Consider the following 61160-nt stretch of genomic DNA (forward strand, 5'->3'; position numbering starts at 1 on the left):
TAAATACCAGTTTCAGGTAAAATCGCAACAACAACGCATCAACAGTCTATACAAGTTGATTGCGTGACAAACCAATTATAAAAGGGTGACCACAACAACAACAAAAGCAAATGTAATCAACTAACTAACCAGTTATGTTTGTTTAACCTTTTGTGTCCATTTTTGAACAATGAAAAAGACAGAACTTTTCTTTGGTCAGAAAAGCCAAAAAATATTCAATTGGCAAGTTAAGAAAATAGTTGAATGTAAAGTTTAAATTAATTATCGGGTAAATCAATGAATTAAACATAACAATTTTGAAACAAAAGTTGCAAGACGGTCAACCAGTTTTCCATGTCATTTGGTGAACATTTAAAGAATCACAATAATTGATAATTTCAAGAATCACATTCGACCGCCTCTTCATTTTCATCATCTTTTTCCCTCAACATCATTCTTCTCCTCCTTTACTTTGTGTGTTCACCTTTTTCTCCATCCTTTTATCATCTTTTCAATTCTCTCCTCTCTTCATCTTAATCTTCATCATGATTTTACATTATAATGTTTACTCTGATAAAGATGATGATGATGAGTATGATTATCATCTTTCCAGTTGAATATAGAGTCTAATGTTTGAATGTAAACAGCAAAAATTGAAGAAGAAGAAGAAGAAACTTCAATATGTTTACTCTATGTTAACCTGTACTTTGTGAATAACTTTTCAAATAACCATTTCAATGAAGCATTTTCATCATGATATAGACTTGATCGTTTATCATCTTTAGCCAAACATCATCTTCTCTCATCATCTTGATTCATCTTGGAGAAACATTTACGAGAAGGAAAAATGTTTATTATTTTTACCAAATTGATTTGTTAAGCAATCCAACTTTACCTTTTCATACTTTTATCACTTTTCTCTCTCTCTCTTCTTCTCTTGACCGTCTCAGGTCACTTGGGACAGTTGATATAGAATGGATTGATTTAAGATTGTCTTTCATGTTCATCATCTGAGTAGCTTCTTTATCTCCTATTATTGAACAGCAAAATGTATATAAAAAGATAAAAGCGTGATCAAGTGCTCATGAGATTTGAGAGCTCAATTTTGGTGAATCACTTCAAGAATCAACAAGTTTCTTCAATCATGATATATTTATCAGGATAATGATAATGAGAGTGATAAAGAAGCAGAAAAAGGTAAATAAAGATGTCCATTGAAACAAACATTACCTGTTAATAACGTTATTTATATTGACTAATGTTTTCATTTTTTTCTGCTTCTTTTCCTGATTTCCATGAAAGCAAATGGACATTAATGTTCCATCATGAAAACACTTTTTTTCAAGCAAATGGTCAATTCAAATCGACAACTTTTTTCTCGCCAAAATTTCGAGTTTAATTAAACATGTTTGGAATATTTTTTGATCTCATGAAAAGAATTGATTTTCAATTGATTTCAACTTTGACATCTTGCAAGTTTACAGAAGAAGGAAATGTTTTGCTGAAAAGTTTTCAAGTAAACAGTTTTTTTTATTGTTGTCGATTCATCTTTTCAATCTCATGTGTTGATGAGAAGGACAATCAGAGTTGCTGAATTGTCATCAGTGATGACACAAGGCTTACAGGAAGACGGATGATGCAGATGAAACTGAGGCACAAATAAACAAATGGAATGGCAATGTAAAGAAAAAAAAGAGAAGAAAAAGAAAAAAACGAAAGCGAAAATACATGATGAAGCAAACGTAAACAAAATGATGAGGTGGAAAGAAGAAGAAGAATAAGATGAAAGAATGAAACCGGAAGAATGGGAATGATGAGGATAACAAGGATGCAAAATAAACAGGGAATTGTTGATGGAAAAGAACGGCACAGAAAAGTGAAAATAATGTTCACAAGAAACAAGAGTTTCCCATTGAATTTGCATATTATTTTCCTTTTCCAGCTTTATCATCATTCTCATCTTATTTCATCTTCTTAACCCTTATTAAGATGAGGCAAAAGAATTGGTTTCAACAACACAAAAGGGTAAAGGGAATGGAAAAAGAAGAAGAAGAATAAAGATGATTCCAAGAGAAGGGTTTAACAGTGAAACTAATATGATGATGATTATGATGATGATTATGAAGATATTCAAAGTGATCCATGGGCCATGGGAAGAATAATCTGGCATCTTATACTTTTTATTTTCATTTTCATTTCTCTTTTTTTCTTCTTCTTCTTCTTCTTCTTTCCTTTTCCAATGATTCAATAATTGAAGGTTACAAGGTTTTCAAGATAAGCTCATTTTATCCTTCTTAGAGTCAACTGAAACTTTATCTGAATAAAGTCTATAAATAACAATAAGATGAGAGTTGGAATTGAGTTTTCAGGGAAAAGGAAAAAAAGGGTTTCTCTGTTAATTTTTTTTCTTTTCTTCATTTTCTCAATACTCAGTGTAAAATTGTATACATTTATATGTATATCAGTGTGAATGGATAATAACTGAATATTTTTTTTCCTTTTTTTCGCTCCGCTTTAAATTTCGCATCAAAATACAGAATATTATTGCAAGTAAATTTGTTTTTTGTTTCTTGTTCAGATTGCCTTTTTTCATCATTACTTGTTAGCGATTCAGATTTTCATCTGTTGGGCTTTTCTCTCTTTCCCTGATTGTTCAGAATTTCGAGTGATCAATTCGAAGGAAAAAACTTATTTTCTTACTTTTTTTGCCTTCTTCTTCTCTTCCAAGTCCACAGAGTTTTCATTATCATTTGTATTTATTTATTTATTTACTTGATTGTCAACGAAATCTCATCTTTTTCTGTTCTTCTTTTTCTTGCACTATTTTCCTCTTCACATGGAAAGATGAACAAAAATGAAAATCTTATACCATTCACAATTGAAAATAGGAATCCAAATTATGTCAACTTTCATTTGCATATCATCATTATCATGCTCCATTCAATATCAACTCTACTTGTTATACTTTTTTGTATTACTTCTATTTGCACATTTCTATCCAAAGAAAACCCTTTATCTATTATTATCATATCACTAGATAATGGTTTTACATTATAATAAACTCATATTTATATTGAATTTAGAGTGACTAATTCCACTTAAAGTTGGACAACAAAAGAATTGCTGATTGAATCCCGCTTTTTTCCGGTCAAAAGTTGAATCAAACTCTACTTCAACTTCAAAGCATCATTGACTGGCCAATAATCAACTCGATAGAAATCAAAGTTTTCTGAAAATTTTCATGAAATTGTGTTCCAAGACGCTTCTGCAACTGTGCTAAATTGATTGTTGATAAGATGAAACAAAATTCATCAATCAATTGTGTAAAGTGAAGTTTCAGGTCAATCGATTGCCAAAGATTCAAAATTTTGTTTAATTTCTTCATCAATGCGAGTCCCACCTTCAACCATTTATTCATTTTATTTTCAGATGCTCTTTCGTTAGAGTAAAGTTTATTTTTTGTCGATATTCGATGAAATTTGCTGAGGGGTAGGAATTTCAATTGGAGTTACGAAAAACCCAGAGGAAATGTTTCTGAAATGATGATTTTGCAAAACTCGAAATTGTAATTTGAAATTGCGCAGTTTTGTCATTGAATTAAATTTCAATTTAAAATTAATAATACCGCTAAGACTAGTCTACAGTTGGAGAAAAGTAATTTCAATTTAACTCAATTCCAGTCTAAACCTTAAACTGTTAAGTCTTTTAATCAGACTTTTAAACCTTTAAAGGTTTCTCTTTTGACTATTGTGTGACTTTGAAATTGCCAGTAAATTGAATTTCTGTCATCAAAACTAATTGCACTTTATTAATTTTGGCCACATTTCAGTTGGCTTAAACTAATTCCAACTCTAAACATTTATCAATCATTTTAATCCAAACTCAAAATTAAAAACTCGACTCGATTAGAACAAAATTTTACACGAATTTTGAACACGCAAAAATTTCCAATCTTGAACTTCGCCAATTGTATAAAAAGATCAAAATTTTTGCAAAAACTCTAAAGCTCTTTATTGCCGTCTTAAATCATCAATTTGAAAACTCAGTCTTTTATCGATAAACAAGTCTTTTGATGAAAACATTTACATTAAAATTTCTCATTAAAATATTAATCAATAATAAATAATTAATAGCGATCAACACATTGCTAGATTAGTGAGACTAATTAATTTGCCCGTGAACCATGGAATAGTAATTAAAGTTTTCACCTTTTCAATAAAGTTGTTGCCGTTGTAATTGATCATTGTAAGTTGAAGCGGCAAGAAAGGGAATAAAAATGTTCATTTGAAAGGTAAAAAATTATTCGAAATGCAAATGTCTAACTTTGATTGATCAACAGATTATCACAACCCTTTGAACCAGCAAAGCTACAAAAAGTAAAGTAAAGCCAAAAAAAGACAAACCAATGTTAACTAATGATAACGGCACTAAAGGCTTAAGCAGTGCATCTGTTGAAAAAGGACAACCCAAGTAACATAAAAAAACGAAGTCGAAGCAAATGACTTCAACATTCCGAGTCATTGTCAGAGTCCATTTAAGCCCTTTTCACGGATGAAAAGTCAACTGACAAGTTGATCACTTTTAATTTAAATCAAAGTTGACAGAAAAAAAAGTCGACAAAAAAAGGTCGAAATTCCATTTTCGTCTAATTGAATTAACTTTGACTGCAGACGAAAGATTAAAAAGGTTCAAGTGATTGACCCGTTCAATCATTAACAGGTAAGTATTGAAGATTCCTAAGGCAGACGTGATGAGACGACTAATCAAGTTGAAGATCAACAGCTTAACCCTTTGGAGGTTCATTCCAGTCTCAACTTTAGACTCTTTTGGTGCTAAATTTTGATTCATTTTTTTGGTGTTTAGCGTTTGGTTATTGTGTGATAAAAACTAATGAAATGAAGTTTTTCATCACAATTGACTCGCTATCTTGGGTTTCCAAATTAATTGCTAATCCAACATTTTTTTCATCTTTTCCCATTTGCTAATAATCCTTTGCTCTTCTTAAATCCTTATTTACTCTCTGAGCTTTATGATGAGGATAAAATGAAAAAAGGCAAAATTTGTTGAATTATGATGATGACTAGGAAAATATGAAATTAATTAAAAGACATGAAAAGATAGGGTTGACTCATTAAGGGATTTACCATGTGATGAGAGTAGCTTAGGAAATGCTTTGTTGCATAAATTTTTGCTTAATTTTGTGCTCAAAATCCTTTAATTGTTGATCCTCATTTAAATACACTATCAATATACAAACACACACACATATGCAAGTGTATTAACACTTGAATTTTTCTGTTTATTTTTTTCTCTCTTCCAGACTTTCATTGGCTCATCAAGTTTCATGTTTTTTCAGTTTTTAATCGTAATGTTGGTGAAACTTTTTTACCATTTGGACAGGAACTCGTCTACACCGTTGAGGTATTTTTCTTGCCGATTCCGTTTGTTTAAACTCGAAAAGTGAAGGAAATCATTTTTTGAAAAGCATTTGAATTCAATGGAAAAAAATGTTTGGCGAGAATTTCAAGTAAATGTTGTTCGAAGGGAAAACTTTTCATTTGTTTAGAGTTTTGATTGAAAATTTTGTTCTGAATTTTCATGAATGATTGCATTTTCAATATTTATTTTTGATGTCAAACTTTTTAATTTGTATTTATTCATTTTGAGGTTTTTCCCGTTTCTGCTCAAAACATTTCAACATTTAATCCAAATTTTTTCATGATTTCCTGAGCATTAATTTTTTCTTGTTCACCTCAAAGTTTACTGTAATCCTGACCCTGGTTACCTTAAATTAGCAATCACATGATATTTGGGAATAAATTTTATTCCATCACAATTCTTCATCATGTAGAGGCCAAAAGATTGAAAATGCCAAGAACTTTTCTTCTTTTCCACTTTTTTTCTCTCTCAAACATTCAAGTAAATTTTTCTTGCAAAATTTGCCTTTCTTGTGTTCAGTTGTATTTTTTTCCTGAAAAGTCACGATTTCATGTCAATTCATTTTACCCTGTAAACAGCATTTTGTTTCACCATGACAGGAACAGAAGAAGAAGATGAAAAAAAGTCAGAAAAAATAAACCAAAATCAAGAAATAAGAAGAAATCATTTCAAGTTGAGTTGATGAAAGGGTAAAAATACGAGCGAATCGGCCCGAAATTGAATTTTGAGGAGAAAAAAATTTCAATCCAAATTTTGGGTCAAAAAAAGATTCACAAGTTTCCAATGAACTAAAGAGTCGAGAAAAGTTGCTTTTGTTGATTCGTCTTTTCAAGTTGATGAGAAGCAGAAAATTCAACAGATTTACAAGCATTTTCTATATAGGATGAAATCTATCCAATATTGATTGGCAACTTCATCTTTTGTTCATCATCATCATCATCATCATGTTTCATCCAAATAGTGAGAGAAAAGAAAAAAGAAGAAGAAAAAAACACATTTTCTCTATAGGTACATTTCTTTTGATCCTTCATCATAATCATCCTCTGTAAGCACTTGATAACCTCCTATTTCCCAGTAACCAATCTTGCATTAAGCTGACCTTTTAACTATCCCAACGTATCTTCAACTCAATACTTGACTTTTTTTTACTCACAAAACACTTGCAACAAACATTTTCATTTCCCGTTTTTTTTCTTGCTTCTGTACTAACAGTCAATGCTCACTATTATAGGCCTTTTCATCTCTACTTGATCATCATGAACGTTGTCAAGTTGATGAAACGAAATGTGCTTTTTGTCTTTATTTGCGATTGAAGTTGAGACGCAAAGTTAACGAGACTAAATGGAAATATTATTTATATTAATTGTTACATTTAACCATTTAGTTTGAATGTTATTTGTTTGTTACAAGATGAAAGTGAGACTTCCTTGATATAATGACTCTCTCACAGGCGACTTCAGGTAACATCAGATGATAACAGTCAACCTTGAAAAGGGAAACCTTTTTGACGACTGGATCTGAATAACAATTATTTCAAAGTCAGAAGGCAAAAGAAACCAGGCTAAAAGTGAAAACTAAAAATGACTGCAAACTGAAACTCGAAAGGTGAGAGACTTGGACAAAGACAATTAAGTTCATTGGTTAATGTTGATGAAAGTCTATTAATAACGATTAAGGCCATTCTTCATGTTTTGTCCATTCATTTGACGTTCTTGTCAAACATTAACTGTTTCCATATCAGCCGGTTATCTCGCGATCTTAATCTATTCATGAAAACACGTTTGAGACGTTCTTCTCTATTCGTCTTGTTCATCTTTTATTCATTTGGATTATTCGTTGGTAAAGAGCATTATCATGCGCAGCAACAAAGGGTAAATTGAATCAACACGAACTTTGCGCAAATTCAATTGAACTCATAGCGTTATCTCGGCTTCATTGAGCGCATCTTGTGCTCAATACTTTTCGCTAAATTTTATTCTTAATTGTAATCATTTTTTTTCTTGTTGTTCATTGTTTGCTCTTAATGAAACTATCAAATATCAACAAATGCTGAGAAACAAAAGAAGCTTTTCCATGAATTACATTTTCTTTTTCCTTTCATGAGATTCAAGTTTAGAAGCTGGTAAAAAGTGGCCAATTTTAATGAACAAATTTGATTAATTTTGCCGTTGATGGTTTGGAAAAGTAATCAAAGATTTCATTGATTGAGTTGAAAAATTGCTCCGCTCAATTCATTAATTATCTTTTCTCCTTTTGATATAATTTTTCTTCTCATTTTCACTCCCAGTTGGTTCAGTTGTTGAACCTTTTTCTTCTTCTTCATTCTTCAGCCAAATTGAACCTGTTGATCTACCAGGCAGGTTGAAACATTTGATTACTTTTGCTATTAAGAAACAATTACAGTTTACTTTTTTTTGTAATTAAATCAAATTGAGGGTTTGGTTGGAGCAAGAGGCAATTCAAGTAAATTATGATTAACTTGAAAAAGATTCAAATGTACTGTTAAAAGGTAAGAAAAGAAAGGTAAGAATAGGAAACAAAAGAGGCAAACTGGAAGAAGAAGATGAAGAAGATGAAAAGGTAAAGATGAGGCAATGAATGAACGAAAAATGAGAAGAAGGCTTTGAATGAGAAGAGACATGATAACATGTTTGGGGATAAAGTTGAGATTCTTTTGGAAAAAAAGGCAACAAAAAAGTCTTTTCCAGGCAATAAATCAGAATTGTAAAGGATTAATAAGTTGGTAAGATCGTTTCTCATATTGACTTTTATTTGTTCAATTTTAAGTTTCAAGTTGATGCCTTGGTGTGGGTTTAAGGCGGAAAGGCACACGATAGTGTGTCCTTGTCATTGGCGATGAAGATAAAGACGGAAGAAAAAGATTATGTAAAAGAATGGGATGAGGTGAGAAGAGATGAGAAGAGAAGAGAAGATGTGATTTATGCTAAAGGATGGGGCGATGGTTGATGTGAGGAAACCTGTGGTGAAGAGCAGAAGGTGACATTAGATGGCGATGATGATAAGGAAGACAAAGACAGTGACTTGGGAAGAAAGTAGGATGAGTTTGAGAAGAGAGAGAGAGAAATATTAACAAACAATTTTCTTCTTGGATCAACATTTTTATATTAGATAATAGTCTCATTTTTCATCATCATCATCTCCTCTCTGTTTGATGATCATCATGACCAATCACACGATTGAGTTGAAAAGTCAGTCTTTTGGTTGTTGGGAAAAGAAATGAAAAGAAGGGCGAAAAAGAAGAAAAGAGCAAAATAATAACATGAAACAGGGAGAGACAATAAAGATGAGAGAAGATGAGAAAAGATGAAAAACTAGAGAAAAGTTTATTCTTGGTCTAAATGATGGCTAAGAATGAACTGGAAATCAACAAAACTGATTCCCTTTTCAAAGGACTATCGATCATCTTGACCACGCTTTACCATAATCATCAACATTATTTTATCCCATCTTTAACTCCCTATAAGAGCGTCATTTTCATGGTAAAACTTGAATGTGATTTCAATGAAACCCAATTTTGTCAAATTTTTGCTTCTCCTTGTTGACTCAATTGACCAGTTTTTTTGGTTTTGTTTTCAGTGTTGCCGATGTTGTTTTTTGTACCAGTTAATGGACTCGAAATGCCTTTTATTGCCTTTGCAATCAACTCGATTGACAACCATTAAATGTTTTAATTCAACTTTTGCTTCTCTTTGCGTTCTTACTCATTATCATCTTGGTGAAACTCATGAAACTCATTGATGGTAATCGCGCAGTCAATTTGCTCTCTTTTGTTAATTAAACTAATAGTTTCTTTTTAACCCAATTACTTAACTTATTGTTCAATTGTCCTTTTACTGTTCATCTGAAGGTTGGTTGAGAGTTTTTCTTCTTCTTCTTTCTGGTAAATTGTTCAACGTGTTCATGGTGGCTAAATTTTGTTAAGAGTTTAACTTTACTCTCATGATGATTCCATTGATCATTAGATAAATCTGTGTGAATTAACTGTTTTTTTTCTCGACTTGTTTTGGTCATCAATGTTGATGGAAAAAAAACAGTCTTGCAAAGTTTCATTTTAACGACTGGACTTAACTAAATGTTACAAATAATGACAAGCTAATGATTAAAGTTCCGGAAACAAGAAAAATGTTCACAGGTAATGTTGCTTTTGCTTCCAATCGACAAGTCCATTTTTGGTCCCCTTTTCATTCAAGCTTTATCCTTTATTATATCACAACATTATTTTTCCCTCTTTTTTCACAGATCATCAAATTCCCTCAACATTAATCATGGTGAAAGATTAAAGTAAAAGCGAATTGACTGATAAAATAGTAAACTGATTAGTAAATGAAAGGCAAAATGTTGAAATTACATGGGAAAGGAAAGATTATCTCAACACTTTGAGCTTGAAAAGTGGTAATTTGCCTTGAAGTAACATCGTAAAGCAAAATCACTTCAATCATTGATGGTGTAATGTTATTGTAATGAAACAACTGCATCAACTTACTTGTTAGACGATTAACATGATTGAAATTTCCCATTGAATTGAACGAAAAGATCAAAATTCAAGATCATATTATAACGTAAATATTGGCGAATATTTAGAAAGATATTTCATCTCAGCTATGATATTATATTTTCATTTTGGACACTATTCCCTCTGCCCAGCTTGTGACTTCTGCATAAAGATGTCACTTCCTTGTAATTTTCAATACGTGATCTCTTTTTGAGCGGTCATTTTAAATTGTAAATTCATAAATTGTCTTTACACATAAAGTCAATCCTCGAGTTTTTTTTTGTATTTTTGGAGCGATAACATCTATGTGAACTGCAGGGGGAAAATGGATTTTGCATTATTAAATCAGAGTGATTCACCTCAAGCCTTTTCACCCTTTTCCTTCAGCGGGAAATCATTGGATTAGATCAACTGTTTCAATAAAAGATTTAATTACTTCCCCTTTAGTTCACATAGATGTCAGCACTCAAAAAAAAACAAAAAACTGGAGGAGTGACTTCAATTTGACATTTTTTTCTTTAAGCTTTTTCGAGATTTGAGCCATATCTCGATAAGCATCGGTGATATAATGATTGACATCAGTGATTATCGAAAAATGCATCGAAATTTTTAAATGACTCAAAGTCGAAGGTGAAATTCACGAAAAATGACCTCTGATGACCTTGAAAATTTGATAAAACCTTTATTTCAATATGAAATATTCATTGTTACAATATTTAGTTCGTTAGATATCTTGGTAACATCAAAAGTAGATTTTCAAATAGGAATATCTGAGTTGAAATCTTGACTTTGTTTCACCACGCTCAGATAATAAAGTTGTCTCTTACATTTCAACTTGCATCATGATTCACGGTAAACCCGCTTTTCACGTTACAATATGATGATGATATTTAAATAGTGCAGAGTGTGCTAAGGGCCATTGGACATGTTGGTAATGCATCTGAGTTTGATGTTGCTGGTTATGATTAGATCAAGATAGCCATTCATCTGTCTTTTGAGATTGAACCCCCTTAAAAAAGGCACAATGTTGAGGCACAATGTTTGGCGTCTCTCATGATGAATAACAAGAAAACTGATTCTTTGAATTTTCTTGAAATGGTGTGTGTGTGTGTTTTATGAATATTATTATTATTAGAAATGTAAGTTATTAAAAAGGATCATCTTAGGCGTGCCGTGCGTAAAGAAGAAATGAAAAACGATGAAGCCTGAAAATTTAACCTAACCTATTATTACCTGAGTATCGTTCTGGCCACTCGTTATACTGTCCACACTCCCTTATCTTACCTTTTTAATTTCACCCTCAGGGAAGGAAAATGATTCTTGATTCTCATCCTTTTCTTTTCTTTTATCTTAATCTTCTCTTCATTCATCTCCCACGCTGTGCTTTTGCCAAATTGAGAGAGTAAAGATTGTGGTCCATCTGAGAGGAGGAAAAAGAGCCAAAATGTTGATTAGATAATGTAAAAATATGCAAGCACAGAAAATGAAATAAAATGAAAAAATAGAGAAAATCGTCTCCTTCTCTCTCTCTCTTCTCCTTTAATATCTTCTGCTCAGTTCAGCTTTTGTAGCCTGCATGATCATTATCAATAAAACTGCAGCCAGCATCTTCAGAATCACCAGAATTACCATCATCAGCTAAAAAAGTTCAAAGACCGTTCAAGGTTTCCAGTAGAGTCTAGTTTACTGTTGACTGAAAAGCAATAATGCTACTGTTATAATTGATTTCAGATCAACTTTCATCCCTTGGCCTTCTTTTAAGCAATTTATTGAATAAAGTTTAAAATTTATTGCAGTAAAGCTCGTTTCTTTGAGAAAATGTGAGCGAATGGGCGAAACACCAGATCGATTGAATGAGACACTTTTTTTCGTTTGTCCAAAAATCATAAAACTCTTTGTTTACTGAGAATATTTTGAGGCACTGAGAGCGAATGATGACAGTCGAGTTGTATATCAACGATTACCATCTTGTATAAAATGTAATCAATCGTCACAATCGTTAGATAAAGGTAAAGACTTTTCTCTGTTGATGAAGTTGACAAACTTTTTAAAATCCAAGGAAAAGCCATGTTCTTTCATCCCGTTCAAAATGGTCTTAATTTTTTTAAATTACAAAATCTGATTTTTCACATTCAAATGGATGAAAAGCTTGCATTCAAAAGCATCCATCGATTGAGTGAAATTTCACCAAAACCTTGAGCATAACTTTTACCGAACAGCAAACTCGACGATTCGTTATCAGTTTGAGCAGCAGTGAAGAGAAATGAGTTGAAAGTGGCAGAAAAACTTCCCTTCAAGACGCCAGTTTTCCAGAAATTGGATGAAAAAGTTGATCAAAATTGTTATGTTCCCTGTTTTTTTCTAATCTTCAATTAAATAGAACAATCTTTAACCTTTTCCTTACAAATCAGTAAAATTTTCACCCAAAAAATGGAACCAAAAAAAAAGAACAAAATATTTTCCTTTTTTTCTCATTTTGCACACTTTTCGTTGCATCGTCAAGTTTGTCAAGTTTAATTGTTGAAAGTGAGGTAACTTTTGGCACACCAGTAACCTTTCACTTTCAAGTCTACTTTTGAACTTGAAAACGTGGGACAAAAAGTTGTGAGCTAAAATGAAGTGCTACAGAAGAGGCGACACATTTTGATAACTTGCAACTGACAGTAAAAATTGGAAATTTTCTTCTTCTTTTTTGTTTCTATGTCAACAACAGTGTAATTGATGATGATGCTTATTCTGATGGTGAACACGATAATGGAGTTAAACAACATCTCTCAACAGGTTGACTGTGCTCCGTCCAAGCAATAGTCAAATGTTGAAGCAAGATAATTTAGATAAGATATAATGGCAACTTTTCAAAGTTGGGTGTGCTTCTTTCAACCGGAAAGGGATCTCACCATGTTTAACTAGCTTGTCATATTTAACCACTTCACAGGTTTACTTCCTTCTTTACCTTGGCACATCATATTCATCATCATTTCCATCATTGAACTGTTCAATTACAAGTCTCAAGGTTGATAAATTGAGAGTAAAAATTTAAATATCTTGAATGGTAAATGAAGAAGAGGGAAACAAGATGAAAAAAGAAGCTTCTATCAAATTTTACATGAAAAACCATTTTGACAACAAACATTTTGATTCGATCCATCATGTTGATTTCAATTGAACATTCAATTGGAATCTCTTTTCTCTAGATTTTCTTTCCAATAATCATTTTAATAATCTTGTGCTGCTGCTGCCATTTTCATGCTTCATTATTGGATATCGTGATAGCCATTCATTTGTATCGTCTTCTGAGCAAATTATTCATGAAACAGTTGAAAATGGTGAATGAATCAGTGTATAGAGAGAAGAAGAAAATTATGGTAAAAATTGAAGTTTAAATTGTTTCTTCAATGTTGGCCCAGCAAATGAATCAAAAGTATAATAATGTATTTACCGTTCAAACAAAATTAAGCAATGTCACGTTCCGTTCATTTTTCCCATGGACTTTACATGCCAAACGGAAGTTGATTCAAAAACAATAACAGCAAACGCAAACGTGAACGTGAACTCAGAAGCAACCCTAACAAATGATCAACTGTGAAAACAGTGAGTCAAATTGTTGGTGTAAAAAGTGAACATTTCAATTGTTCAACAACAAAAGTGTTAACAAAAAGATTGGAAACTTCAAGTTTGTCAAGTTTCTCGACTGCTCATTTTGGATCATTAAATTTTATCAAAAAGTCATTTTTCAATTTTTTGCTTCTTTTTATAACTATAACAACCTTTGATTTATTGATCACTTTAGTGCTGCTTATTATGCACATTGCATGATATCGATAAAAATTTTATCGTTTTATTTCAGATTCATTTGAATATTGAAAAATGAGTATTGTTCATCAGTTCCAAATAAAGATTGAAATGACAGCACCAAAAACCGGCAACTCAAAAGTCAAATATTTTGATACATCGAAACAGACTTTGGTTTTGTTCTGAGTTGATCTTTAAATTTTGAAGAAACGCTGAAAAAGCAGCCAAAATCTTGGCTCGAAAACGATAATTTTTCTCAAAAAATAGAGTAAAATCTTATCGTTGAGAATTCAGGAGAATCCGGAAAATCTAAATCAATGAAAGCGCGATTTCGGTCAATTTATCGAGCCAAAGTATAATTAATAGCCTTTGATTTGGTTGCTGTTCATTATTTAGGGTTTATCAGTTTCATCGTCCGACTCATAACTCATTTAGATAATCTTCAATTCACTTTCATTCTCTTCTCTCACAAACACAGGTTGCGTTTTGAATAATGAAACAAAATTTGTAAACTATGAAACTTGCCTGATCAATTATGAATACTAATGCCAGTTGAAAATCAGTGTCAACTTGAAAAAAATAGAGTTGCGTTTGTCATTGTGTTTAATCAATAATCATCAGCAAGTCTTTCATGTCATCACAGTATATTAATTACACTTTCAGACTAGAGTTTCAAAAACAAAAACTTGCGTGACACTTTATCAACACTCGCACCTATCATTTAAAATATTACCTCTTCTCTCTGAGAAGAGACAAACCAATTTTCAAATTTCAACTTTAACCTCAACTTTCAACTATTGAATCCACTAATGAATACAATCGTAAAAAACTGTGTCATCATGATTGCCCAATTTAAAACCGCAATGCACTTGAAATACCAATAGCAAAAGTTTGTCTCAAGTCGAGTTTAAAAAGTCAAAACTCAATCAAAATTTGGCCAAAAACAGTAGTCACCGAATTGAAAATAGGCAAAAAAACTCAAATTTTCACTCAAACTTTCGACTCACTTTTAGGTTAAACATTTCAACTAAAGGAAAGCCGAAGACGATTTAACTCAATTTAACCTCTTTTGTGTTAAACTGGGCTCAAAAGTTGACGCAAAGTTGATTACAAAAATGCAAATTGTCCGTATAATTTAGTGGCCAATTTACTGTCTTTCAACTGGCCTTTTATAACAAGTTTCAAGATTTGTTTTCTTCTTCTTTTTTTTGCCAAAGAAAGAAAACGAAAAGAGATTAAAGGTAATGAAAATAAGTTGCAGGTAAAGGTGTTAAAAGTATTTTCAATCGGATCAAAGGTGACCATTGTTGCAATGAAAGGCAAAAGGGCTGAAAAGAGATTAACTAATTATAAAGGGAGGAGAAAGGTTGAGGTGTCCGAAGGAAAAAAAAGAGGTAAAAAGGTGAAGAAAGATGAGGAGAGAAGAAGAAGAAGAAAACGAACAACGAAAACAAAGCGATAAAGGTTGACCATAATAGTGGGTAAAAGAGTTGAACGGTAAATTGAGAACAAAATTGGTTCATTCACCAAATGATTAGTTGATAAAAGGTATGGAATGGTAAACAGTGAATAAACAGAAATTAGTTGCTCCAACAAAGAGAATCAATGTTTGTGTCCTTTGAGAGATTAGACAATAAAACTCGCTCGGCTCACCAGATCGAACCTGTGAACCTTTTGTCAACACGAAACACTTTTGTCCATTCAATGTGAATAGAATCAGTGACAATCTTAAGCTTTATCCTTCTTCCTTTCATCTCATTCATCTTCCACCCTCTCACTCATTCAACACCCTCTTCTCCATTGGGAGACCTCCGGGTGATCTATTATGTCCCTTGCTCTATGTCCAAAAACTCTTAAATAAACTTTTCTTCATCGCCTTCGAAGGGAAAGAAAAAACTTTTTTTCACTGTAAACGGCAAAAACGCAAATGATTAGGTTGACAGTCAGTTTCTCTGATCACTTTTTATCACGGCAATTGTAACACTTGGTAATCATTATCATACTTGTGATTATTATTTATTGATAATACTTATTGTCATTATTTGAATAACTCAAAGATTTACTCGATTCGTTGTTGTTATAAAAAGTTTGTTTTTTTTACTCTCTCTCACTACTCACTTCAATAGTCATAAACAAAATATTTATGTTGACCATTGATGATGGTAAGTGGTCATTTCCTATTTATCAATGATATTGTTGTCCATTGATATGTATTTACAAGTTTCAAGTTTACTTTTGCATACACTCGAGTCCATCTTAAATCTTGAGCTTTTGTATCGTTTCAACAACATTTAATTTACTTTTTGTTGCCTTTTGCTTTTCATTTTCATTTTTAACCCAAAATTGGTCAAAAGTCTCATCAAGTTTACTTAAGAGTAGAGAGAGATTAAAGGTAATATTTTTGAATCACGATTTTTCAGCGAAAAAGAAACATGAGAAAAATGAAAAATTTTACTCTTGACCAGAGAGAAAATATTGACAAAAGATAATGGAAATGGCCAGTGTTTTTGCCCTTTTCACTTTAATCACCGCAAGTATCATTTACCGTGTAAACAAAGAGTAGATTAAGGTAATAAATCAGGTGAAAAAGGAAAAAAGTAAAGGTAAAATTGTCATCGGAAGTTGAGAGTTGAACATTTTAATTGAAAATATTTTTACTGGAAAAACGTTTCTCACTCGTGAAAATGTAATAATAAAGAGATAATGAAGAGATGAACTTTAACCAAAAAATCAACAAGTAATGAAGGTTAAGTTGGCAAGAGAAGATGAAGAAACAGAAAGTTGGCCTTTTTGGTTACCTTTTTTCACTATAAATCGTTTTGCTTTTTTTGGTTTAACTTGTTTGCTAAATGATTAGCTGATGATTTATTTGATGGTTATTTAAACAGAAACAAACAGAAGCACAAATTGTACAATGAGAAGGTAAAAAAGAGAGAGAGAGAAGAAGAAGAAAAGTTTGCAAAATTTCAATGCATTTCATTGCAATGTTACACTACAATTGAAGTAAAAATAGGTTAACTAGGGAAGAGCGAGAGAAGAGGAAAAGGCAAAGGTGAACGTGAATAGGCAATGATTGTCTTCATTCATCATCATTGATAACAAACGGTCAGCTTTGTACATCTATTGACAGTCCATTATGGCCTTTGCAATTTAACGCTGGTTTGTATCACAGATTTCAGTGAATACATAAAAAATGGTAAAGTATCAAAAAAGTGCAATAAGGTAACCCTCGAACAACTTTTCTCGTTTTTTTTCTTTTTCTTCTCTCTTTTTTCCTCTGTTTTCGTGTCCATTTGTGCTCTTTTACTGGGCCGTTCAAGTCAATGTGTCAAGAAGGGAAATGATGAAGAGCAACTATTATTTTATTGCAGTCATTATTATTGTTATTACTGTGCATATGAATGGAAGGCAATGTTATTACATTAAACGATCAAACCAATTGTTTAAAGAAACTGTTGAGTTTGACTTTGGCTGTTTCCTAACTGCGCTTGTTGCCCTTTTCAATGAATTTCGAAGTCGAACTTTTTGCCGACTTTTCCTTGTTGATTTAATGGAAATTTCATTCTTTACTCTTTCTTTTTTTCTTCCTTTTCCCTCCAAATTGAGACTGATTGACTGATGATCAATCACTGCTTTTTATCTTCCTTCATCTTTTCCATTTTTTTCATCTTTTTTCTTCTTACTCTCTTCGCCCTTTATCATCACTTGCTGAGACTTACTGTTTACCAATGAGAGTCTCTTGTTTGTCTTTGATTTTGGGTAAAGAAAAGGACTTTTCTTTTTTTCTTTCTCTTTATGTTTGACTTTGGTTTTTCAAGATTTTTCTCATGATTATCATTAAAGTTGCCTTTCGCCTCATTTTCATCTTTAAGATTTAATATCAATTATGATTGTCAACTGGATGATGATATTGTTGACAGCACGTGTGACTTGAATCAAATTATTTACATTCACCATGTTAATCTTTGTTCCGGTTTAATGGTTTAATAAAGGGCGGACAATTGCCATCAATTTCCAGTTTCAAGCTCAGCTTCTTACCCATGATTATTGTGTGAATAGGTTAATCAGGGAGGAGAAGAAGAAGAAGAAGCAAAAGATAATGATTGCGATAATCAGGCTACATGAGATGATTGAAAGGGTCGCATGGTTGTCATGAGTGATAAGAAAAGGAGTAAAAAGGTTTTCCAATGGATCACAATAATCTCAATGATATTAATTTCAATGATTTCAGGTTTACCAAGGGATTGAATCACGTAAAGGATGGCAAAGCAAACGGATCAACCAAAGATGAAAATAATGAAAAGATGATGCTGATGATGATGATACCAATAATGATGATGATATGACAAAATGAAAGGAAAATTTGACTTTTCCAGTTTTTGTGGTTTCCCATTTTGATACATTTGATGACAACCAAAAAAAAGTATGAAATGTAAGAAAGGGAAAGATGATAATGAGCATATAATGATTAGCAGTTGATATTCACTGTAAAACGTATCAAATAAGTTGAAAGGGAGGAAATGATATTATTGGTTTCTGATTACCTCGTGATTGTTTGAACATAATAACAACTCAAATTTACTCAAATATACAATTCGCTTGTGATAACCCAAAACGCTTGACAAAAGGTTGACAATATTTTCCTCTCTTCTCTCTCTCTCTACCTTGTTATCAACCCATTGTATTTATCATTAGCTTCCAGTTACTATTGAAGGTACAAAGAAAAGACTGATGATGATAGGAAATAATGTTTAATGGAAGAAGAGATAAGAAGAGAAGAGAAGAGAAAAAAAAAGTTGATAGAAACGTGATTCCGTTGAGCTGAAAAATTGCACTTTCAATGTTGACTGAATGAAGAGAAGAAGAGAAGAAGAGGGAAAATTAAAAATTAAATGGGTGAGTCTATTCAATTTTATCGTCATTTATCTGCTTCGCTTTCGCTTCTCCTTCTGTCTCTTCTTCCCTCGGTAAAACAATCAACCTTTTCTGGTAATTAAATTTATCTCTCTTTCACTAATTAGCTATCACTAGATACTTTGTGATGTTAACTGGTCAAATGGTTGTCAGGTAAACAGCAACTCCCTTCCCTTGACTATGAGTGACCAGAAAAAGAAACAACAAAAAAAACACTTTTATCCTCATCAGTCAATATTGAACATTTTGATACTTTATTTCAAAACAGTGTTTCATCAGAAGCGATAATGATCATCATGATTGCCTACTTTTTCCTCTTGCACTCATTTTTGCTTTCTTTTCTGTTCGCCCAACGTAACAACCAAAATAATGGGTTACCAGAAAAAAAAAGTTAGTTATACCTGAGTTGCTTTTGACAACTTGGGAGGAGTTTTTGTCAATTTTACGTTTTGTTTGTTTACTTGTTTACCTGAGTTTTGCTTTTTTTACAGTTTTGTTGTTGCTTTGTTTAAGGTTTAACCTTTCATTTGAATCTGTCAGTCATAATAATGATCATGATTTGCTTTCTCATTTGTTTCACCTTTTTTTTCTCGCTTTCCCTTCTCTTTCGGTTGTGTTGGTAAAAGTTATAATCAAATGCTATTAAAGGTTAGATAACAATTGATGAGCTACTATTATCAGCTAATTTGATAACATGAAATTTATCCGCATCAACATCTTTCGCTTTTATCCCTCTACTTCTAATTCATTCATCACTTGTCATTTCACTGTTTTGCCAGTTCGCTTCAACTCTTTACAAGTTTAAAATAGAGTAAAATGTTTAGTATTTGAGAGAAAATTTTAAACTTTCTTTCATTCGACAATTCAAATGTTCAGGTTTAACTTTGGCTAAACATTTACTCGGTGAAATATGCAAAATTAATGGAAAGTAGGTGAGACTAATTAGACAATCGTTAATCAAAATTTGTCTAAAAAACCATCAATTCTGAAACGATTGAACATTTGATGATCCATTATTTCATGTCAGCACTGATCAATTTGAATAACATCATAATAGCTTCTGATTGATTCAAAATTCAGTTTTTTCTCATTCTACCTGTCAATTCATCCGAATTGCAGTTTAATTGAAAATTTCTTGCAAATTGAAAAACTTTGTCAAAAGAAAAGCTCAAAACTCTGTATTCAGTATGAGTATCAAAATTGAAACTCAGTGTCTGAGTTGCCTGATGAGTAAAGTATCAAAACATGAAATGTTGATCATCTTCAGGTTATTGTGATAAGATAGATAAAGGACGGTAAGTACATGTGCTTAATCTGAATATTTGGTGAATTTTAATTTGAATTATCAGTTATTTGGAAAAGTTAATTCAAAAAATGGAACCATTTGATGAGTTGAATCGCATGTAACCAAGAAGCTTTTGATATGAAATATGTTTACTTTGCAACGGATTACATGACAATTAGAGATTAATTTGGAGTAAAATTGATGGAATGAACTTAATGAAGTTAATTTTGTCAACCAAAAGTATCTTTAATCGCCTTACTTTACCAGAATGATTAACATGAATTTAATGGCGCAAGCGTTGACAAACTGAGCATCGACTCAACTGACTTATGACAGTTTCAGTTAATTGTTTCACTCAACAATAAATAATTAACCATATTGACTTTTGGTGAATTGACTATTGCTTTAGTATTCAAGGTTTGCTTTTAACGCAAATTGTTAACCAAAAGCACAAGAAAAAAGGTTAAGTGAAAGGAAAACAATAAACAAATCAATTGTTGAATCAATGAAATGTTATTTGTAAATAATGTAATTAATCCATGATAGTCACAGGTAATTTTCAAGTGTTGGCAAACAAGTCAAAAGTAACAATTGAAATGGAAGCCGAGAAAAAAGTTAAATAGCTTGTTAACTTGTTGGTTAAGGAGTTAATCATCATCATTAGCATCATCTTTTGTTGCACGCAAAAACGCAAAACTGAGCAAATAAAATTGCTCCTCGATTAAGCTAATTATGAGCAAAGCAAAAAAAAGTGTAAATAAAAGCAAAAACAATTGAAGATGAAGAAGATGAAAAAGGTGAAAAATTGAGTTGAAAAGTTTCAAGAAATGCAATGTTTTTCCAATGAACCCACCAAGATGATTAAACTGATGAGAAGAAAAGATTTTTGTTAAGAAAAGCTAATTCACTTTTTCCTTGTTTCTCCTGTGCTTTTTAGCTGGGTTTGTGTGATTACGCTTCTGTTGAGTAGCGTCTATTGTTTCGCATGATTGAGCCAACATTTTGTGGGATACCAAATCATCCTTGCGTGTAAAAAGAGGCTCACTCATAGTCAATATTCATTCATTCATTTCACTGACTAAGCCTCAACTTAAGCCTGAATAACCCTGTGCAACTCGACTAGAGTCACTCACTCCTTTCCCTTTCACGAGTTTGTACATCAACAGAGAGGCTTAGCGTGTAACACTGGAAAACCTATTTTTAAACCAATATTGTCACAACAAGCTGAAGCAAAAAAAAGTGAAATGAAACGATAAAAAGATATCCAAATTACCTTTAATAATATAATTGCATTTCTCATTTTTTTGTGACATTTCAATTCATTTCTCTTTCTCCTCTTTTTGTGTTACATTTTTATTATTAATTATGTTAACAAACTTGATTTTGTTTTCATTCATCATGAAACTTGATTCAGTAAAAAGTCTCTTCTTACCTTTTTCTGTCCAACTTTTTGCATATTTGCACTTCCACTTTCATGATGATTCTGATGATGGTTTTGGTTGGTAATTTTGACGTTAATTTTGATGACTTTGCCTCGAGATGAGATTTTGTTTGAATCTTTTTTGTACAACTTTCTGTGATGCAAAATGAGAGAGTTTTGAGTGCAAATGGTCAAATCTCACCTTTAAGGTGAAAAAGTATTCAAACTTTGAATTTGCTTTTAAAACCATTAAAATGCATTCCAAACCTGTAAACAGTAAACATTTCAATTCATTTTTTACCTTTTTTTCTGCACTTTTTGCTGTTGTTTTTTTTACAATTGCTAAATATAAATTAAAGTCAATCTCCTTTTTTTGCTTCTTTTTCTTCCTCATCTTCATCTTCTTACTCAACTTGGCTTGACTTGTAAATCATTCATAAATTACCTTAAAAAAAGAACTTTAAGCTTGTTCTCTTTAACAGTGGAACAAAAGTAATAATACTCACCTTGTTACCTGAAAGATGAACCAGTAAAGATGCTTGTAACTTGTTGTTTACCGCTTTTCCATTTTTTACCTGTTTTTTGCTTCTTCTTCTTTACGTTGTTGGTTGATAAGTTGAAAGGAAAATTTAAATTACCCGCCAATATATCATGTTTGTTAGGGTTGATTAAGAAGGCAACTGAGCTGAATGAATTTGCAAAATGAATTCCAGAATTGATGAGTTTCTTAGTTGGTTCAAAATTGAAAGATACAGAAGGAAAGAAAGAAAAAAATGATGAAATTAGAAATTCAGTAAATGATAATTCATTGGGACGATATAAACAGGGCTAAGCTGATTAAAACTTACTTAACTCATTAGATGAAAATTATATGCTTGGTTAGTTAAATTGATTGAACAGCTTAATCATCTGATTGACTCTTTTTTTTCTGTGCTTCTCATTTCAGGGTTAAATGGTTCATTTTTATGGTTCACTTTCGGTATTTTACTTCGTTTTACTCTTGTTAATGAAGTTTCATTGAATGATGATGATGAGCAAACCTTGAAATCGCATTGTGATTCAATCAGTAACAGTAATCAAGCTGCAAATTTGATCAAGGTTATCATTGATTCTCAATGATTTTACATGATGGTCAATATTTACTTTAAAGTTTAACGGGTTTACCTGTTGGGAGTTGAATTGCTTTTTTCGCGATTTACTTGATAAAAGTTGATCAATTAATTGTCTTCATTCATTTGCACATTTGTCAAAAGGTAAAGTAAATTGAATAAATAATTTATTGATTCCAAGTCAAAAGGTAAAAAAAGAAAAGTTGATTTATCGACTTTTAATGAGTTGAAATATATAAATTTGTTAAACTCATTATTAAATTATGTAAGCGGTTTAGTTAATTAATGAAAAATAATTTAAGTGAATTTAAATTTTAATTCAAAAGTTGAACAAAAAAAAATGAAATAAAGATGTAGATGAATATCTTATAGCAAAGTGTGTGAAACTAAAAAAATGTGCAATTAGTGAAATGAATATCATGAAAATGAAAACCATTTTAAACGTGACAAGCGCCCTGAATGGGGTTCAGATTTGATGGGACGAGGCTCACTTTGTTAGGTTGAAAGATGAGTGGTCTTTAGCCAAGGCTACGCAAAATCGGCAAGTAAATGATTGAAGTAAATGAATACCATAAAGACTCTCTTTGTAAGCCAAATTTGATCCGACAGGGTTGACCTTGTTAGGTTGAGCTCATTCCTTATAACAGACTCAATGAGCAAATTATGAAATAGTAAATGAAATAGCAATCATGATGATGAAGATGAAATGAAAAGACTCGAATGATAAAGTGTAATAAAGAAGATGGCGAAGATGGTGAGAATGATGAGAATGATAAAAATAATGGTCAAAATGAAAATAAATTTTGTGTGAAAATGACCCTAAATAGGTATAGCACTTGATGGGAAGAGGTTAACTCTGTTGGGTTGCAAAATTTTGCTTGCATTGCCTTTACGCAACCGGCTAATGAAACGAAATGATGGTTATGATGATGGGGATGAATGGCATAAAAGGAGAATCTGATGAAGATGAAATTAACTTGCAGAAGCAAATAGTGATGAGCGATGATGAAAAAAGCTAGATGGACAATCAGATAAAAGATGCATAGATAGGTAACTAACAAGATCGTGAGATGAAGAGAGATTTTACAATGAAGAGTCAAGATGAGAAATGCTACTGTAAAAGAAGTTTCTCATCTTGTTTTTTTTCATCATCTTTCAACATGTTCTTTTCATTGTAATGTTTGAGCATTTTTTAAGTTGCTCATTATAATGTAAGTGAGTTTTGGTAATAAAAATTGAAAGCAAATAAAACTAGGTAAAGAAGAGGATGAAGATGATTGAAAAAGTATTATAAAGAGAGAGAGAGAGGAAAGGAAACCTTGAAGAGTTTGATGAACAACAAGAAGAAGAATAGTGAGGAAAAGAAGAAAAGTTATTTATTCTTGGCCCCATGTAGGTTCTGTTTGATGGCGCGAGCCGATGCGATGATACTTATAACATTTGCATCATCTTTGCTTCTTCTGTCAACTTGTTGTTTCATCTTTGAAGAGGGGAAGCAAAGTTGGATAAAATTATCATCATATTCCTGCAAAAGTCCAGCCTTGCAAGTTGAGATGAGAAGCGAGAAAAAAAACGAAAATGTAAAAATGTGTACAAAAATACAATACAAGTTATGCAAAATAAGATGAAGAAGCATCCCAACACAAAAAAGTATGATTACGATTAAAAGTTGTACAACACAAAAAAAGTATTGCAAATACCTTTTGTAGTGAGGGTTACTTTAATTTTGTTTTTTCTAGTTGAGCTTCTGGCTACTCTTGTGTTCATTGGATGTTTGCAGACAACAAACGAACCATGTGAATGAATGAAGTAGATGATGATGATTGTGATGAAGAAGGATGAACAGAAGAGGAGAGAGAGCAAAAATCAGCATAAAAATGGTCCATGAGAGTAAAGGACTACTGAAAGAGTCTCTCAATGGATGAGAGAAAAGGTAAGCCGCAGTTTGCTGTTAACACTCATTCAAATGTCTTTTTAACATATCGACCGTGAATACCTTTGCATCTCATCGGATTCTCATTTAAATATCATTATAATTGCTAATCAGATGAGATTGAACAAGAAGAGAATCTTACAGTTTTTTTTCTCTCTCTTCTCTCGTTTTTTCATTTCCTCTTCTTGAGCGCACCAACAACAAAAAAAGTTGCACGGTAAGTTGTACCATTGAACCGCACCCGAGAGACTTACCAAGTTAAAGACTACTAAATAACGATCTTTACAGAGATGCGCTTGTTACGCAGAGTTAAAGGTTTAACAATTCCGGTCACAGAGGGAGAGAGAGAGAATCACAGATTAAACGAAAGTGTGGAAAAATAGACGAAAAGAAGAAGAAGAAGAAACAAATCAAAGTTGGCCTCAAACAGGATGATAACTCAGGTAAAAATGCATTTAAATTATGCATTCGCAAATTTCGTTTGAAAAGCAAAGTAAGCATCAAATAACGAGAAGAAGAAGAAGAAAAAATGAATATATCATCCACAGTTTCCGGTTTCACAAAGCAAACAGCTTCTTCATCTTCATCTTCTTCTTTATTTCGCCCTTTTCCTGTCTTTGCTTAAAGCGTATTCATGATGAAGATAATGATGATGTTGATTACCTTGATGGTTTTTTTCTTCTTCTTCTTCTTTCTCATTCTTGGTGAAGAAGAAAATTTTTTTTTCTCTCTTACTTTTTTTTCTTCTTTCGCTGCAACTCAACTGGATAAATATTTTGATAGATGTCACTAACATGCAATCAATCAAGCTAATTTGTTGTCTTACCTTGTTAATATAATTTGGCTCATCTTGCTCTATCAGTCTCTTGATATCTTGAGCTTTACAATCATTTGTTGCTGTCCATTTCCTTGGTTCAATTGTTTCACTCAACATTTACATGATATTCATCAGCTAATCATCTCATCAGTTGTGTTTACATATTTAAATGATTCTTTTTTTTCTCTTTTCTCTTTTCTGCAAAAACTCTGAGCATTTGGATGAAAGTTGAAGAGGAAGAAGAAGAAGAACAAGAAGAAGAAGAAGAAAACGAGAAATTACAGATTAATATCACATTGGATAGTTGTTTTAGTGAGAAATGAAGACAAGGTTGAAAATGGTGACTTGATATTGAGTATCTGCAGCAAATCACAAGATAACATGAAAAGGAAATTATTGAATTACCTTGATATTTGTTGTTGTTGCTCATGTTTACGGGTAAACAGGTAAGTCAGTGATGGCCATTGATCAATATCTAAGAGCTAATAAAGAGCAATTTGCCTTAACTGAAACTAACGGTGCTGTCAGTGGATCAATGATCAAAAGTGTAAAAAACATGATTCGACAGAAATGAGCATTTCTTTTGTTTCTCCTGCGCTCTTTTTTCCATGCTTTAATAGATTGATACTCATCCTTGCATCGACTCAACTCGACAGGTAAACAATGAACACCCGAATAGGATAAATGTACAAAAAGAAGAAGAAGAAGCAAAACGAAAACTGAAAGAGTAGGAAGAAGAAAAAAGAAGAGAGAAAAAAGGCATTTTCGCCTTTTCTAAAAACACGAAAATGTTCAATCAAAGTGTAGCTAACTGATCATCATGATGAATCTAGTAATTGAGGGAAAACCATGATGCTCCATCATGCAGGAGCAAACAAAGAACAAGGTAAAAAAGGAAAAAGTTCTGATGGCCTTAAGTTTCTCTCTAACGATGACTGAGCAAACAAAACAAATTAAAGTGATTGTTACAAAACAAGATTGGGAAAAAACAATGAAAATTTCAATTCTCATGACGAGTTCATTCTGTCCAACAAGGTAACGATGAAAAGGTAAAAAGAACCAGTAAAAGAGTGAAAAATTTTTCGTTCTTCATTTTTCTCTCTCTTCTTTTTTTGGGTGAAAATGTTTTTTTGCACAAAAAAAAGCAAAGATGATTATCATTAAAATGGTTGATGATATCACACATGATTTGGAAGATGATGTTGATCCAAGCGTATCGCCAACACAACGGACGATATTAATCATTTGCTTAGCCTCGAGTTTACCTTTCAATTTTAGCCTCATTTTCCGTTCAACTTTCCAACTCTTGATATTCCTCGTAATCGACTTTTTTTGGCCAAAATTTATTTCTCTTTTTTTTGCTACCTTTTACTTTTGTCAATCATTGAGTTATTAGTGACAACTTTTGGACACTCATTTAGTAACCTTTCTGGTCATTTGTTCATTGCAACTCCCACTCAACATAATTTGTGCCTCGTCGCTCATCATCCAAACCATTTTAACTCTTCAAACAAAATTACTCTTTACTTTCAGATTCCATGGTTGAGATACCACCAAACCTGGTTTACATGATTTTGCAAGAAATTTTCTTTCTCTCTTTTCTCTCTTCATTCTGTTTAATCAGGAATCATGTACACATTAACAGAATTGAACTGCACTCCTTTGAACACTAAATCAACCAAGCAGGTAAAGGAGGCGAACAAGAAAAATGCACAAACAAAGGTAATTATCAAGTTGAATGAAAGCGAGTTAATTTTTCAACCTTTTCACAGTTACCATTGTAAAGCGTTAGGAATAAGTTTTGTTAATCAATTTTGTAGAAGAAGAAGAAAAAGATTTTTTTTCTCAATTTTATTTCGCTTCATTTTTTTTGCAAACTTTTCAAAAATGTTTCATGTTATAATCAAGTTGTCATTGAAAAACTTAATTTAACTGGAAATGGTGAAACAAGATGCTTTTTGTTTCATCAAATATTAAAACATAATGATGAGTTATTAAGTGGTGAATGTGTTTTGTGTTTACTGTTCAATTGTAAAGTGTAAAGACATGTTTACTGAGCAAAATAACAAATATTAGGTTATGATAAACACACTGTGATTATCCTCCTATTTGATGATGGGTTTTAACATTTCAACTAACATGTATTTACAGCTCATTAATCTATCTCTTTCCGTCTCTCATTCCCTCCCACTTTACTCCTCCTATTCCACCTCCTTTCTACTTATGTCTATTAAATTTCATTGTGTGCAAGGTGAGAGAAGAAGAAGAAAAATCGAAAAATGTTTCCAATTGATGAACGACAACGAAGAATCAATTTATGGGAAAAAACATAATGATGAGTTTACCAGAGAAAAGGGTCATTTTTGTTATCTAAAGTACGGTCAGGTTGACCTGTCATTGCAAGGTGAAATTGCGAAAAAAAAGAGGAGAAAAAAAAGAAATCTTGAAATTTTGTTCAAGTTCAACTGAATGCCTTTTAACAAATGCCTTTTTGGACCAACAATATGAGAGGTGCAACAATGGATGTTGCCTCTGTTTCTGCCTGTTTATACATTTAATTGAGTTTCTTTGCGACTTGTATATAACCATGCATTTGACGTGTCTCTATGCTGTGTGTGAGTGTGTTTGTGTTAAATGCTGTCCGGAAAAGAAAGGCTAGACTCTCACTCCCATCACACGTTCTGACATGCATACAAATCAGTTTCCATTACAAGATGAATATACAGAGAGCAGAAGAAGAGAAAGAGAGAAAAATTGCAGGGAAAAGTTTGAACCAGAAATGAGTGAGAAAAAAAAGTGGAAGAGGATAAGTTTATCATCCTGGTGAGATGCTGGTGTTTACCCGTTTATCGGTTGCAAACACCGTGACTTTTGTAACCAACAAGAAGAAACTTCGAATAGACACGCTCTTTGGTTAATGGCCTTTTCTTGCTCTCTCTCAGTTTCCTTCTCACTTTTACATTGTTTTAACTCGACATATTTCATTTGCAACTACAACCACTGGACATGGTAAAACAGTCAACAAGGACATTGAGACTTGAACCTGGACTTTTCCAGTTTACATTGGTTAATGTGAAATGACTTTTTTTGAAAGTAACATAAGGTTGAAACGGGGCAGAGAGAGAGAGAAGAGAGGAAAAAAATAGTTTCTCCAAAAGTCAAATGTTGGACTCGAACAACAACCTTCTGTCCATTTTTTGACTCTCTTGGTGTTGATGAGGTTGAACCTTTTTAAAATGATCACTTATTGCTACCTTTTAAGTAGCCTTTCCCTAACCGGATCTGTTGGTTAAACTTGTTGGACAATCGACACTGTCAAATTGGGCAAACAATTATTGTCCTTCACTTGCACATTAACCGCTCTTGTAGTTCAATCAAGTGAAACAAAAGTGATACTTAAAAGAGTCATTAAAAGACCTTTTGTTTTGCCATTTTTGTACATGTAATTGCTTCCAATTTGTATCAGTTAATAGCACAGTATAAGATAACCAATTGACAGAGATTAATTATCTTTTGTTACAATCGGTTAAAGATTAAATGTTTATCACTTACTTGTAGCCAGATTGGATTTAACCTTTTTTTTCTGGCTTTTTGCCTCTTTTCCCAGTTCTGTCACTTTTATTGGTTCCTTTGCTTTTCCTCTCATCTTCTGTTGTGGTTTTGACAAAATGCCTTTTTTTGTCAACAGTCAACAGGGTCAACATTTTGGTTTCAGGTAAGAGAGCGAAAATGTCCGTCTATAGCCGGGAGCAAATTAAAAGTCAGAAAAAAAGAGAGGGAATAAAATGTTTTTCTTCTTTTTCTTTTTTTCTTCTTCTTCTCCTTCAAATGATCAATCTCAATCTGACCTCTCAATGAGACCAATATGATGAGGTTTGAAGAAAGTCAAAAGAGATGAACAAGACAACGAAACTGATGATAAAGATGATGATGATGATGATGCATTAATGTTGACTTGCTGGTTAACTTTTGATGGTCTATCCAATATCAATTGGGATCACCTAAAAGGTAAAGCTTAAAGCTCTCCTCACGGATACGCTAATCATTCAACGTTTTTTTTCTTCTTCTCCTTCTTCTTCTTCTCTTCAGTTGTTTATTCTTTGCTGGTAAACGATGATGAGAAACGATGAACAAGATGATGGTAATGATGATGGTGATGAAGAGAAATAAGGTTTACTGTCTTTATTGACTGACAAGTTTTTCGTGATCCTTTGATCTGTTGTTTTGATATCCCAATCTGGTTTCCTTAGTATAAACATTTATCCAAAAAAAAAACAGTTTCAAGTATCAGTTAAAGTTGATGATGATGAGCATGAAATGAAAAAAGTAAGATAATCCTACCTGTTATCGAAGTGAATCCTTTAATGTGAACACTTGTTTCGACTTTTATCTGAACCACTTTGTTCCAAATTGAGTTGAACAATTATCCGGTCCGTTAGTACTTTGATTGGCACATTTGCCTCTCCAACATTCATTGTTTTTTCCGTTCAATCAGTTAAAGAGTAAAACTTTATTTTTCTTCTGAAAAACTTTTTCCTTTTCTTTACCTTTTCAATATTCATTTTCAATCAAATGAAACTGAAATGCTTTAACCAAAAGTTCATGACTTTTGAATTATGAAAAGTTTGCCTGGGTTTAATCATGATAACTTTGGCATAATCAAAGTAAATTGCTTGAGATTATTAGAAATGCAATTTTCAATATTTTCATCTTTAATCAACTGATGAATCTGAAAACCTTTTGTTGATACAATTTCATGCAAACAATGATATCTACTCATGAAGATAATGATGAAAATGATACAACGTGATTCGATGCAAGAGAATCATTTTTTTCTTTAGTCTTCACACACACACAGAAAATGAACAAAATTTGCATAAATTAGAATGAAAAAAGATGCAAAATGATGAAGATGAGAGAGTCTCTTTTATCATGCAAAGAAGCCTTGATGGCCAGATCAAAGGCCAAGCAAAGGAGGAAAATGAAGGAAGATGAATCAATGCAATGAACAAGATTACCTTGATGATGGTTTAACCAAGCAAGATCGAGTAAAAGACGAGAATAGAAATTCATTTGGAATTCAGTTTTTCTTCTTTTGTTTTTTTCTCTCCCTTCAAATGATTTTTCTTTCCAAAATTTTTCATTCAAATTTTGTTCAACTTTCAATAACTGTAGTTGATTGGGAAAGGGTTCAATTGAATTTTCACCCTTTCTCTGAATTTCATTTTGAATCTCTTCTATAACTTGATAACTTTTATTATAAATTGTCATCATTATCATGAATTGATTTTTTACCCTCTTTTACTCAATCAAATGCAAAAATTTTTTTTCCAACATTTGTTTTTTTCCTCTCTTCTATTCTGTTTCATGAAACGAGAAAAATCTGTGAATTATCTGGAACAGTTTTGGTGAAAGTTTTATCAAGCTGATAATATTATTCCAACTCAACAGACTTTTTTTTCTCTTTTCTTCTGTTTGTTTTGTTGAGTTACTGTTTTGGTTACGTTTGATTGTTGCGTTAATGAACGCACATTTGGTTCAGTTGGTTGAATATTTAAACAGTAAATGTTGACTTGTTTTTTTTGTTACTTTGTATTTGCGTCTATTTTTTCTCATCTTGCACATCATCATCATAATCGTTTTCATCTTCATTGCTTCAAATGTGATCACCAGTTGATGCAGAAAATTGTATTGTGAAACACTTTTAAACTGTTAACTGAATATTACTTTTGCATGCTAATAACGACCGACAAGTAAAAGTAAATTAGATTGAATATGATAGATAGAAACGTTACCTTTTTGCATAAGGTAAATGACAAAAAAATGGCAACTGAAAACAAATAAAACAGTCGACAAGCAGTAAAGATGTGAAACAAGTAATTGACTTCTGGTTACAAGGGCAAATCTAGTTTCACTTTAACTTGGCTTTCACTAAAGACGTTAAACGATCATCTATAAGGCTGACACAAAAAGTCAATCTTTATCAATTTAAACTTGAAAAGTAGTTGAAAGTTTGTTCAATGATTATTATCTAACCTAACGTAACCTAGCCTAAGCTTAATTGCTTGAGTTTAAAGATTTGACTCAAAGTTTTAACCAAATGACTAAATCCTAGACTCATCGGGTTATTTTGCCTTATTGTAACAATAGATTGATAAGACTTCAGGCTTGATGAATACAAGGGTCAAGCCTAAACTGAGATTGATTTGGAACAACAAATCGGTTAAACCTGACAGTTGGAGTGACTGTAAGGGTTAGAGATCTGAAACTTATTTTTTGTCGATAAAAATGTTTGGTGAACATGGACAAATTGAAAGTAATATTATACTTGAACCTAAAAAACATTTTTTCTTTTTAACAATTTTAGCGATCAAAAAGTGGTTGGTTCATGTGATTTCGATGAACTGCTTCCCTTTCGCGACTCGATTCTTGTTTTTTATATTTTTACTTGTTAGGTAAAGTTCCAAGTCTATTTCTTTGTGATTTCTGGTCTATTAATTCAATACTCATATGAGCCTCGTATCATTTCATGTTGAATGTTAACATCTTTGTTTTTGTTTTTCTTCCACCATGACTTGAGTCAATGATGAAGCACAATCAGAATAATGGAAAGTTGAGGTTAAAGAGAGAAAGAAATGAGCGAAAAGAGACAATAATGAAAATATTAATGCCGAATCATGTTGACTACTGAAAATTTGAGTAATTTTTTCTTTTCTGTTGTTCATTTCAGAATTACATTGTTTACTCAGTTTCTTTCCAACTCAGATTGCCTTGATAATAATCAACAATTATCCCTTTTTTTGTTTCAGAGTCTCACAATGGTTCTACTCTTTTAACCAAACATTTGTGCATGGAGTAGAAAAAAAGAGTCAAGAAACGTTTAAAAGTTGAATTGTTCAAGAAAATTGCGACTTTCGTTTCTCTTGAAACTTGAGTCGGAAAAAGTTGAACAAACAAAATGTTCATTCATTCAAATTTTTGCTCATACTTTTCATCTCAACTTGCAATTCGTGTGTGATGGACAGTTAGAGATGATCAATCACCCAATTAAAGATTATCATAATAATCATAATTTATGGATAATGTTTAACTGATTTGTCAATCTTATGCCAGTTAAAGGCTAACCATGAAAGGCTCTTGATGAAGAGCAAGAAAAATTTATCATGAAATAATCTAATTGCTTTGGTATGTGTGTGTGTGTGTGTGTGCGTAAATTATCTGATTTTCAATATTGAATTTGATTACCGAATGAGATTAGAGACGGAAAGAAAGTTATTATTGTAAATTAAATTACGTTAATGAAGTTTTATTTATAAGCGATTTTTTGTTGATTTTTGTATCTTCTGTTGTTGATTTTGTGTTTTCATATTAAGCATAATATCGATGATGAAAGTGTTTGGGCAATTAGTAGCCACAGGTAAAAGGTAAAGAAAAGAGCAAAGAAGATAAAGATAAAGAGGAAGAAGAAGAAGAAGAAGAAGATAGACAATATGGAACAATGTGTACAGAGGAAGAGGAAAAAGAATAGAGCTTAACATCTTAAAGAAAGAAAAGGGTAAAGAAACGTTCATGTTTTACCAAGGAACAGAAAGTTTATTATTCTGATGAGGTTAAAGATTAAAGATTAGGAAACATCATTTTGATTCCGTTCGTTTTTAAAGTTCATTTTTTGTGTCAATTTTTGTTTGTTTGAGGTTAGCGAGAGATCGTCTTTGAGGGATCAATTGTGTTTGTATGTATGTGAGAGATAGAGAGAGAACAGGCCCTGATAGAGGAAGAAACAGAGAGAGACAGAGATGTTGAATGATGTAGATGGATAAAGGTCAACTTTCATGGTCCAATTTTTGGTCAACATTTTTCATCAACTTTCACTCAAAATGCCTTTTTGCTCTTTTTGGTTGTTAGTTTCATTTCAAGGGATTCTAGTTTCGAAGTTGCGACCAAATCGATTCCAGTCGAATCCAATGTTCAACAAGAAACTGACGACTTTTGCTGTCACTAAACTTAGACTAGTTTTTTGGATTTCAACGTTTTCCAGTCTATCTAGTGATGACTTTTAAATTGTTTTTGCAGTTGTGAGAAGTGAAATGGTGAAAAATGTGTGAACTTTTTTTTTCAACTGAAAATATCAAGATAACCTTGATGTTCTGACTGTTGAATGTTTATTTATCTGTCTTGAATTAATCATGATAATAGAATGTTTTACTTTTCTCGTTCTTTTTTTTGTTTTTTTCTGTTCACATTAAGTTTACTCATTCTGTTATCACCAAGATATAGAGAAATAATTCATCCGTATGATTGATAAAAGGTAAATGTGTGAGGTGTTTGTTAGTGTTTCAAGCAAAAAGAGCATTTGAATGAATAGAAAAGTTGAAGTGAAAGGAAAAGGTGAAAAGGTGAGAAATGCTTACCTCTTTGATTTGGTAATTTCATCTTCATCTTGTTTCAATTATTTTTTTATACAACATTTATCATGTCTTTTGTGGTGTTGCGAAGTGTTGCTTTTTTCTTAATATTAATTGTAATAATATAATATTATTCATAATGATAATAATTAATAATCAATCAGTGAGCTGTTAAACTTTGTCCGTGGGTCATTGTATTAGCTCCATTCCCGTGGCCAGGAGGTGAGTGAAGTGGACTGTGTGAATGATGGTGAAGAGGAGGTGAATCATGAAGCCCATCGTGTGGGGACATCATCATATCTTGACCTAGTTGACCTGTTGGAGGTGTCATTCGTTTCTCTTTTTGCCTTCGATTACAAAACCAAACTCGAACCACTTCCTTTTCTAGTTGAAGGTTTTCGGCCAAATTGGAAATCTCTTGGGCAGAAGGTTTAGGTTGTTTATGAAAATGATTTTCCAGCGCACCTTTCACTGATACTTCAATTGAGGTTCGCTTTTTACGTTTCCTTCCTTGAGCGGCAATCTTATCAATTGAAGTTGGTGACCCTGTAGTTGAGTCGGCCTCCTCTAACCATTTAGCTAGAAGCGGCTTTAATTTGCACATATTTTTAAAACTTAACTGTAACGCTTCAAATCGACAAATAGTGGTTTGACTAAAAACATTTCCATACAAGGTTCCTAGGGCAAGGCCAACATCGGCCTGAGTAAAGCCGAGTTTAATGCGTCTCTGTTTAAATTGTTTCGCAAACTGTTCAAGATCATCTGAACTCGGCGTCTCTTCTTCTCCCGATCCATCACCAGCTGAACCGCCACCACCACCACCACCGCCACCTCCTACACCAGAGGAGCCCAGTGAACCAATTGATCCTGGATGGCGAAGGTGAGGATGATCAGTGTGATGATGATGATGATGTAGGCCTCCGAGGGTGGGTCGATCGTGTCCCGAAAGATCAGATAAACTGGACAAGGAATGGTCTCCCCTCATGGCTGGATGGAGTACCGGGTGAGGAGAGGGTCTCGTTTGAGGGCCGTTTCCTGTTCCCGTATGGACAAACATACTATTCATGGAATAATGATGATGCTGAGGATGATGATGAGAAGGAACATGGGATTGATGATGGCTCAAGGGTGAGGAACCATTTGAATGTGGAGTGTGGTGACCTGCAGCAGCAGCCACAGCCATACCGTGGACTGTAACCGCAGAAGGTGAGGCATGAAGGGATGAAGTATGATGCCAGGGTGAGGTGTTCATGTGTTGAGCTGCTACTGCTGTGGCTATGGATTGGTGATGTGCGTGCAAATTACTTAAATGAAGCTCACTAGAAGTTTGACCTGAACCATTATTATTTGATGAATTGTTACCATTGCTATTACTAGAAGCACTTCCGGATGAATTGTTATTTCCAATGTTCTCAGCTCCTGCAGAGCCACGTCCATTGCTTCCTCCTCTACCCGTGCTATTATTACCACTTTCACTGTTGCCGTTATTGGTTCCATTGGGTTTAATATCCGAAGATGAAGATGATGAGGAGGAAGAGGAAGAGGACCCTGTTACCGCTGAAGCGGCTTGGTTGTGAGCTGCTGCTAGTGAACTATGCATTCCACTCCATGGTTCAGTTGTATGGTGGTGGGGAGGTGCAAGTCCCATGGTTGCCCATTGATGATGGTGAGCACTTAAGGGTGCATGACCATTGGGACCCTGATTATGTTGAACGGCAGCAGCCATATATTTAAGTTCTGTTTGCACATCACGACCATAAGATTGACTTGCAGGCACTTGCATGTGATCATGATGATGATGGTGAATACCGTGAAGAGTTGTGTTCAGATAAGGTGAAAAGGTTCCACTGGACATGGTGATGAGAAAAGATGGGAACAAAGATGATTTGATGATTTGATGCACAAAAAAATTAATCCGATTTCAATGAATGGCAAAAAAGTGAACACAAAACTGCACAGAGCGAAGAGACAGAAAGAGAAAGGAAAAAAAACTTTGAACGTAGCCAAGGACTTAATCAGAACGTTGTGTGTGTGTGTGCTTGACGTTTGTTGATGTACCTTGACTGGGTAAAGATGGGTTGATGTTAGTTGATTGGTTGAATAAATTATGAAACCACGAGAATAGGAAAGATGGAAAAAACGATGGAAAAGAAAGGAAAAGAGAAAAACGAAAAACTCATTTCATTCATAATTTTTCTTGTTTCAATTCATCTCATAATCCAATATATATATATTTTTTATATATAAATATTAAGAGCACAAAAACAATTATTCAATGATGTTCTGATGTTGATCTGGTATTGTTGATGATGATGTTGATGTTGCTGATAGCAATGATGTTGTTTTTTTCATGATAATCTCACAGAATCAGATGAACTATTCATTCTTGTTTTACCTTCTGTTGATCATTTTCAGTCAACATTATCAACTAACCATTTTCATCCAACACTAAATTTCACCTTTTCTCTCTCTCTCATCGACTCTCTCTTACTCCTTCCTCTTTCCTCTAACAGCTCTTTTCATTGGGCTTCATCACCAATCCAAGCTCAACCCAACCTCAACCTACTCAGTGCATCAAGGCGGAGCTGCTTGGCTCAGCCTTAGACGCTCAACAAGACAGTCACTATTCATTGAAACTCCACCTTGTTTTCCTTGCTTCCAACAAATTCTCAATGAATATTATTCCATAGAAATGCTCAGAACAAGAATAAATGATGATAATGATGATCAAGAAGATGATCATCAAGGGAAGATAGAGTAAGTGAGAGAGAGTCACTCACCGATGAAGAAGCGTAATTCAAAAAGCTTGGTAAAAATTGGGTAAACAAAAAGGAAATCTCTTTTAATAACTTTTCATTTCTTTTACTTTTCCTTTTTTCATCATCAAATTGTAATCATTTCATTTGCAATTAACTGAACAAGAAAATTGTCTTTACATGAGATCATAAAAATAAATGCATATCGATGACTCGATTGACTTTTATTAATAAAGCTACACGATCAATCTTTGATGAGGAAATATCAAAAGCTGCGTTTAATTGGTCATCAATTTTGATTTAATTTTGCCATTGAGTTATTGTAGAGATAATTTAGTTGAAAATTGAATGAAATTTATCTCGAAATTGTTCTATTTTCAGTTTCAATTTTTGAATCATGATGAATCAGGTTGGCTATTTGGTATTAGGCTGTATGTTCGCTAGTTCAAAGCTGGGAATATCTCGATACTGGGGCTGATTTTTATCACAATTTAAAGGGGAATGGCAATTACAATGGAAAGTCAGTTTCTCAGTTTTGTCAAAATTGCGTTAAAGTCATTAGGTTAGAACCAAAACTACCAAAGAGATGAACAAATTGAGATATTGATTTAAAGCTACTTGGACTTCGGACGCCATCTAACGGGCTTAAAAGTAAGATGATTTTATGGGTTAATTTTGATTTCACGAAGAGGATAGCGTCATCTAGTGGGATTCTTAAGAAGATGAGAATGTTGTTTTAACTCAAATATTTATTTTGACAAAATATGTTGTTAATTGTTTATAAGTCTTTTTACAGACCAAATCAAAGAAAATCTTTTAAAGGAAGACGCACTTCGTGAAAACTGAATTCTTGTGGTCTATATGTAAAGAGTCTGCTGAGATTTGCAATCTAATGCACTTAATGAATTTATCTTTCTTTTCTATTATTTTGAAAGCAAAATCCACTTCTTGCTCAAATATTAGAAGAATTTAGATTCCGTCTAATATACTGAACCGAAAATCTGCAAACACAGCAAATATACAGCCACGGACATTAAGTTTCGTACACTTTCAAAAAAAGATACGCATATCTAATCACTTTAGAATTAATTTTAAAGCATTTTTGATTAGATAATCAGCTATATGCGTATCTTTTTTGAAAGTGTTCGAAACTTGATGTCTGTGGCTGTATTCCATCTTTAACCAAATTGCAAATCACGAAAATTTTCTATTAAAGTGAATATTGAATGATTGCTAAATTCCTAATTTCAATCGACGAATCAAAAGCGAAATTATTTGCATATATGCTAGTCCGATAGATGACACTCCAATACGGACTTTAGTCATGTTTTTAGCTCATTTCAAGCAGTCATAGATAATGATTCAAACTAGTATTTCAAATTAAATAAACATTCAGTAAACAAGTTATTGCGACATCGATATTATGAATATTTCAGCCATATCCGATCAAACTAAGTTGATATTATCGATAAATATCGAAAGATTGAGTTTATTGACTAATATCGAATAATATCGATGAATAAAAAATAGTCATTAATTATTGAATAGTCTTTAATTAACGAAACATAACAGGCCGAGATTCGCGAAAAAGAGCATGAATGAGTTCAGGTTTTATTCTATTTCCTTTTTCACTAATTATTGAACCTGTCTTGAGAAATAATCGTCTCATGGGACGAAAGTATTAATCATCACAGTGCAAATGATAATAAATCAATTGATATTTGTATTCAGACTATTGGATTTAGACTTGAGCTTTGTTATCAGAAAAATGGTTTGTAATTTACTTACATCTTTACTGAATTCAATCAAATCAAAGTAGCTAGATCCTCACCGAGCTACACGATAAATCTATAACCACTTTTATTAAACACCACTATTTCATTATTGAAGCGTTGCGCCTCTCGTAAAAGAGCATACATATAGTTCAAAACTCTATCGAAATGCCAGACTGCAACTCCTCGATTCTAATCAAATAGGTGCCATCGAAACAAAAATCATCGAATTTAGGGGCATCGATTTCACTAATTATAGTTATTTGGAAGCTTTCCCGATTTCGACCAGTTCCTCTCTGTACACATAAAAGATAGCATTGGCAGTCTCGTAGAGAGTACGGTACGTTTCGTTATATCCTGCGTTTTCAATGGTGATCATTTTTTAAGATTGCAAATGGTAATATTTACCTTAAATTGGGTAAAACTCTAAATGCTTAAAAATCTTCAATTTGTCAAAATTTAGATGTTATGTGAATCAAAACAAACATTAATGACGGATTTGGTAACAACAATCTGTAAGAAAGTTTTACATATTCGTTTATATATACATATCCGTTGTAATGTTTGGTAAAATTTTTCAATCTAAACATCATTCACCGTTACTTGATGCGGCATTCACAATGTACTTGTATTTGATTGATTATTATCGTATTGAGATGGTGATGAAGAAAATATCCATAAATTGTACGCCAATACGGCTTTATCATGATTATCGAGGATATATCTATCCGCCAAATGAGTTATATTGTGGATTATTGAATGACATCATGAAACAAATCAAAGACTGGCCATTGGAGGTCAAGATTAATTCCAATACAAAGAAGGAGATTCAAGCGAAGGATGCAATACGAAAGAGTTATCACAAAATGCAATTATGCCAAAGTGTTGAAGAACCAAGACGTAAGCCTTATAAATACGTCGAGGGAAAGTTTAGCTTTTTCTGCCACCCAAGTACCCATAAATAGGTACTAGTGTGACCTCAGGGGGCATCTGTAAGGGGAAGACATCTCAACTTTCCCTCTCCTCAACCGATCCCATATTTCTCTTCAAATGATGTAAATTAAAGTAAAAACAACTGACAACAAGCTATTTCCTTAATACCGATAAAACGTGATCAAGGCATTCTAGAAGTTTTTCATTCTGTAGATCACTAGAGTACATTGATTTGTATATGTATATAAAGTTTCAGCACTCTAGCTTAATCAATTTCCGAAAAATTACCTAAAATTGTTTCAACTTTGAAGCGTGATTGTGGCCGAACGCGTCATCCTAAAAGACTTTTGACAAAAGTTAACAGTGTTTTTTAACCCCCCTATCATAATATTAAATTAATTTCAAAATCAAATAAGGTCGATTTTTGGTGGCAGATACTCCCTTTCTTTAGAACGTGTTTAGTTAGTCACAATCTTCCTGCAAAAATTTCATAGCTTGACTTTATATTATGTATATATTGTATGGATTCTTATCGATGCCCATTACATAGTACATCGGTTTAACTATAATGTAAAATAATGTTGCTGAAACAATAGTTACGATCTAGTTAAGTCGTAGATATACAGTAAGGATATACATTGTCATCATGTACTCATCGTACATATGCAAAGAAATGTGAGCATTTTGAACAAACTGAAAACTTATTGAAGATTTTTCAATGACTCACCAGATGGCTCAAGTGTTTAATCTTTTTAGATGCAAAAAATGGAAGCATTTCATTGTAATCAATTCTAGTTGATCAAGCAAATCTATCATAAGATGATTAAAATTAAATAATGAAATGTTGATAATAGGTTTGGTTTTTAAACTCTTTTTTGTTCGATATCACAATTGGTATTTATTCAAAGACTTAATGTTCATTCTCAAAATTGGATCATCAACAAGAGTAAAAAGTAAATCAATCATCGAATGGATAAAAAAATAATTATTTCATTTTTCATTTTCCAAGTCAATCATTTGTCTAACAATTTTTACTTCTTTCACCATTCAACTAATCTTCAAATGATCAGTTGAAAAGTTGAAACTCATCTTTGAGCCTTTTTTTGACTTGAATGTGGTACAATGAAACGATGAAAAATGATTAATGTAAAATTGATAAGATTTGCACTCATGATGGGCAAGAAAATGTTTACCAAAAAAGTTTTTCATCCAAAATGTTCTGTTCATGTAAACAAGTTGAAGTTGAAAGTGGAAAGAGAAACAAGAAAAGTTTCAAAGTGAAAAACATGAAATGGGATTGTCGATATTGAAGTTATTGAAATAAGTGAAAGGTAAAGAAAGGAGGAGAAAAGGATAACTGATTGAGTGAGAAAGAATAGTGAGTCAGTGAGATTGAATGAGACATTTATCATGATTCAGGTTTACTCAGATTTATCATGCTCATAACTCGCCGTCTTCGTCCAGTAATTGTAAAGTAAAGTGCAAATTTAAACATCTTTTCATGGACCATTTTATGTGAAAAATGAAATTCAATCTTTAATGTTTGCTTTAGTTTAAACTTCATCATGTATTTTCATCCATTAGTGGCGGTTCTGGCCCTTCTCAGTTTCAAGGTATAATTCGGTGCAATTTTCTTCGAGTTTCAATGACAGAGAATTTGTTAATGAAAAAGTGAAAAAGAAAATAATTTTCGTCTTTTGTTGTTTTCTGACTGACCAGGTTGATGGACTATCAGTTGACAATCGTGAATCAAACAGCTTTAATGCCTCTTCGGTTGGACCATTGGAAGATTCAACGACAGTTGTGAGTATACTTTGGTTCAATTTCGAGTTTTGACAGTTGCCTGTCGTCAAATTGTCGGCTTGAATGTTCAATTCTTTTCCTTTTTTTCATGATAATGTTTTGCAAATTATCGACTTGTCAGTTTCAATTTGTCTTTTGGAGACTCTTCAGGGTAAATGTTAACCAAAAAAATGAGCAAAAACAAACTTAACGATTATTCCGTAAATAATAACACTTAACAACTTGTTAATCACTTTAATTTTCAAGTTTCATAATGGAACAAAGTAAAAGTAAAAAAAGAAAGTCCGAAAAAAATAAAATCAATAGTGATCATTATATAAACATATAATTGGACAGCATTTATTATCTGGTCAATAACTTGTCGCTAATCAAATTTACCGATTAACTAACCGTGAGAGACTTTCACTTCTTCCCTGGAGCACAATTGGTTTCAACAAAAGTTTATGTTGAATCACAGTTAACGTCCGCTTTTAAAGACTTAAATACAAGTGTAGTCAAGTCAACCCAGAGCTTTAAATATCATTGAGTTATTTTGCATTATTATTGTAACAAGAAAACTCGATAAGTAGATCTAATTATCCTTCCAAGAAGTCATTTACTAGATAAAGATGCATTTCTATACTTCGTTATCTTCACCCACAGATTAGCACTTAAGCTTTCTGAGATTCCGATTGAATTGTCAGGATTAATTAGATATCCGAGTTTCTAGACTCAACAACTTACACTTAAAGTCGCAAAGGAATGCGAGTTCAAAATGTTTGACTTTTCCGAGAAAAGACCAGAAAAGATTTTACTCATTGAGATGTTCCAATTTTCCGACTTTGGCCGATTAGCGTCGAATGACTTGGATTTTCAGTAAAATCAAAGAAACGTCAAAACATTTTCTTTGCCAAATAGCGCGCAATATGCTGACAATTTTTTGTCGCAAAACAATTTTGCCAAAGTTTTCAGGTCACTTTGACACTCAACATTGGATTTTAACCATCTTTCCCTCAATTTTTAGCCGAATAAGAACTTTTCTCAGTTCGATTTTGCCACTAAAACATTTAACCTTTTACACTCAAGTTTGAAAAATGAATACAAAGTGGAATGAGTTGAAACAAGATATTGGATTATGCCTGAGTTGGTCTAAGCTTTACAAGTCTAATGAGCGTTTCATTGTCCATCATTGAAAAGGGAACAAAAGTCCAACATTTATCATCACTTGACCCGTTGTATCGATATTTTTACAGCTAAAGAGTCTAATTTATTTATCAATTGTCACTATTTATAAACAAGATTAAGTTACTTCTCATTTTAATCTGATCATCTAAAAACTCAAATTCAATTGAAGATGAACAAAGTTACAACCATTTAATCGTCAATTGTAATACTAAATTGTATTAGTAAATGGAATAGTTTTCCTTCTAATCGGCCAATTCGTGAATCAACTTCTCTATTCAATTCTTTATTTCTTTTACAGTAGTTAAGTAAATAGTAAATTGCAAAGTTAGTAGTTGGCTAATTACAATCAACTGCCCAGAAAGCCTTGAGCGATTTACAGAAAATTTGTTTTTCTTTGGTTTACATTTTAATCTTTAACCATTTTGCTTGCACTTTGCTAATACATTCAAAGCCCACCATTAAAAACCATATTTAATGTACAATCACATTAAGACTATCGGATGTGAAATGACCACTTTACCTTGCAGGGTTAATCAAAAGTAACGGTAATGCCAACTTTAGCCGCAAGCCATTTAAATATTTTTACTAACTGCACTTGGTTAAACTTATTGAACACTATTTTAGAGTCAATTTTGTCCAAAACTCAGCGCACTGATAGCGATCATTTTCACATTCATTTTAATCCAAAACGCAAAGTCGATACTTTTTAAATGTTTAATGTTTTTTAAGAAAAAAAAAGTTTTTCAATTTTACCAAAACTTTGAATTATTCATTTGAATCATTCGTTACTTTATTTACCTTTTCATCTTTATTGGCCATTTAACCTTTGATCACAACTTTGAATAACAAATGAAACTTCATCATTTAGCTCATCATCATTATCATCATTTGTGTAAATCTGATAATCACATTTCTAATTATCATTCATATCGAAACTATTTTCAGACTTTTTCTGTTCTCATCAAGAAATTAATTTCTGTTCAAAATTAAACATCATGAATAGCGTCAAAAGTATAATCATGTTTGTTTACGGCAGTTGAACAAAAAACATGATTATCTTGAAGATTCAATTAGTAATGTGATAACAGTTATGAATTTCCATGCAAAATTTTTTTCCATTTTTCAGTTCTATTCTCTTCAATCTCCTGGAAATTGGGTAAATACTGATTAAGGCTATTGAAATGGTCGCAAGTTGATCAATTAAAGAGTAACGAATGAGAAAAAAAGTTTCAGACAGATTTTTCATGTAAGCTGAATAATGAACGGCTGAAGGTGCTGCAATTGATGACCGAAAAGAGGATTATGATTAAGGCTTGAATTAACCTTGAATTTAGACTTGTTGAACTTTTTTTTGCATCTTTAATCAATTGGGTTCAACTGATTATCTTGTCAACATGAGTTTACATCTTTTGTTGATAATCACTGATCATAATCACCTTTCATGTGCGCTTATAAAAAGTGTTTACAAAAGCGTTTCAAGCTTATCCGGTTTCAAATACATTTTCAAGTTTCATGAAAAGGTAAATAATGTTAACAATGAACGCCAAGTTTCACTTTATCATCAAACCGATAAACAAAAACATGAATGGGATAATCTCACTTTCAATGAGTACTTGATGGGAAAGGTTTCATTTTCAAACGTAAAAAATCGCAATGAATCAAATTAGCATTTTCCAATCATAGCGAATCATATTTCGATCAAAGACAAAAATCGATCAAGAATCGATTTTCAACTTTTTGATCTCAAACGAAAGATTCAAATTTTCAAATTTTTATATGATACAAATTATGTTTATAAAACTCTTGTCAATAACGATCTTAATGAAAATAATTTCACCTTGCGAATTCACCAGTCGAATAAGTTGATTAAAAATCGATTAAAAATCAAAACGCTAATTAGATTCGATTAAAAAATTTTAAAAGATTTTGAATTGAAAGAGAGACTGACGTAAGCGCCTCTAGCTGAGCCTCGCCAACCTCACTTGCCATTGTTTCTATGGAGTGCTATCCTTTACACTTTACAGGTTAGATTAGGTTAGGTTAGGTTAGGTTAGATCCTGTGGATTGGTAAATTAAAAATCGATGTTGAATCGAAATGAAAAGCAAAGTAATCGATTGGAACTTTTTCTTTTAAATCGATTCTCTCTATTTTTGTCTAATTTTTTAAAATTTTATTTTCATAAAATAACAATTTGGTACTTGAAGTTAATAAGCAATTAAATTAATGTAAATCATTAAATGTTAATTACAAAGGAGTGTAACTTATGAATAAATTAAGAGGTGCAAAATGTTTATCATGTAAATGATTCATTAGTTAATATTTTGTCAATTTTTAAAGATTCAATTAATTCCTTAATTTCCATTTCCTAACAAACGATTTAAACCAAAAAGGCAATCATTTAATGTTCAAAACTTGTTAATTGCTAAAAAACAATCTCTTATCATTTGTTAATCTTAATCGTTTAAAAAAAATTCAATGGTTTAATCAAGAGTTGCTTGAACAGCCCATAAGCCGAGATTTAAAAGTTATGATAATAATCGTTATTAACTCACTTGTATTATTAGCAATTAAAAATGTTTAAACAATGTTAATCCAAGGTAAATGATAGAGCAATAAAAGGTTGAAACAAAAAGATGATTAACTCGGTAGTTTACAATTGAAAATGGATTAACAAGGAAAACGCCAAAATCTTTAAATATCAAGGCAAGTTGAGCCACTTGACTGTGCAAACAAAAGGTTAATCTTTCAAGTTGACCTTTAATTTTAACCTTTCATTGTTGAACGCATCATGTGCCAAAGTCCTTCAACGGATAGTTACTTGGTCAAGACAAAATTAGTTCATTAAAATCTGGAAATTGGTGATCACTTTGACAGCGAATGGTTCAATCCTTGAAATTACTTGAAATTTTGATGAACAGTAAAGCTTGAATCGCAAATTCAAATCTTTTTTCAACTTTTATCGGAAAATGTGAACCTGGACGAATCCCATGTTTCATGGAAATCGGAAGTTTTTTTGCTAAATAACTCTTTTCTCTCTGAGCCGATTTACTGATTTACTTTTGAAGTTTCCTAGTCTTGAGTTTTATGATCAAGGATCCAAATGATGATAAGTTACAGGATCAAGAATTGCATTCATTACGCTCATTATTTGCTAATAACTTGTCTGAATACCTTGACGTACTTGCTTCTGTAAAGATTTGTTTGAAACGCTTTTTTCTTCTTCTTCTTTTTGCTTCTTGATTATTTATTACAACAATCATGTTGTCTCAAGCTTGTAACCTTGTTCAATTTACCTTTTGTATCTGTTCAACTGTTTTCATGGTGCAAACGATGGCGATTCGTGATTCTCATATTTATCAGTTTGGGCTTGGAAAATGTGAAAATTCAATTTCTTTCCGAGCAACAAAATTCTTCTTAATTATCAATGAAACTTTTCATTTCTTTTTTTACTTTACTTTTTTTTCTTTTACCATTTACTGAAACATTTTCAACCCTTTTTTTTGTCTATTGGTTTATCTGGCAAGCTTTTTTCATCTTCTTCTTGAGTTGCAGTTTTTGACCAGTTCCGGTCATGTTAATACATGTTATTTGAAACGATATTAATGAGGATAATTTTCACTTAAACGGCTTTGCTTCAATGAATGTTTAACCATTAATTTTGTTTCTGTTTTTGCCTTCATTTTGTTTTCACATGATTGTTTCCTCATTGTTTGACCATCATTTTAACAGTTATTCAACCAGAATCAGTTATCAGGTTGGTAAAGATGAAGATGAAAGAAATTGAACAAAACTTTCAACAATTTTTCATTCATTTTCACATCAATTTCAGAACCGGAAAACAAAATGAAAATTCACTGATATTTCAAATATTTTGTAAAGCCAACAATCGCATGTTTAGTTGACGTTTAGTCAGTAGCTGACCAACTGTGCTAAATGGTCGTGTTTTTGACTGAAAAAGGTTTGACATTTGGATTCCAAGTATTAATGAGCTGCTTTTTAATCAGCAATTACAAGAATTCGCAGTAGAATCCGAATTTCAATCAAAAAATTCAAATTACGACTTTTGTCAAAATGGCTTCAAATTAGATACCGAAGCTAGTCATACCGAACCAGTCAGTCACTTGAAGCGGTTTTTTCGGCTAAGAAAGTAGCTGAGTCGACCCGAGTTACTTAGTCAGTCGAATGATTTATTTGAACTTTTGAGTTTTCCAAACAAGAAAATAATTGAATTATTCCGACAGAGTTTCCGACCGACTTATTTCATATCAATGGTCTAAATGATCGACAGTTTTGCATGAAAATTTTTGTTTAGTCTGAGTGGAAATATAAACAAATTAAAACTCGAAAAGTCCAAATTTCGCTAAGATCTTCAAACAAGAATAATGATTTTTGCCCTTTAATCGAAAGTCTCAATTTGATCAAATTGAAAATCAGGGAAAAGAAATTTTCATTTTTAGATCAATCAAACAGAAACTCTGACAGTCTTGTTCAATCTTTTAATGACCAGTTATTCTGGCCAATGTAACCCACTCAAAGATAAACAGTAAAGTGCTTTTAATCTATCTGTTAGCATTTAGTTGGATGATAAAATCAACAATTCATCAAGTTAATAGCAAACGATTAGTGAGGTTGTCAGGCTCATTGAGTGAGTTCAAGAGAAAAGTTTCAAAAGATTGTTTTAAAAATGTTTTGTTTGCTTGTAATAATCATGATGAATCGTGCCCTTGTTTGGTACATGAAATTGGCTAATCAATACTCAGGTTAGATTTGCATAGAAATGGAACCAAAAGTTGACAAAATTTAAGCTGGACAATATTGAAGGAATCACTTGCACTTTCATGACCAAACAGCAAAGAAGTCAAGTATCTTCAAGTAATCAATCTTTTAGCTCACCTTCAATGGTCAATGATAACGATAAATTATCACAAGTTTACACTTGAATAAGTTCAAGTGAATGATGAGAAGCGTAAAAATGAACATTTCTGTGCAAATCTGTTTTTTTTAGATTAACGTTAAAACGTTTCAACAACAAACAAAACAATTCGTCAAGTGATTGTTAACAGGTAAAGTAATCAATCATCGCCAATTGAACTTGGTGCTGTTCCATTCTGTATATAAATATGAAAAACTGGATTCTAAATAAACAACAATTTCTGCTAATCAATACTTTTAATCGCAATTTGTCCACTTTTGACCTGAAAACAGACGAAATGATTGTCACAAGTAAACATTATTTTTCGATTTTTTGTCCATTTTTTCTCGAGTTTGCATTTCCTTTCATTTTTGATATCAACTCGAAATTGTTTCAGTTTTCATCAAATGCTAAGTGCAAGAAATTGTAATGAACTGAAGATGCATTGTTTCACCCAGTGTTAATCAATCATGATGAGATAAAGTGTATTGAGCTTGTTGAGCAACAAATGTTGTTTCATCAATCAGCTTCAACTGGTTCAACCAGATTTTTGTAAATATTGTTATTCCATTAAACTTGATAATCTTTCATCTTGAAAAGACCACCAAGTTCTAGTTTTTTTCTCTTCCTTTTCATGAAAAGTTTTTTTTCTAACTTTTGATTTTCTTTACAGATTGCAGCTTCACCAAAATCTTGGAAAATCTTGAAAATCCAACCCAAAGTTGACATTGAAACTTCTACTGAACTTGAAAAGGGCGAAAGTCAAGTAGACTCAGTAGACAAGAGCAAGTACAACAAGTCAACCTTGGCTAACCAAGGATCATCCAAAGATAAACTCTCTTCATGGAACTCACGATGGTCCAAATTGCCGATTCGTCCACCAAAACTTCGATTTGGAGATAAACCAATTCCAACGAAAAGTCGACGAATCGCTTATGGTTCAGTTGTGCGAACACGAAGTCTCGACAAATCAGAGGCAAGACTAGTTCCAATGGAATACAAAAACTCTTCAAAGGTTTGTCAATTCAATCGACATTCATTCCATATTCAGCGAAAAGAGAAAAAAAACAAATTCTTCCATTTTCTTGAAATAGTCTTGATATCAGTATTAAATCAAAATCTGAGTTTTATCTGAGAATCTATTTAAAGTGCCAATTAAAGAGATTTAAATTGAGCTTTTTAGACACTTAAATTTGACTTTAATTGGTTCCAGTCAAAATACTTGATTTGATAGGTTGTAATGTAAATGGCTAAACATGCCAATAAAATCAATCACATTATAATTGTACAGTAAAAGGTGAAAAAAGGTAAACTTTAGCTTCGAGTGAAAAAAGCGCGCCAAGCTAATATCAATATATAATGAATAGTTGTGAGATTGGAAGAGCAAAAAAAAAACGAAAAAAATGAATGAATTAAATAATAGTTTTTACCGTTACTGGTCATATTGATCGGTGCAATTAAAGTATCACTAACTTCCCTTGAAACTTGTTCAACCTGAATGACCATTTCACCTGGAGGCTTTCATGGTGTTCAATTGAATGAAAAATGAAGAAACAATCAGTTTGAGTAAAAAAAGGAAAATCAGAGTTTTGAAAATTTTCATCGCATTTGCAGCAAAAGACGCACTTCTTGTAAACATTTTAAAAGGCAACAATTGATTCTTTAGCTTACATTTCGAGCGACTTTAAATTTACTAATCAAGTTGTGCTTGACATAGATTAACATGTATCCAGTGCGGGTTTCATGATGAAGTTAATTATTGAAAGTAATTCTCCTTAATGAGATTTCATTTGTTTCACTTGTTGATCAGAAGAGAGAGAGAGTAAATAATCTCCTTGAATGGCCGTTCATTTTAGATACCCATACCTGGTGAAGATGTGAGAAGGTAAAAGAAGAAAATTAATTTAATTTCAATTTGAATGGAAATGAAACAAATTAAAATGCAATCAAAGTTCAATTAAAATGATGGTAATCAGCTAATCAGAGTAACAAACATTGGAATCGTTTTATTTTTTCAAGTTAATCTTGTCGTTCAATTAAATTTTTCATGTTTACTTAACCCTCAGTTTACATGGTAAATTGAATTCTCAACTTTTTCAACTTTTCTTTTTTTCGCTGAATGACCAAGCGTCTATTTTTGTTGCGTTTAATGACGTTTTTCTTGTTTGCAGAGTTCGACTCAAGATATTTTGCAGTTGTCTTCATCGGAAAAGTTTTCCTCTTCACTTCGACTGACACGATTCAATGTCGACTCTAGCGATTCAAAAAGCTCTAAACTTTCCATTCCCAACCTGTTGGCACCCAAGTTTCCTCGACCCGCTATGTACAGTCTCAATGGGTACATTCCAAAGCCCAATATTCAACGACTATCGACCACTTTAAGTCCAAGTGTCACAAAGTCACCGTCAGGAAGGTCAACGGGTCGATCACATTCGATTTACTCTCGAAACGGGTTTCTCAATGATAAGCACGGCGGTAAAGACAATGAAAAATTCAACGTCAAAAAGGTGAGAAAATATCACTTTTTCAATTTGATCGATCATGAAATTGGTCCGAAATTGGTGATAAAATGAATCAACCTTTTCTTTTCAAATTTGCCTCGATTGATGATTAATTTTATTTTCACCTGAAAAGATGAAGTTTTCATCGCTTTTGAATAAATCAAAGTGTAATTGTTACCTGGAGCAATTAACGGGGTAAAAAAAGAGTTTAAATTAGCGTTCATTAGCTTGAAACAACTTTGTTCAATTGTGATCGATCATTTTGATTGATTGTGAACAAATGAAACTCACGAGCAAACATTAATTTTACTTTTTCTTTCATTCACAGTATGGATCTAAACACGAACAATTTCTCGACGATTCAACCGATTTGACCATTTCTGGAACAGTTAACCATCAACTATCCAAACGTCGAGGTTACCTGACAACCTTAAAGTCAGTCGGTTCAAAGCAACAATCTACCAATGAATCACCTCAACAGCAAAAGTATCGTTTGACCAAACGAAAAGGTGAACCAGGAAAAGACTTTCCTCTCATTAAAAGTATACCCAGAACTTCATTTGAATGTAAAGACCAGACTAGCCAAAGTGCCTATTATGCTGATGTCGAGACCGACTGTCAGGTTTGGCACATGTGCCAAGGTCACAGAAAACATTCATTCCTTTGTCCTCGTGGAACCATCTTTAGTCAAAAGTCGGGTGTCTGTGACTGGTGGTACAATGTCGACTGTCAGGGTGTTGCCGATTATTCCGTTGTAACCGATAAAAAGCACGATTCTGTGACCAAAGGAAATGAGATGGACAAGATTAGGACGAAATTGTCCAAGAATGGAAAAAACATTTTCGAGTCAATATTGTCGGGGAAAAGGCGATTTTATTGAGCTAGTGAAGTGCCCAATTTATCATTCTATGTGCAATAAATGATGCATTTGCAGATACCAAATGAATCTTGAAATTTGAATGAAAACCAAAAAAAGAAAAGCAAAATTGTTTGTTTTACTGTCAATAGAGGGAGACATTTGCCCAATAATTTTCAAATGTTTCAAGTTAATGATTTCAATTGTAATTGTTAGCAGTTGATTGTAACGATAACCACCAAGAAATAGTTTAAACTGTCATAAAATTATCTATCTCATATTTTTGATAAATCTTGTTAAATTTAAAATGGAAATACAAAAAATAATTTTCCTTTCAATTTTGTAAATTGATTGTTAAAAGTCAATTGCTTGTTTGAATTTTGTTAAAAAATCGTAATTTTCCTATTTATTGTTAATTTTGGTCTGGAGAAAAAGTTTATCAAACTTGATTCTATTAATCAATTGTTTTGTTTTCAAATTTTAACAGAAACTTTCATTAAAATGGTTGAATTTGACACATTTGCACATCAATTTAATTTTCTGAAGAACGTTAACCAGAATTTTTTTACAGAATCATGATATCCTCGCGAAGAACAACATTCGCAAGAAAATTCGCAATAAGTGATTGAAGTGAGAGACTTCGCAGTACATTGTAATGCGTCTCATCGTGTTATTTATCAATTAAAGAGAGTCCATCTGTGTGGAGAAAATTTTCAAAGTTGAATTAAACTAAACTTGCGTTTTTTATAACCAATGGCAATAGCCAATGAAGATTTCTGGTAAACAAGTTCATGAGTTGAAATGTTCAAAAATAAAAATATTTCATCTGAACGTGCATTAAATACTACTGTTCACAGATGGCAGATGGATCTTGATTTTATGATTCACATTCGCCGTTCCAATTTTCACATTAGTTGGTGTGAGAACTGCTTAAAGTTGATTAAAAGTAATCGTTACTATCCTTAAGGCTGCTAACTCTTCAATCATCCTGAATATACTCGATCAAATTAGTCATTGGATTGGCATTGTTCAGAGCATAATGAAATTAAGAGCACTGTGTGATTCTACTTCAACCTACAGTTTTTGCAGTAGACAAAAAATTATTGTATAACATATTGTTACATATGATAGTTAACTGGCACTGACAACATGCAATGGCAGCAGTCTAATAGAGCAATCCATTCATGGCTACTTTTGCATAGATAACTTGACCTAAGACATACGGAAACACTTTTTAAGCTACTCTTTGAGTCTTTTTTAGTGAAAAAGTTTGACTTGAGTTTTTATCAAGTTGTGTTAATCAAGAGTTAAAAAATGCAAATTATTGACGAAGAAATTATCAACCCTATTTTTTGGAAGCACGAGCTCTGCCTGACGATGCAGTATTTTTGACACCAGAAAACACTCGAGTGCCATATCAGGTTGTCTAATCGAATCACGGCAAGTTTTCTTTATTTTCATTTACTTTATCATTCATTATTTTTTAGTCAACTTGAGATTAGCTACTCCATCTAGTGTAGATATAGATCTCTATAAAATACCAAAACGGATAAATGTTACTCGTAAGTGCCAAGGTAATTAGCCACAGTCGGTCATTTTAAAGCAACAAAGTAAATTGCAATTTGAGACTGAAAAAGAAAAAAAACTTCTCCAAATTAGGCTAATATTGCAAAGCAATTTGCGCAAATTAATCAACCACTAAACATGACGTTGATGCAAATCGTTACCATTAACAGAACCAAGAATATGATAGAATTGAATAATCTTATTAATAATATTGACAAATTAACTCTGCCAAAGGCTAATTGTAATTTCATTAATCATTTGTTTTCATTTTTTTTCTTGAAAAGTCTCATTTCAATGTTGATAAAAATGAACAAGAAAAGGAAGATGTTTTGGGTGCAAAAAATGAGCTTCTCGTTTTCATATTAATCAATAAAGGTGTTCAACTTATCTCTCTGCCAATAGCCAAAAGCATCTTCCCACTAGAGGTTAAACTCAGGTTAGGTGGTAATCCTTTCAAGAAGCAAACCAGCAACAAGCTCAACTTGTCCTAAAGGTGTAAACGAGAGATGTTCATTAGCTACTCTTGTTCCCATCAACATTGAATAAAACTGTGTAAATTTGAGCTTCTCTAGCAAATATGACAACTTATCTCCTGGGAGGGTAAAAATGATAAATTATCATTGATCAAAAAAAGCCAAAAGAAACGGAGCAAAAGAAGGGAAAAGAAAATTTTTCAGAAAAAAAACTTATTAATAACACATCAAGTCTCAAGTTGATCTACCTTTAAAAGTAGACTTTCGGCCAATATAGAAGAAAAAATTGTCTCGACAAAATTTTGACCTAAAAAGGAACATTCGTCAACGAAATTTTCTTTTTTCGTCAAACTTCGTCACCAACAAAATCAACATTTCAATTGCCTTAATCACCTTTTCCGAATCATTGAGAAAACGATTTTTTCTCGAAGAAAAAGTTCAAAACGATATCAACAAATTGGGTTCAATCAATTGTTCAATTTAATTGAAGGCAATTGGCAATCATGATGAGAACAGAAAAATGAATTTCATTTGGAAAAAAGAAAAGCCTATAAAAACAATGAAATAGAAAAAAAAGTTTTCTCCAAATGTTGAAATCTTCAGGGCTTATCAATTGAATCATCATGTCGTGGTTACAATTTTTCATCTCGTAATGATTTGAAAAAGATAATTCAAGAAGGCAAAAATCATCTGCTTTTGAAAAGATTCAACAATTAACTTGAACGCTTGATTACAAATCTGTTGGGTTGTCTGATTAATATCAGTTGACTCAACGATCTTCAGAAACCATTTATTGATAACAATTAGAAAAACTTTTTTTTCTACTTTTCCCAAGTTCGCAAGTTTGGAGTAAAATTATTTTGCGCACTTTTCCATCCCATGTTATTAAAAGCTATTAATGAGTAATTTAACTAACAATCAACTTTTCAACTGCAATCTGATCTTTATCGTTTTACCTTTAGTTGCAAAATATTTTACCAGATTTTTGCGTTTCTTTCATTGAATAAACTCCAAACTAGAGTAATGATAATGTGTGTTGCTTGGCTAATGATTATTTTAAAAATGATAATAATAAAGTAAATGGCTATTAATTAGAGTTAACAAAACAAGAGCAACAATGAATAATGATTTTTACATTTATGAACTTGATTTGAGTTTCCTTTAAATGGTAAACTCGTGAACATAATCTATGTCATTCTCATTCATCTTTTGTTTGCTTTAGCCAGTTGGCTACAACCTTTTGCCGTTCATATGATAATGGGCCTTTGCAAAGGGATACAACATCATTAAGTGTCCAGTGTTTACTCTTCGCATTTGCTGTTACCTTGAGAAGCACCCAAAAGCACCCATATCATGATGATCGTGGTGGGTCTGCATCTCTTTCCGTCTTTTTCTTGCCTTCTCTCCCAACTTGTATTCATATTTGCAAAGCTTTTCTAGTTTCTGGAAACAATTAAATAACAAGGGTAAATTAGGTAAAGCCTTCGAGGTAAACAAACAAATGTCTTTGATTGCTGCTTGTTAATAATGTGACCATAAATCTTCATTTTGTTTTATACCTTTCAACATGGATTTCTTGCTTTACCTTCAATTGTGCTCTTTAAATCGTTGGCTACTTAATTGGTCTGCCCTAACAATTAACTTTACAATTCATTTCAAACAGAAGAGCAATTGTTGAAACAAAACTGCGCAAATTAAAAACAATCTGCAAAATTATCTTTTCCTTCTCATCGCTTTCCTACTTGAACATGATTGAACACTTTATCCCAATTTCAATGGAAAATGTTTCAATAAATTTTTTCTCAACCCGGAACTCCATATAAAAAGCGCAAAACTTTTCTCATCAGCTTAGATTAATTCATGAAAATCTTTCTTGCGATATTCGAAATCACAGTTTTCGATTTTAAAGAATGTTTGCTGATTTAGATTTTGTTCATTTTTGAATATTCGAGTTTGGAGTTTTCTAATTTGTTGTCGAGTTTTGATTCGGTTTGTAAAGTCTGTCCGTAATTGAGAGGTTAAACTGAATGAGTATTTGGTTGGTTATAATTAGACATTTGATGAAACAAAAGTTGCAATTGAAAACAATTACAAGCAAATCGGTGTAATCATGATTGGAGTGTGCAATTGTCGGGTCGAAATGACCGGTGGAAAATAATTGTTGCTATTATTTCGGAAAATGTGCCCAAAAGTCAGGCTTTTGTTTGATCATGTTATTATCATTGTTGTTGGGTTTTGTTGTCATTAACGAGATGGATACAAAAGATGTAAGTGTATTCAGACTGAAAAGCCATCTGAGGTTGGAAAAGGTATATTTGGAAGAAAGGAAAAGAAGAAAAAATTTCTTGTCCTCATTTGAGGGTCAATCATAATTAATGATGGTTTAAACGGTGAATGAGTTACGAGCAAACCAATAAACTGATTATAACGACTATTGACACTTACGGACTGCTCAGCCTGCAAACAGATTCAACATCATTCAACCAAAGTCCACCTTAACACTTGACAGAGACCAGAAAAGGTTATGAATAAAAAAATCATTAATCAAAAGCTCTTTTTAAAGCTGTCACATTCAAATATTACAATGTTCAAGTAAAATAAAACATTGAAATTACAAGGTCTTTAAACGGCAAGGTTGAGCTTCAAAATTTATTTCCCAAAAGCTGTTTGAGACAAAACAAAGTTTCTCTTCACCTTTTCTTCGTCCAAACTGACCTAACTTTGACTTCTACAGATTTACCTCTTGACACAACTTTTAGAGTTTAGCTTTAAAGATCAAAATTTCATCAGCTCATGAAGATTTTGAGTAAAATACTATTCCGCTTGGATACAATATTTGGGAAATGATCAACTTTTATTTCTCGATATCCGCGATCAACTTTGCTTCAACTGGAATTCAATTTTCGGGTTTCGTGTAAATTATTTCGTGCAATATTAAGAGTTGAATTTTCCGGAATAACTCAAGTTTTCTCAATGATTCTTGTTGTTTGAATCATTGAATAGCGTATTCATGCTTTCTTAACTGTTTTTGAATAATTGTTCAATTTGATATGAAATTTATTGAAATACTTCTCAGTTTTTGAACCAAATTTTGTGAAAAACTATTCAAAATTTAAATTTTAAACTTCTTTTTGAAAGTTTGCTTTAAATGCAATGAAAATGAATTTCATTAGAGTTTTAGCTTCTCTATTATTAATATAACCAATTATTTTAGCTGTCCATTTTAGTCGGACTTTTAGGTTTGAGTAAATCAACTATCCAACGTAGTTAGTGTTTGTCATCACATTTGATCTTAAGGTTAAACAGTTCTATGAAATGTTTCTAAGCATTTTAATTCTAATCTAAAACGCTAGAGAATATTCGTGTTCAAGCTAATTCCTCTCTGAAAAATTGATCCATTATATTTCGATATGTTTAATGGATACACAAATTACTAGTGAAAGTTTTTGAAAACAAGTCAAGGCTACAAAATATCGATTTTGTTGCTTGCAAAGAAAGTTTCACTTGAATGCTCGTGCTTAACCCAGAATGAGCAATGTCTTAACATAGAAGCAGAACTGATGAAAGCGACAGTAAGATCATACGAACGAAGCTTTCTGCTATAAACCTTTAAAGTTCTGTTGCTGAAGAAGAATCTTTGCATCTGCCTTGTTTCCAATATTTGAGTTCAGATCCTGATACTAAAACTGTCTGATGGCACATAGTTTTGGGTGACCAAACAAGTAAAACAATGGAAGTATCATGAGAATACGATGTAAGCTATCGAAGAGAGAATTGAAGAGAAAATTATTCTGCATAATATGATGATTGGCTTTTGTCTGGATGGAGTCAATGGAAAGGTAAGGGTTAGTCAAAGTAGAGTCGAGTGATAAACGTTTGTGAGAGATGATGGCGATAAAATTTATAGGCAATTGAATGTATGGAAATGAATAAAAAAGAAGAGAAAAATTCTCATGAAAATCAGCCAACTGTAATGCTTTTAGCCTTTCATGATGACTATAATGATGATGAGGATGATGATGATGATGTTGGTGACAATGATGTATAGTTAATGTCTGCCAGCCAACATCAGTAAAATGTATTTTACTTTCAGTGTTAAACAGTTTATCTGTTCAGTTGAATGATTTTATTGTTTTTTTCATCCTTTCTTCTTGTTGCCATTTTTTAACAATAGTTATAGAGCTCATTTCAAATTCAATTTGTACGCAAACCCTGAACTTATGAACAAAATTCATTCCCTTTTTTTATGCCTTTCCAACCTGGTTCAATGCAGAGTCGATTAGTTTCATTGAGTTTTCAAAATGAATCATCAAATTGATATTGGTGACAGTTGAACATGTCGATATGAATGGAAAGGGAAAAATAACTGTAACTTGGCCTACATTGATCAAGCCAATGTCTTCAGCAGAAACTCACGCAAAGAATCTTAAGAAGATGAAAGATGATGGAAATGATGATGAAGGGAAAAGGACAACAAATGATATTACCAAAGGTATGAGAGCATTTGACTATTTGGTAAGTGATCTTTCGTGATAACTCGTGTTCTGACTCTTTTCCCTCTTTCTCTTGTTCCTCTCCAGAACCGCTAGTTTGGCACGCAAATGCTGATCAAGTTTAGCTGTCATTGAAAAAACATATGAAAATTTCTTTCAATATTTTCTTCTTCTTCACCGAACAAGGCAAAGAAGAACTTCTTTTTTTTCGTAAAAAACAAACTTTTACAAGTTACTCGAGAAGAGATTGTTTCTCAATAATTTGAGCCTTTATATTGGTTGTAGCATCTGGTCCTTTACCTTTACCTTTGGTCGGTTTTTTGCTTTCAATTTTGTGCCATTCAATGGTTTGCTTTTTAAACTTTGCCTTAGTTTTTTTGGTTCTAATGTGGTTGCAAGAAAATGTTTCCTGGATTAATGTTTGTTGTTGCATCTTCATTAAATGTTGAAAACGATTAATTGTTGGTTTAATTAAAAGGTGCAAAAAGGCAGATGTAAAAAGAGAACAATTTTAAATATTTCAAAGCTTAATTGATGTTCATCTTGTGGTTTAAATTGTGGTTTTAAATTAAAATGTCTCTTCATTAATTTTCATCTTCATTCATTCATTATGCACTCAATCAACCCAAAAGTTTTACCCTCAATGTTGAACTGACAAAAATCGATAGCAAAGTTGCTCCAAAGTTGAAGACATAGAGATTAACAGTTTTGGCCTCATAAGAAACTTTAAAACTCTGTTTGACTCCATCATGATCCTCGAAATTGTTTATTTTGAAAAGAGTTTTACTTTTACGATTGACTTGATTTTGCTGGTAAATTTTTACGATGCAAGATATTAACACAATGGACTAATAAAGAAAAGGTCCAAATTCTTAATGAAAAAATCATTACCAGAATGAGTAATCCAAAAGTTTGAATCTTTTAGCTTTTGTCAAAGGTCCGTTTCTGGATAAAAAAGCCTTTCTTCAAGCAACTTCTTTAAAACACTTTCTAAAGTTTTCTTCAAGCGAAGAGTTGATACTTTGTTAGTTTTAGGGGCATAAAAATTTCTCTGATCGCCAATTACTAAGAAAGTCGGGTTCAATCTTACAATTTCTATACGCGATTCAAACTCTTTACGTGAAGGACAAAGTTTTGAAGATAATCCTAATTCAACAATAAACCTTCAACCTAAGTAGCCAAAAAAGATTTCCTCAAAACTCAATAGCTTGCTAAACGGATTCCGCATACTTCAGCCTCTAATTACATGAATTTCTCAGAAACTTTGAATTACAAGAACGTTTTGAACAGTCATAGCTTTAATACTGGGTAATAATTTGCCTTAGACAACCGTTCAGTTCGGCAGAAGAAGAAAAATTTGATGTTTAGACATTAGAATCAAATCCTTTTATTTGCTACCAAAACTCTCATAATGTTTGATATCGTTCTCTAAATAAGCTTATCCGATGTACAATGAAAATGATACAAATCAATTTCGAGCCCACTTCAGTCATCATTTATGGGTAGCTTCAATGTGTGGACAATTTCTCTATCTCGATAAATGCCGTTCTGCACCATTGAAGTTCAACATTCAGGAATGAAAGATCTAAGCTTAGTTTTTCAACTTTACAAATGCAAGAGATTGTACTTCGAAACGATTTCCAACTTGGAAAAGTTCAAGAAATTCAAAGTTAACTCACCAATTTCACCTCAATCAATGAATCTAATTAAAGTGAAAATGTTCTCAGTTTTCAGTGTCATTTCTTTTTTTGCTAATTTTATATTCTAAGAACTGCTATTGAGATTCATTTTAAATCACCAATGAGTGAAATGAGAAGAAAAAGTCAATTTTACTTTTCTCTTTACTGTTAATCAACAAATGGTGTATAATCATGAATAAACACGCAAAGTCAATTGACACTATTATTATGATCATTATTATGAGCTGAAACTTGTTAACTGATTTAAGTCTCGTGGTTGATGAATGGCAAAAAAAACAAATTGTCTTTACCATAATATCGAGTCTAAAAGGACGTTCAATTGACGCTGAAAAAAGCATTCAGTCCAATTGAATCGAATGCAGAAAAGTTTGAATGAAGCATAAATTATTCATTGGCCATCAATGAATAAATCCCGGAACTCGACTAAACAGAAGGTCAAATGATTTACATCAAGTTGACCATTGATAGAAAGAAGAAGCCAGAAGAAAAACATTTTCAGAAATGTTTTCTTCTTTTCCCAGTTTAGCGATATTTTTAAAAACTTTATTCAAATTTGAATGAAACTTTTTCGTTCAATGAAATGATTCAAAGACAAGGTTGAAACTTGAACAATCTAAATGGATCGTAATTAAGGTGAAAATTGGTTTAAATAAACGGCAGAATATTTGTTCGTTCATTTCTTTTTCTCTTCAACTTTTTCTTCCTTTCTTTCCTTTCTTTTCCTCTTTCCCGTCTTCTTCTTCCTTTGGGCTTGTACATAATCATTATCATCATTATCATCATCATTACTTCCTAATTATCGAGTAAAGCAATTTACATACAACTGTTGGAGACAAAGCTCAATAGTACAGGGAATGAGTTAATTTGAAAAGAGGAGGGAAATTATCATGTTGAATGAGTTGCAATTAGCAATTGATTTTCTTTGACATCAGAACTTTGCTTTTTTTCATCCAATTTTTTAGAATAATTTCTTTCTTCTCTTTTTTCATTCCCTCATCTGAACCTATAACATACTGAAGTTACTTCATGAATGTGCTTTTTTCATATGAATATGTTTATGCATATTTATTGATGTATGAATTGCGAGTTAAATTAAAGGTGAAAAGGAATGAAAAATAAGGTAAAATTTGTCAATGAATTTTGAATTGTGTTAACCCAAAGTTGAACATTTTTTTGTGTCCAACGTTGATTTATTGTGTGTTGGTAAATGAACGTGAGCAAGTTAATTAAGGAAAGTCCATTTTGAATCATTCAGTTTAATTGCTCAAATGGTTTCAATTCAAATTCACTTTGACAAGTTACAAAAGTATTATAAACTCAAAAAGAGCTGAATTTGTTCACAGCGAAGTCGCTTGTCTGACCGTCTTGCTAACGTTTTGAATCTCTATCATTCGACTGTTTTCATTCAATATTGCTGTATAAAAGTCCGATACTGGGACAAGTGTTTTGTCTGACTATCACCATCAGCTATTTTTCTAACCATTAACTAAAATTCTGAGAAAATTCTAAGCCTTCAGCCTAACCCAGTTCTGAGAAAATCTCAGATTTGTAATTTGTCCATAACTTTTTCCCCACAGGTTAGTCTTTCATAAGCTTTCATCAGCTAATGAATAGATCAGTTCTTCTCAAACGTATTTACTTTTCAAGAAGCGCAAAGATATTTTAGCTCATATCGCTGTCCATTTTTCGATCAGTTTTTCAGGAAAAGTCTTTTCTTAAAGGTTTTTCAAAGAAAAGCTTGTTTGTCCGTTATCCAATTGAATCTTTAGATTACTTGTTAGGTATAAGATCGACCTCGATCAAGACTTTCGGAAACTCCTGATACAAATGAGATTTATTTCTTTGGACTTTCTTCATTTAGATCTCAACTCTTGAATATTTACAATTGATCAACTGACAGTTAGCTCAATGGTTCATGAATATCAGGTTATTTTGCATTATTACTGGAAGTAAAATTTGGAAACTTTTAAATTAGACTTTTGTAGCAATTAGAGGAAACTCATTTGACCGCAACTTTAACCTCATCAATTGTTGCATCAATTTGCAAGTGATTGGAAAATAATTTAAGGTTCAACACCAAGGAAATATTTATAAAGTCATCATGTTTTAATTATTGATGCATCAGGGAAACACCTATTCAATCAAGGTTACTAAAGAAAAGCTTTTATTTTCTGGTTCAACATTCCAAGTGTTGATTGAAACTGGTGTGATCATATTGAAAGGTACATTGAAACATTTTCCAACAAATTGAATGAAAAAAAACTGAGTGAATCAAGTCAAGTGATAGTGGCTATGATGATGACGATGGAAGATGACACAAAATGATGAGAAGTGTGTTGCGTGTCCCTAAAGCCTCACCTTTAACTACAATCAAATTTCAATTGAGAATAACAAGAAAAGGCAGCAAAAAAATGAAAAAAACTAGTTTCACTATTACAGCCCATTGAGTAAATATGTGGCAATGATTCGTTGCGAGTCAAGGAAAAGGTAAAAAGTGACTATTAATTTGCGTGGTGATCAACACGCTTTAGGCTCACATATTTCCCATCATCATTACCGTCCTCATGTTGGGTAAACCTGTTCAATGATTTATATTCACAAGTAACAGGTAACAGAGCTTTTGA

At 32.4% G+C, this 61160-nt stretch overlaps 2 protein-coding genes and 1 long non-coding RNA gene across 3 annotated transcripts; 1 reads left to right on the plus strand and 2 right to left on the minus strand.

The window, feature by feature from the left end:
* Window positions 1-10634: 10634 nt before the first annotated feature.
* On the minus strand, window positions 10635-26973 carry LOC107359341 (uncharacterized). The gene is made up of 4 exons (XR_016200296.1): window positions 25607-26973; window positions 22191-25410; window positions 21355-22068; window positions 10635-11351 (listed from the first exon to the last, which is right to left on the minus strand). It is a non-coding gene; the product is annotated as an uncharacterized LOC107359341 (long non-coding RNA).
* A 5513-nt stretch (window positions 26974-32486) lies between these two features.
* On the minus strand, window positions 32487-36026 carry LOC107359214 (uncharacterized). Its single transcript, XM_015925687.2, has 2 exons — window positions 33613-36026; window positions 32487-32966 (listed from the first exon to the last, which is right to left on the minus strand). The coding sequence occupies exon 1, from the start codon at window positions 35459-35461 to the stop codon at window positions 33767-33769; it is 1695 nt and encodes a 564-aa protein (XP_015781173.2). The 5' UTR covers window positions 35462-36026; the 3' UTR covers window positions 32487-32966; window positions 33613-33766.
* Window positions 36027-40314: 4288 nt separating this feature from the next.
* On the plus strand, window positions 40315-50819 carry LOC107371987 (uncharacterized). Its single transcript, XM_015940136.3, has 5 exons — window positions 40315-40680; window positions 40787-40870; window positions 47621-47962; window positions 49119-49454; window positions 49777-50819. Exons 1-5 carry the CDS (start codon window positions 40633-40635, stop codon window positions 50326-50328), a joined length of 1362 nt encoding a protein of 453 aa, XP_015795622.2. The 5' UTR covers window positions 40315-40632; the 3' UTR covers window positions 50329-50819.
* Window positions 50820-61160: the final 10341 nt, after the last annotated feature.

This window comes from Tetranychus urticae, chromosome 1, assembly GCF_039701765.1.
Source record: "Tetranychus urticae isolate SD_2017Ah chromosome 1, NJAU_TeUrti_SD_1.0, whole genome shotgun sequence".
In the NCBI taxonomy this organism is placed as follows: domain Eukaryota; kingdom Metazoa; phylum Arthropoda; class Arachnida; order Trombidiformes; family Tetranychidae; genus Tetranychus; species Tetranychus urticae.

What these genes read in the sequence shown, in the direction of transcription:
- LOC107359214 (XM_015925687.2), bottom strand. Translation starts at nt 35,461, where the DNA reads ATGTCCAGTGGAACCTTTTCACCTTATCTGAACACAACTCTTCACGGT.
- LOC107371987 (XM_015940136.3), top strand. Translation starts at nt 40,633, where the DNA reads ATGTATTTTCATCCATTAGTGGCGGTTCTGGCCCTTCTCAGTTTCAAG. An exon ending in TGGAAGATTCAACGACAGTT is followed by an intron (nt 40,871 to 47,620) that starts GTGAGTATACTT and finishes TTTTCTTTACAG; the next exon opens with ATTGCAGCTTCACCAAAATC. An exon ending in AAAAATTCAACGTCAAAAAG is followed by an intron (nt 49,455 to 49,776) that starts GTGAGAAAATAT and finishes TTTCATTCACAG; the next exon opens with TATGGATCTAAACACGAACA.